The 72089-nt window shown below is 41.5% G+C and overlaps 3 protein-coding genes and 2 non-coding genes across 5 annotated transcripts; 3 read left to right on the top strand and 2 right to left on the bottom strand.

The window, feature by feature from the left end:
- Positions 1-19714: 19714 nt before the first annotated feature.
- LOC149492733 (uncharacterized) lies at positions 19715-21013 on the bottom strand. Its single transcript, XM_089715937.1, has one exon. It carries the CDS (start codon positions 21011-21013, stop codon positions 19715-19717), a length of 1299 nt encoding a protein of 432 aa, XP_089572063.1.
- A 2948-nt stretch (positions 21014-23961) lies between these two features.
- On the top strand, positions 23962-24068 carry LOC149492734 (small nucleolar RNA R71). The gene has a single exon (XR_016319043.1). It is a non-coding gene; the product is annotated as a small nucleolar RNA R71 (small nucleolar RNA).
- A 4442-nt stretch (positions 24069-28510) lies between these two features.
- LOC149492735 (uncharacterized) lies at positions 28511-36305 on the bottom strand. The gene is made up of 4 exons (XM_089715938.1): positions 35931-36305; positions 32787-34217; positions 29327-32726; positions 28511-28752 (listed from the first exon to the last, which is right to left on the bottom strand). The coding sequence occupies exons 1-4, from the start codon at positions 36303-36305 to the stop codon at positions 28511-28513; spliced, it is 5448 nt and encodes a 1815-aa protein (XP_089572064.1).
- On the top strand, positions 33592-33698 carry LOC149492736 (small nucleolar RNA R71). Its single transcript, XR_016319044.1, has one exon. It is a non-coding gene; the product is annotated as a small nucleolar RNA R71 (small nucleolar RNA).
- Positions 36306-53433: 17128 nt separating the features above from the next.
- Positions 53434-54600, top strand: LOC149492737 (uncharacterized). Its single transcript, XM_089716550.1, has 2 exons — positions 53434-54374; positions 54456-54600. Exons 1-2 carry the CDS (start codon positions 53727-53729, stop codon positions 54573-54575), a joined length of 768 nt encoding a protein of 255 aa, XP_089572676.1. The 5' UTR covers positions 53434-53726; the 3' UTR covers positions 54576-54600.
- The last annotated feature ends 17489 nt before the right edge of the window (positions 54601-72089 follow it).

A 72089-nucleotide genomic window follows, 5' to 3' on the forward strand; every position in this document is an offset into this window, starting at 1 on the left:
ATGCATGAGTGTGTGTATGCTTTGTGCATTTTGTTCAGGCATTGTGCCAAAGAATTGATTGTTTTAGGCATTTTGCCAAAAAGTTTTGATTGGACTTATTTGTGTGCCAGAAAAATGTTGATTGGACTTATTTGTTTGCCAAAAAAAATGAATTAAGGCTTTTAGCCAAAACATTTTGTGATTTAGGCAATTTAATTGCCGAAAAATTGATTTTAAAGGCTTTTAGCCAAAATGTGTTGATTTGAAAGCTTTTAGCAAAAGGTGCCGATTTAGGCAAGATGTTGCCAAAATTGATTGATGATTTATTTAGGCGACTGTCGCCAAAATTGAATGATTTAAGGCTTTAAAGCCAAAAAGATTGATTTAGTTTTAAGGCATTTTGCCAAAACTTTGATTTAAGCGTTTTATTGCTAAAAAATAACTGATCTTACTTATTGGCAATTTGTTTACCAAAAGTAATTAATCAAACTGCAATGTAGGCAATTTAATGCCAAAAGAACGTGAATAATTTAGGCTACTTAGTCACAATTATTGATGAACTGGACTTAAGCCGAAAATTGTTCGAAATAAAGGCAATCATACCATAGCCATTGATAGACTAGATATTTTAAGCCAATATTGTCGGATTTAGGCTTTAATACCACGATTATTAATTAACCGGGCATTTAGCTTAATCATACTTTAATTGAGGCAATTTACTTGCCTATATGATGACATGAATGCATTTATGCAGTTGTAGAATTAAAAGGAGTAGAAGAGAAGCATGCATGAAGTGCTAAAATTAAATAGGCAGAGTTTTGTTTACGTACCTGATTTAATCGTCGACCGCTTCTTAACTCCAGGTTAAGCTCCTCGTTAAGGGAATTAATTTTAATTTAATTTTAAGTGACCAAATATCACAACAATAAAATGAAATTAAAATTAAAAAATGCAAGAAAGCAGTAAAGAATCGCAAAGAGCGTAGGGAGAAGGAGCGTCCGTCAACACAGACTGAGTGTGGAAAACAGGAGGCCCGAGGCCTGTATTTATAGGCGCAAAACGGACTGTTTCCGGTGGCCGGGTCGCCGGCCCGGCGGCCGTCCCAGCGGCCGGGCCGCCAGATGGACCGCCGGCTTGGCGGCCCGCCCGGCGGCCAGGCCGCCAAGTCTCGGCGGCCGGGCCGCCGGTCCGTCGGCGGCCCGCCCGACGGCTGGGCCGCCCGGATAGGCCGCCGGGTCGGTGGCCTTCTCGGCGGCTGGGCCGCCGGGTCGGTGGCCTTCTCGGCGGCTGGGCCGCCGGCTCGGCGGCTGGGCCGCCGACTCGGCGGCCTTTCCGCAGCCGAGCCGCCGGTCCTTCGGCGGCTGGGCCGCCGGCTCGGCGGCTGGCTCCGGTGGCTGAGCCACCGGGGCAGGCAAGTTCACTCCGGGGGCTTTTCCGGGAGTTCCGGACCTCCAAAAAATATTCTGAGACCAGTTCCGTGATCCTCGTAATTTTCCGGACGTTTCAAGTACCATATTGGCATATTTCCGGTGAACTTTCCGAAAGGCCTCCGGTCCGGCCGGACTGTTCGCAGTCCGGAAGAAAATAGGCTTTTGAGCCTCAAAATTTGAGTGTTCACAGTTGCCCCCCACCGGCAACCATAAAAATGATTTATGGGCGTCGGTGGTTGTTTGAAGACCAAATTTTGGAGGCGAAAATCAGACGCGTCCGGAAGACCCGCCTTTTAGCCTTTTCCTTATAAATAGCTGAAGAATTCATTTTTCATTCATTCCAAACTTCCAATTCTCTCAACTTTCTCACCATGGCAGGCTATAGCAGTGATGAAGACCTTCTGGAGTCTCTGGGGATCTCCCTCGACGATGCCAATCTGGCGGTGGAAGCGGATACCCACGCCTCCGTGACCGGCATCTTTGCCCAGGTAAGCTCATTTCTCATTTATTTATTTGGGCCTTGGGCCAAAATGTGAATTTTTTGTTGGGCCTTAGGCCAAATTGTGATTTTTTTGGGCCTTAGGCCAAAAGGGAATTTTATTGGGCCTTAGGCCAGATGTGATTTTTTTGGGCCTTAGGCCAAATGAATTTTATTGGGCCTTAGGCCAAATGTGAGTTTTTTGGGCCTTGGGCCAAATTGTGATTTTTTGGGCCTTAGGCCGAAATTGTAATTTTTTGGGCCTTAGGCCAAACAATGAATTTTATTGGGCCTTAGGCCAAAATGGTAATTTTTGCTTATTATCTTTATCAGTATGCATGCTAGGAAAGCACTAAGATATTACCCTTAGTAAGGGACCGAGGAGTAACTCTTAGGTTATTTTACCTTTTAGGATTGTCGTATTAAGTTGGATGTCGGCGAGAGTTCAATAGCTGGAATTCCGCCCGAAATTCTTGATTACAGCCACCCGGTGGGTGCAATTATCCGCCCGTCTTATCTGGGTTATCTAAGACACCTTGACATGGCTCGGAACAATCACAAGGAATTATTGGGTGCTTTGGCCGAGAGGTGGTGGGACACTACCAACACCTTCCACTTTTCTTGGGGCGAGCTGACAATGACCCCTACTGATTTTTCTGTGATTTCCGGAATCCCTTTCGGAGTTCGACCGATTGAGCTGTATGATGATTGGAGGTCTGAGATCTCCTCTGACCGAATGTTGGAGTTGATTGGGCTGGACCTGCCCCGGGTTGTCGAGCCTGGCACGGTTTCTCCCGCGTTGAGCGTTTCTAGGCGCTGGTTATCCCTCCAGGCCCCTGACATCTATGCTAGATTTGGGCGGGGAGAGCTGACGGCTACTCAGGTAGCCAGATTTACCTTGCTGCTATTATTTGCTTCGACCTTCTGGTCCAACAGAAAAGAGAGATTTAACCCCTCTATCTTGAAGAGTTTGGAGAATCTGGCCCATTTAAAGGAGTATGACTGGGCCGGTGCTATTCTGAGCCGCATGTATGATGATATGTGTGCTCTGAGTCGAGGTCACTGCAAACTCAGCGGGACTTACTACTTCTGGGAGGTAATGTAAGGAACATTCTCCTACATCTGGATTTTTCTTTTTTTTTTTCACTGACTCTTCTTTTTTTTTCTTCCCTTTCTTCTTTTACACAGACTTGGGCATTCGAATACTTTCCTTACACTCGCCCCGAGCTGCTTCAGCCTGACCTTGAATTAGGGCTGGCACCTTTGGCTTGGAGATGGTACAAATCACGTCTTCACGCTGCTCGGCGCAAGAAATCGCTGAAGGAGCTGAGAGCCTTCTTTGATACATGCTCTTTGGAACTGGTATGTGCTTTAATGATTTTAGATATGTTAAATAAAAATGATTCATTAACATAAAAATCTTGTAGGTTGAAGCGGGGCCAATGACTGCCCGTCTACAGAGCTGGATTCAGGCTGATTCTGGCTTCCAGCGGTCAGATACTTTGACTCAGCGGAGGGTGGTTCTGTCGCATCCATTCTTACGACGATATTACTTGGGCGAAAGAGTGGACATCCAAATAAGAGGCTGCCGTTCTGTCCCTTATCCCCCTCCAACTGACATGCGAACGGGCAAACAGATGGTGCTCACTGCTACTCATACCGAGGGCATTCCATACTTGGAGTTCGTTATGGAGGGAGATTACGATGAATTCTGCCGCATTACTTTAATGCAGCCCATTGGATCTCGTCTTGATGATTTCCAAGGACCGGCTCCTTCTCAGCCGTTCGGCACTCGTTCTTCCCGAGCTTCGGGTCCCTCAACTAGGACTCCAAGGAGGAGGCCTGTGACTGATCCTACTTCTTCTACTCCGGTTGGGGGCTCTTCGCAGGCCGGGCCTAGCCGATCGGCGGGCCATTCTAGGGCTCCCCGGGCCATTCTGGAGGCTACCGGGCCGCTTCATCCGGATCTGGTTAAGCTCCGCCTACCCTACAGTATTTCCCACTTTGTACCCGACGGCCCTCCAGCTACTCGAGAAGTCTCCCTGGAGAGTGTGGATCGCCTGGCTCTTCCTTCCGAGGACATTACTGAGGTAAAACCTGATACATCTCTCACAAAAAGGATTTGTAAGAGCTTTGATATTGACTCGTGTCTTTCTCTGTATAACTTTCAGGTTCCTGTCGGGTTGGTTAATCAGATGATGGAGCTGATTCTTGGATTGCAGCAAGAAGTGGCTGTGGCCTGGACTCAGATGGCCTTTGATGATCAGAGGAGGAGGAGGCCCCGCCACTGATAGCTTCTGCTCTACCTTTTTATTGCTGTACTGAACTTTTGTCTGTACCTGCACTTGATATGTATCTTGTACTGAACTTTTGTACCTGCACTTGATCAGCACTAAAAAAACTTGATTAGTATTAAAAAAAATGTATGCATGGTTTATTAGGTCTGAGGGGAAAAGAGAAAAAAAAAAAAACAAAAAGGATTATTAACACCAAAAGAGTTTTCACATAAAAAAAAAAAATTTTTTTTTTTTTTTTTTTGTTGCCGGCGGCCGGGTCCGGCGGCTGGCCGCCGGGCTGCTCGGCGACCGGGTCCGGCGGCTGAGCCGCCGTTCCGGGCCGCCGGCTCGGCGGCTTGGTCGCTGACCCGGCGGCCGGGTCGAGCCACCGGCTCGGCGGCTGGGTCGCCGGGCCGGACCACCGACTCTGAATTTCCTTCTATAAAAGCTGGATTTCAGCCCTTTTTTTTTTTACTCTCTTCTCTTCTCGAATTCTGTGCCAGAAAATCCAATTTCGGTCAGTTTTTATTTTTTTTTATTTATTTTTTTTTCTTTATTTTTATTTTTATTTTTTTTTTTAGTCTTTCATTATTTTTATTTATTTATCATTTTTCTTTTTAGGAAAGATAACATAAAACAAAAAAAAAGAAAAGAACAATGAATCCCTTCTATAACCATAGCATGCACAGCTGGACTAGGAGTCTCTCCAAAGTTGAAAAGATCAATCTGGGGAGGTACGGTCTTTCTCCTGCCATTACTCTCAGAGGTGTGGTAATTGATTGGGATTTTTTGAGGGCCTGCATTAGATTTTGGGACCCTGAGGCCCACGTTTTCCGGTTCGGGGCCATGATGGAAGAGATGTGCCCTCTTTTTGAGGAGTTTTGTGCCATTGTGGGATGTGACCCTAATGCCCCTTTGGTCAGGCATGAGATAAAAGCTGGGTATATTAGATCGTTTGAGACCCTGTTTTGATTCAGCCGGCCCCAAGCTAGAGCTATGATCGTTAATGACCAGAAAGCGATCCTGCTGCCCCTGATTGATGAGTTCTCAGAGGCTCAACCAGATGACCCAGACCGGATGAGGCTGAGGATGCGGGCTTTAGTTTTCTGTTTGTTGGCTGGCTTCTTGTTTAACCGGGACCCAGGCTTCGGGGATCTGTGCCTTTGCCCCATGGTTTGGCAAATGGAAGACATGGGTTGCATCGGTGGTCTCGTACTGGCAGAGACTATTAGGAGCCTCGACAGGGCTGCTTTAGGGTTTGAGGAATGGACAGTCTCTCCCATCATTCTCCAGGTATTTCCCCTTACTACCTTTCCCATTTCCTTTTCCTTTTATTATTTCATTGTAACAGAAAGGATCCATTACTCAGGTATGGTTGAGGGACCATCTCCAAGTGGTTGCCGCTCCTACTCTTTTACCCTACAATCCTTCTCAGTATCATACCCGGAGGATCTTGATCACACGCCCTTCTACTGATGCATGGACTTCATGGCTGATTGAGTTGGGCCCCGATGAGATATTGTGGTTCGTTCCTTGGTACAATGTTACCCATTTCATCCAGGTCAGCTTTCGCCATTCTCGGGTTTATCTTCTGGGCCTCACCCATTGTACTTGGTACTACGCTTTGCGCGTTTTGAGACAAATGGGGATAGATCAAATTGTTTCGGTTATGGATGACTTTTCAGCTGATTCGGCCATCACTCCAGGTGTTACCCGAGCTGTCCTTAGGGCTTGGGTAAGAGATCATCAAATGGTTAGGCCTTTGCCTAACCCTGCCAGTGTTCAGACTTCTCCTGAGTATCGGGCTTGGTTCATTACTACTGTCTGGCCAATTGAAAGACCAAGGAGGACTGCACTGCTGAGTGTTCTCGAAGGTTGGGTTCAGGCTGATGCTGAAGATGAGGTTGGGACTGGTGAGGAGATTGTGTTGGCTCCTCGGACCGGCGAGGCTGGGCAGATAGGGGACTCAGAGGATGCCGCCCCGCGGAGGCGACGGGATGCCTAGACTTCTATAGGCTTTTTGGACTTTCATTGTTGTTTGACCTCTGTTTGGAATTTTGGATTTTTAGATGTATGTTTTATACTTTTGTCTTGGACTTAGCTTTATTTTGGATTCTTTCACTTTCTTGACTTTATTGCTTAAATTGAGAATGTTGTTTAGCTTTCCAAGCATTTTCCAACTTTATTTATTTAAGCTCTAATTTTTGCCTAAGCCGCCCTTTCGGGTTTTCAGCTTAGCGAGCTACCCACTTTTGCCTAAGCTGCCCTTTCGGGTTTTCAGCTTAGCGGGCCCCGACTTTTGCCTAAGTCGCCCTTTCGGGTTTTCAACTTAGCGGGTTTTTTCTTATTTTCCTTTTCTCTTTTTTTTTTTGGCAAAGAAGCATGAAATTTGTGAATGATGATTTTTTTTTACTAATGCTTAGACCGCACCCAATGAGGGTTGCCTACATATCTCCGATATATAATTTCTTTTTTCCAAAGAGAATCAGGCCTAATGTAGTTCATTTACATCATGCAATGATCACACATAATATCTTTTCAACTGATCTAAATTACATGGATTTGTAAATTCCAAACCATCTAAATCAGTCAAGACGACGGCTCCGCCGGATAATATCTTCTTCAACACATAGGGCCCAGCCCAATGAGGACGGAACTTCCCACGTGGGTCTATGATTGGCTGTCTAATTTCTTTCAGAACCAAACAACCTTCTTCGAGTTTCCGATTTTTAACCTTTTTATTAAAATGCCGCGCTATTCTCCTTTGATAAACTTGAGTCTGGTGGATTGCTCGTAATCGCTTTTCGTCCATACCCAAGAGTTGCATATGATAATTCTCGGCCCAATCTGCTTCGCTGATCTGGCTTTCTCGGATAATTCTTGCCGACTGAACTTCCAGCTCAATAGGCAGCACTGCTTCCATACTATACACTAAGGAATACGGGGTTGCCCCGGTAGGCGCTCTGATGGAGGTCCTGTATCCCCACAAGGCAAACGGTAACTGTTCGGGCCATGCCCTATGCTTCTGCACCGTCTTCTGCAAAATGACCTTTATGGCCTTGTTTGCAGCCTCAACGGCCCCGTTCGTTTGTGGACGGTAGGGAGAGGACTTATGATGCTGGATCTTCTTTCGCTTCAGCAGGTCTGAAAACTCGTTTTGAAAATGAGATCCATTATCAGTGATAATCTCGAATGGTGTTCCATACTGACAAAGGATGTTGGTACGAACGAACTGTGCTGCCTTCTTGGCATTCAAAACCGAATAGGAGGCTGCCTCGATCCACTTTGTGAAATAATCAACAGCAACCAGGATAAATTGGTGGCCATTAGAGGCCTTCGGATGGATCTTTCCAATTATGTCTATGCCCCAAGTTGCGAAAGGCCATGGTGAGGCTATGGGATTCAGATTGACCGGAGGCTGCCTTTGCAGTTTAGCGAAGATTTGACACTCGTGGCATTTCCGTGTGTGCCTCACGCAATCTTCGTTCATAGTTGACCAGTAATAACCCAGGTTCATAATTTTCCGAGCCAGGGCCATCCCATGCATGTGTGGACCAGATTCCCCATTATGTAAGGAATCCATGATGGTTTGAGCCTCTTCTTCGTCAACGCACCTCAGGTGCAAGCCATTCCAACTTCTTTTGTACAGAATTCCCTCAGTAAGGAAATATCCAGATGCTAACTGTCTCAATGTCTGTTGATCAGTTTTAGTGGATCCCTCCGGATAAACTTCACCCTGAAGATAATTCTGTATATCCCAGTACCAAGGCTTGTCATCCACCAAATTCATAACGTGTGCTGGCTGTTTCTGTAGCCGGACTGTCAGAGGTCGAATGACTTGGTCTCCCTCTATATTAACCATGGAGGCCAAAGTAGCTAGGGCATCGGCAAACTGATTCTTGGCTCGCGGCAGGTAGTGGAACGATAACTCCTCAAACTGCTGAGCCAATTCGTCCAAACGTTGTAGGTAAGGAACCAAACGTTATTCTTTAATCTTCCATTTCCTTAGGGCTTGGGAGACTATTAGGTTGGAATCTCCGAAAACCCTGAGGAATTTTATTTCCTTTTCAAGGGCCGCTTCTAACCCCTTGATGCAAGCTTCATATTCGGCTTCGTTGTTGGTGCAAGCGAAATCTAGTTTAACTGCAATTGGGATGTATTCTCCACAGGGAGTTTTGAATACAACTCCAACCCCATTTCCATGATAGTTCGAAGCCCCATCGAAGTACATCTCCCAGGCTTCGCTTTCCAAGCTTAACAAGTCCTCATCGGGAAATTCCACCTCCGGCATTTGGTCTTCGACCGGTAATTCCGCTAATTGATCAGCTAAGGCTCCGCCCTTCACTGCCTTTCTTTGTACAAATTTCAGGTCATAGGCTGCGAGCACTGACACCCACTTAGCCATCTTACAGTCTAGAACTGGCCTCTCCATAAGGAATTTCAAGGGGTTCGATTCAGAAATAACGTGCGTAGTGTAAGATGAGAGGTAATGCTGCAGCTTTGTACATGCCCAGACCAGAGCCAAACATAGCTTCTCTATTTTATTATATTTCAATTCGTATTCTAGCATCCTCTTGCTGAGGTAATACACGGCATTTTCTACCCTTGTATCTTCTGCTTGCTGAGCTAACATTGCACCCATAGCTTCTTCTGTCACTGATAGGTACAATAGCAAAGGCTTTCCTAGCCTTGGTGGTTGTAAAACTGGTGGGGATAGCAGGTATTGCTTGACTTGATCAAAAGCTTTCTGATAATCCTCGTTCCATTTGACCGCTACTCCTTTCCTGAGTAGTTTGAAAATAGGACCACAAGTATCAGCCAACTGATTGATGAACCGACTGATGTATTGTAGCCTACCCAGAAAACCTCGCACTTCCTTCTCGGTCCGTGGTGCTGGCATTCCTAAAATGGCCTTGGCTTTCGACGGATCAATTTCTATGCCCTTGTGACTGACCAAATGCCCCAGAAACACTCCAGATGTAGCTCCAAAGAGGCACTTTGCTGGATTGAGCTTTAGGTTGTACTTTCGAAGTCTAAAGAAGAACTTCTCAAGTGCTGTTGTATGGTCTTCAGTTGTTTTTGATTTAACCACCATATCATCCACATACACTTCTACCTCTTTGTGAATCATATCGTGGAAGATGGTCGTTGCCATTCTTTGGTAAGTTGCCCCGGCATTTTTGAGCCCAAAAGGCATAACCTTGTAACAGTAAGTCCCCCATTCTGTGATGAATGCCGTCTTCTCTTTGTCTGGCGGATGCATCATTATTTGGTTATATCCGACTGCGAGATTAGTCAAGGAGACCATCTCATGTCCAGCCATTCGGTCCACCAATAGGTCGATATGTGGCAGGGGAAAATCGTCCTTCGGACATGCTCTGTTCAAGTCCCGGTAATCCACACACATTCGCACCTTTCCATCCTTCTTAGGAACTGGCACTATGTTTGCTAACCAAGTCGGGTAGGCAATGGGTTCTATGAACTTGTTTTCCAATTGCTTAGCTACTTCCTCCTTGATCTTCAAGGACCACTCCGTCTTTAGCCTCCTTAGCTTTTGCTTCACTGGCTTAGCCTCTGGATATACTGGAATTTTGTGCACCACTATTGCTGGGTCAATTCCCGTGATGTCACTGGCCCTCCACATAAAACAATCAGCAAATTTCTTCAAACATTCACTGACCTGTTCCCTGTTCATGCAATCAGATGCAATGTATGTGTGTTCATTTTCTTCTTTGCCGATTATTATTTTTACTTTTTCATTTTTTACTTCATTTATCTGATTATTTTTGCTTGGAAATGCTTGGAAAAATAAACACACGGGGTAATCAAGAATTTGCAGGCCTTTATTACATATGACGGAATCGTCTTCAAAGGTTACATCGAATTTGACATCTGGATCTTCTAGATCCGACACTGACGACTCAGAAGTGGAACTGGTTCTTGACTCGGTTTTCGACTCAGACTCAGACTCAATACAGGACTTGACTATGGACTCTGGTGCTAGGTTTGACTCGGAAAGGGGTTTATCAGCAGTGCGCTCCTCCTCGACGTACCAATTGGTAAGAGGCCCTCTGTTCGGCTTGATCAGGCTGAGCAGATCTTGATTCCCGTCATTTCCTGTGATGACTGCAACCTCATCAAAGAGACTAGGCTGCATGAAGTCTTCGATTTCCAGTGTAGTGATGGTTTCGGGCCCGTTGCCCCAGACATCGGCAAATACTTCTAACCCAGGCAGCATCTTCTTAGCAGTCGGGCAGGGGAATGGCTCCGGGAAGCCACAATAAGGAATTGTTTCTCCCGGTTTACAGAAATAGCCATTCAAAGACAGATGATATGGCCGCATTTGTATGCCTCCCTTCTTCCTTCGCCTTATCCTTTCAGCGCGGTCTTCCTCGGTAGGCTCATAACCCAGTCCATAAGTTCCTTCATTTACCGGACACTCCCAGGCCTGCAGTGCGGGGTATGTTTTTCCTGACCTTGCCATAATCATTCCTGGCAGGTAGGACATCTTCAGCATCAGAGGCACTATGCAGTTTATCTGTACTGTCCCGAAATCAAAGAGAATTCGAGAATTGGCAGGATTTCCCTCTATGCATTGCACGGTGTCATACTGAAATCCTGAGAGAGGTAGGTTGGCAGTTTCAGGATTGACCTCAAAGAGAGGCTGGCCCTTTGGCTTTTTCAGCTGATTGTAGTCATCCCCTTGGATGGTGACAACTTTATCTTCATAGGGAAACTTGACCTTTTGGTGCAAGGACGAGGGTATTGCCTTGGTGTGGTGTATCCATGGTCTACCTAAAAGCAGATTAAAGCTAGTTGGTACATCAATTACCTGAAACGGAACTTCCATCACAGTTGGCCCAACTGTTAATTTCAGTGTGGCAACCCCCAATACTTCCCTCCGGGTACTATCGTATGCTTTCACTATTTGATCTGATGGAGTGAAGTCTGTTTCCTCCAACCCTAAGCAGCTGGCTACCCTTAGTGGACAGACATTCAGAGCTGACCCATTGTCAATGAGAACCATGGGCACCGTTTTGTCTCTGGTCTGGACCGTGACATACAGAGCATTATTATGACTGCCTCCCTCTTTAGGCAGGTCCTCATCAGAAAACCCGATGCTTTGTACTTTGGATGACTGGGTGAGGGTGGAGACTAGTACTTCAGGGCTAACCTCCACTGACGTCTGTAATTGGCTCAAAGCCTTGCAAAGAGCTTGGCGATGAGGAAAGGATGCTGCCAACAGTTCCCAGATTGATACCCTAGCTTGTGTCTTTTTCAATTGTAAGAGTACCGGGTCCTCTTTTGGCTCCTCTGCCCTCTGGTAGGGCTTGTTGTGGATTTTATCCAAAACCAGTGGCTCATACTGTCTCCCGCTCCTGGTAATAGCATCGACCTCTTCACTTAGGTCGTTCAGATCCAGGACACATATGTTATTCATCTCTAGGAACAGTTCAAAAGGATCGATCAGTTCCTGGTCATCTATAATAGCATTTACCCCATGATTTGGTAAGGGATTGGTGCTAATGTTGGGCTTACTTCTTGGGATGATTGAACCGTCGTCTACCAGGTCTTGGATGCGGTTCCTAAGCGTCCAACACGCTTCAGTCTTATGCCCGTACCCCTGATGGTATTCACAGTATTCATCTGCTTTGTAATTCCTTGGTAAAGGATTTGGTGGGGGCCTTGCTTCCAAAGGCTTGATGTAATTTGCTTTGACAGCTTCTCGGAAAACCAAAAGGATTGGCATCCCGAGATCAGTGTATGTTCTTCTTGACTGGCTGCCATTTCTCATGTTCCCCACACGTAACGGGTTAGTGGGGGTAATGCTTGCCACTTCGTGGACTTTGCCAGCTTGGCTGGGTTTCTTGTACTTAGAGGTTCCTGCGTCGTCTTTCAGTTGCCCCATTTGGATCAGGTCTTCTACCTTCGTAGCAGTAGCAATGAGCGACTGAAACGTTGGCAAGTACTGGGTTTGTAACCGTTGTTGGTAGACAGGTTGCAGATTCTTTATTATTATGTCTACCTGTTCTTGTTCTGAAGGCCGGTTAATCATTTGGGCGGCCTTGGCCCTCCACCTCATAAGGAACGAGGAAAAAGGTTCATTATTTTTCTGCTTAGTAGTCTCTAATTCCCTTCGGGTAACATCCACCTCCATGTTGTAGTGATACTGGGAATTAAATGCATTACAGATATCCTCCCAGGTCTTCATCTTAGACCGATCTAAGCTGACAAACCATCTCAATGCAGCACCGGTGAGAGATTGTTGGAACAACTGAGCAAGGAGCTCACTGCTCAATCCAAATGGGTTAAGGGCACCCACATACATCTTCAGGTGAGTTTTAGGACAAGTGGTTCCATCAAACTTGTCCATGTTGGGCATTTTGAACTTAGTTGGTAATCTGGCTTCAGGGAACAAAGACAAGGAGTCCATGTCCACCACTTCCTTATGGGTCTTGAGGGCAATGACTGACCTTTCTAAAAGCTCTAGCTTCTCTCTCATTCTCTGAGCTTCCAGCTCAGAAGCAGTTTTGGAGGGTACGACATCCAAGTTCAAGGCAGGGTTTGTAGGTTCAGCAGCAGCAGGACCCTGAATGGAAGCGGCAGGCCCACTTCCTCCGGCCGAGGCCCCATTTCCGTTACCATTACCATTCCCCAATTCAGCTATCAGGGCAGCCCTTTGAGCGGCCAATGCCTCATTCATTCTGGCCTCCATTCTAGCCTCCAGTTGTTCAATGAGGTTTTGGATGTCAGACAGTGATGCCATTGGTGAGGGTAAAGTTGCAGGAGTCGTAGGTGTAACCGGTGTAGCTGGTGAAGCTAGTGAAGTTGGTGATAGCACTGTAGGTGTGGCTAGCACTTGAACAGGGGGCACCTGAAAGTACAAGGGTAGTTGGATTAGGTATAGTGTTTGGTGTATCAGGGGAGTGATATGAGGTAGATTGACTCTTTGTCCAACTGTGCATGATTGAAGATAAAAGGTGTTTTCTGCTCTCTTTGTGTTTACCCAAATGTTTATGATATGCCATGAATGCGCACAACAACACACCATAATCTGTTTATGATATGATTTTCATCATTGGGTGCATACAGTCCTAAAGGATAGGTTCTATAGGCTATGACACAAATAGAGAATAGGCTTATAAAGGGACCCTTGAGCCTTGAGCATGGATATACCTAACCACATGTGAAACAAAGAGTTTCGCGTGGGTCCAACGGTACGCATGCCCATAGGCCATCCCCAAAAGGATTAGGGATGGTTTGCGGCAACAGGGAGGACGCTTTGGCTGTCCGTCGACATAATCAAGGAGGCCTGCCGATCAGCGCTACTTGCTATCCAGACTCAGAAGTTTGAACAGAGAGAGAAGAAATTCATTTGAAATTCATTTTTTATGCAATGGAGAAAAGGATTCTCAATTCGTGCAAATAAATCAACAAATTAAAATGTCTTAATCAATTTGTACAACTTGAGTTTAAATTCCTCATCTCGTATTCTTAAAGAAAGAATACTTGATTTGTGCTAAGGTACCCTGCAAAACAAAGTATTGTAAAATAATGCCCTAAAGAAGGACAGGTTAGTTTACACAACAATGGTAGTCCACTTTATGCAAAATGATTGCATTACTCTTCCCCAGCAGAGTCGCCAAACTGTGAACCCCTCCCCAAAATATCATGGGCATGTGAATGCGTGTGACTAAAGGAAGAAATGCACGTGAATGTATGAGTCGCCACCTTGTTTAATTGTTTTAGGGTAAACTAGGAAAAACCATAAGTGACTCCAATTTTAATTAACCTAGTTACTAGATTAATTAGCCCAATGTCTAAGGCATGGTCTTCGAACCCGAGGTGGATCCCGAGACTATGTCATGCTGATGAAACTAACCTAAGAATGAATGATTTGCAAGGAAGATGAAATAATTTAGACCAATGAAAAAGATGTTTATGTGATTCGACTTGCCGCCCGGGGTTAGATCCCGAACGTGCCTACGTACTTCCGTTTGAATGGAAGATCAAAGTCAATGTAGTTCGATAGGCCTCTTTTAGAGGGCTTTGAATGAGGATGCTTTATGCATGAGTGTGTGTATGCTTTGTGCATTTTGTTCAGGCATTGTGCCAAAGAATTGATTGTTTTAGGCATTTTGCCAAAAAGTTTTGATTGGACTTATTTGTGTGCCAGAAAAATGTTGATTGGACTTATTTGTTTGCCAAAAAAAATGAATTAAGGCTTTTAGCCAAAACATTTTGTGATTTAGGCAATTTAATTGCCGAAAAATTGATTTTAAAGGCTTTTAGCCAAAATGTGTTGATTTGAAAGCTTTTAGCAAAAGGTGCCGATTTAGGCAAGATGTTGCCAAAATTGATTGATGATTTATTTAGGCGACTGTCGCCAAAATTGAATGATTTAAGGCTTTAAAGCCAAAAAGATTGATTTAGTTTTAAGGCATTTTGCCAAAACTTTGATTTAAGCGTTTTATTGCTAAAAAATAACTGATCTTACTTATTGGCAATTTGTTTACCAAAAGTAATTAATCAAACTGCAATGTAGGCAATTTAATGCCAAAAGAACGTGAATAATTTAGGCTACTTAGTCACAATTATTGATGAACTGGACTTAAGCCGAAAATTGTTCGAAATAAAGGCAATCATACCATAGCCATTGATAGACTAGATATTTTAAGCCAATATTGTCGGATTTAGGCTTTAATACCACGATTATTAATTAACCGGGCATTTAGCTTAATCATACTTTAATTGAGGCAATTTACTTGCCTATATGATGACATGAATGCATTTATGCAGTTGTAGAATTAAAAGGAGTAGAAGAGAAGCATGCATGAAGTGCTAAAATTAAATAGGCAGAGTTTTGTTTACGTACCTGATTTAATCGTCGACCGCTTCTTAACTCCAGGTTAAGCTCCTCGTTAAGGGAATTAATTTTAATTTAATTTTAAGTGACCAAATATCACAACAATAAAATGAAATTAAAATTAAAAAATGCAAGAAAGCAGTAAAGAATCGCAAAGAGCGTAGGGAGAAGGAGCGTCCGTCAACACAGACTGAGTGTGGAAAACAGGAGGCCCGAGGCCTGTATTTATAGGCGCAAAACGGACTGTTTCCGGTGGCCGGGTCGCCGGCCCGGCGGCCGGGCCGCCGGATGGACCGCCGGCTTGGCGGCCCGCCCGGCGGCTGGGCCGCCCGGATAGGCCGCCGGGTCGGTGGCCTTCCCGGCGGCTGGGCCGCCGGGATGGGCCGCCGGCTCGGCGGCTGGCTCCTGTGGCTGAGCCACCGGGGCAGGCAAGTTCACTCCGGGGGCTTTTCCGGGAGTTCCGGACCTCCAAAAAATATTCCGAGACCAGTTCCGTGATCCTCGTAATTTTCCGGACGTTTCAAGTACCATATTGGCATATTTCCGGTGAACTTTCCGAAAGGCCTCCGGTCCGGCCGGACTGTTCGCAGTCCGGAAGAAAATAGGCTTTTGAGCCTCAAAATTTGAGTGTTCACACCCGCAGGCAAAATTATGCTTGAATGAGGTATGCTCACATGTGTGTTTTATGAAGTCGCCACCTAGTTTATTTTTATAAGGGAAAACTAAGAAAGAACCCTAAATGCTCCAATTTTAATTAACCTAAGTCTAGATTAATTACCCCAAAGTTTAAGGCACAATCTACGAACCCGAGGTGGATCCCGAGACTATGTCATGCTGATTAACTAACCTAAGTGTAAATGCTTTGCAATGCAAGGTAATTTGATGCAATTGGACCAGTAAAGTGTTTTGGTGATTTCGACTTGCCGCTCGGGGTTAAATCCCGAACGTGCCTACGTACTCTCGTTTGAATGAGAGATCAAAGCCGACGTAGTTCGATAAAGCCTATTCAAAGGCATTTTGAAGGGGTATGCTTCATGCATGAGTGTGTGCATGCTTCGTGCATTTTTTTTTAGGCATTTTTGCCAAAGATTGATTGATTTTTTGTTTTAGGCATTTATTGCCAAAAGGTGTTTGATTAGGCAATTTATTGCCAAAAATTGATGTTTGGGCTATTTGTCGCCAAAATGGTTGATTAAGGCATTTGTGCCAAAAGTTGATATTTGATTAGGCAATTTGTTGCCAAAGATTGGTTGGGCGATTTGTCGCCAGAGTGATTGATTAAGGGCATTTGTGCCAAAGGGGTTTTGTTGGGCGATTTGTCGCCAAAATGATTAAGGCATTCGTGCCAAAAGATGATATGTAATTTAGGCAATTTATTGCCAAAGAAAAGGTGATATTTGGGCGATTTGTCGCCAAAAAGTGGTTATTTGAATTATAGGCAATTTGTTGCCAAAAGCGATTGATTAAACCGTAGGCAATTTGTTGCCAAAACGTGATTGATTAAACTGTAGGCAATTTGTTGCCAAAAACGTGATTGATTAAGGCTTTTAGCCACAATTATTGATTAATTGGACTTTTAGCCGAACTGTTCGAAATAAAGGCAATTACACTGTAGTTATTAATTAACTAGGCACTTTAGCCAATATGTTCGGAGTTAAGCATTAATACCACGATTATTGATTAACCGGGCATTTTAGCCTAAACTTATTTATTTAAGGCAATTTGCTGCCAAAATGACGATGGTGTGAATGCAGTTATTTAATTATTTAATTAGAATTTAGAGTAGAAGAGAATATGCACAAAATGCTGAAATTAAATGGGCAGAGTTTCGTTATTATCTGAGTTAATCGGTGGCCGCTTCTTAGCTTCAGTTTGAAAATTCCAGACTAAGCTCCTCGTTTGGGGAATACTAATTAAAATTAATTCAATTAAGTGACCAAATATCACAACAGCAGAGTAATAAAAGCCTAAACTAAATGCAGAAAAGCAGTAAAAGAACCGTACGGAGCGTAGGAGAGAAGAGAGCGTCCGTCAACACAGACCGAGTGCCTAAAACTGTCGATTCGGGGCTGTATTTATAAGGAAAACCAGGCTGGAGGGCGGGCGCTACCGCCGTGGACGGCGGCTGCTGCCACCCTATCCTGCCCACTCGCTAGTTTTTCATTCCAAAGGATTTTTCGGGAGTTCTGTACCTCAAAAAAATATTCCGGGACCAGTTCTGCGATCCTCGTAATTTTCCGAACGTTTCAAGTACCATACTAGCATACTTTCGGTGAACTTTCTGAATGGCCTCCGGTCCGGCCGGACTGTTTGCAGTCCGGGAAAACAGGCTTTTTGAGCCTCAAAATTTGAGTATTCACATCTATATGCCCAGAGTGCATCATCGAGTTTAAGTGACCAATCCTTTCGTGATGAATTGACAGTTTTTTCCAAAATCCACTTAAGCTCGCGGTTTGAAATTTCCACTTGACCACTAGTTTGTGGATGATATGGGGTAGATACCTTGTGGTGTACTCCATATTTCCTCAAAAGACTTTCAAAAGATCTATTTAAAAAGTGTGTACCTCCGTCACTTATGATTGCTCTTGGAACCCCAAATCTGGTGAATAGTGCTTTTAAGAATTTGACAACTGTATTGGCGTTGTTTGTGACACAAGCTTGTGCTTCCACCCATTTGGAAACATAGTCGACAGCTACTAGGATATAACTTTTACCTTGTGAAGTATGAAATGGTCCCATAAAGTCAATCCCCCATACATCGAATATTTCTACCTCCAGTATGTTGGATAGAGGCATTTCATCTTTCCCACTTATGTTGCCAACCCTTTGGCACCTGTCACAATGAGAGACAAATATTCGTGCATCTTGAAATAGAGTAGGCCAAAAAAATCCACTTTCCAAAACTTTTGCAGCCGTTCTATTTACTCCATGATGCCCTCCATATGGACTAGAGTGACAATGCATAAGTATATCTTGTATTTCTGTTTCCCCTACACATCTTCTAATCATACCGTCCATACATATCTTAAACAAGAATGGTTCATCCCATAAGAAATTTTTAGCATCTGCATAGAACTTCTTCCTTTGTGCATAAGTCATATCTGGAGGTATGATGTTAGAAGCTAGAAAATTTGCAATGTCAGCATACCAAGGTGTGTGAACATGTTGTACTAACATTAAATTCTCATCTGGAAAACTTTCATTTATAATGGTAGATTCTCCAATTGGTCCTTCTTCATTTTCCAGACGTGATAAGTGATCAGCAACTAAATTTTCAGAACCCTTTTTATCCTTGATTTCAATATCAAATTCTTGCAGTAATAATACCCATCTTATAAGACGTGGTTTTGCATCTTTCTTAGCAAACAGGTATTTTAATGCAGAATGATCAGTATAGATATTATGATTTTGGCTCCTAACAAATATGATCTGAATTTATCACATGCATATACCACAGCCAACATTTCTTTCTCAGTAGTTGTATAATTCATTTGAGTACTAGTTAGAACATGGCTGGCATAGTATATCACATGCAATTTCTTATCGTGTCTTTGGCCTAAAACACAACCAACAGCAACATTACTAGCATCACACATTATTTCAAATGGTAATCCCCAATTGGGTTTTGCTATTATAGGTGCACTTATTAATGCATTCTTTAAAGTATTAAAAGCTTTCAAACATTCTGGAGAAAAGTCAAAAGATGCATCTTTAACAAGTAAGTTGGTTAGAGGCTTAGCAATGATAGAAAAAATTTTTATAAACCTTCTATAAAACCCTGCATGGCCTAGAAAAGATCTTATACCTTTAACCGTAGTAGGAGGAGGTAACTTTTCTATAGCTTCTATCTTTGCCCTGTCTGTTTGGATTACTTCCTTACTTATTTTGTGCCCTAAGACAATGCCCTCATCAACCATAAAGTGGCATTTCTCCCAATTCAAAACCAAGTTAGCACTTTCACATCTTGACAATACAAGGTCTAAATTTTTCAAACAATCTTCAAATGAATCACCATAAACAGAAAAGTCATCCATGAAGACATCCATAATTTCCTCTATGTAGTCATTAAAAATTGCGGTCATGCAACGTTGAAATGTTGCAGGTGCATTGCATAATCCAAAAGGCATGCATCTATATGCAAATGTACCAAATGGACAAGTAAATGTGGTTTTCTCTTGGTCATTCGGAAAGATATAAATCTGAAAATATCCAGAATATCCATCGAGAAAACAATAGAAAGCATAACCAGCAATTCTTTCTAACATTTGATCTATGAATGGTAATGGAAAATGATCTTTTCTTGTAGCTGCATTAAGTTTCCTATAATCAATACATACCCTCCAACCTGTAGTGGTCCTGGGAGGAATTAGTTCACCATTTTCATTTTTTATTACAGTCATTCCTCCCTTTTGAGGCACACATTGAATTGGACTCACCCATTAGCTATCTGAAATCAGGTATATTATTCCTGCGTCTAACAATTTAATAATTTCTTTCTTCACTACTTCTTTCATATTAGGATTAAGTCTTCTTTGTCTTTCTGCCTTAGGTATATGTCCATCTTCAAGATCAATGTAATGCATGACTCGATTTGGACTTATCCCCTTAAGGTCAGAAATTTGCCATCCTATACTCTTAATCCTATTTCTAACAATTTTTAACAATTCATTTTCTTGATCCTCAGTTAATTTTTAGAAATAATAATAGGAAGTGTGTGATCTTTTCCTAAGAAAGCATATCGTAAATGACTTGGTAACTCTTTAAGGTCTACTATTGGTGGTCTTTCAATTGATGGTGGCAAAGGTTCATGTTCCCTAAGCAACATTTCAGGTCTTAAACTTATAAACTCTTCTTCTTCAATATTGATATTTTCTCCCTCAAATTTTTCATTATCTTCCAAGGTAAATATTTCTTGTATGCATGCATCAACTATGTCAATTCTCATGCAATTTCCCTCATCCATAGGATATTTCATAGCTTTGTCTATGTGGAATTCAATAACATCATCACCTATCCTAAGGACTAATTTTCCTTCTGAAACATCAATTAATGCCCTCCCTGTGTTCATAAATGGTCTTCCTAAAATAAGAGGACAATTTTTATCATAAACAAAGTCAAGTATGACAAAATCAGTTGGAAAAATAAATTTGTCAACCTTAACAAGTACATCTTCAATGATACGATAGGGTCTTTTAATAGTTTGGTCAGCAAGTTGTAAAACCATATTAGTTCTCTTAACTTCATCCTCTAATCCCAATTTTTTAAAGAGAGATAATGGCATCAGATTAATACTTGCTTCTAAATCACAAAGGCATCTAGGAAAATCTAGTTTACCTATTTTGCATGGTATAGTGAAACTTCCTGGATCTTTGAGTTTAGTAGGTAACTTACTTGAGATTATGGAACTACAATCCTCAGTTAGAGTGACTGTTGAAACATCTTCCCAACTACGTTTTTTCGAGATCAATTCCTTAAGGAACTTACCGTAGTTTGGAATTTGTGTGATGGCCTCCATGAGTGACATGTTGATATGCAAATTTTTCGATTTATCAATAAAATTTAAGAACTGCTTATCTTGCTCTTGCTTCTTGAGCCTTTGAGGAAAAGGTGGCCTAGATTGATAAGCTTTAACATTATCCTTCCCCTTGTTCTTTCCTTTTTCTTGTTCTCTTGATCCTGCACTATTTACTTCAATGCTTGGTTCACCAACCGGCTCCACAGTTACATCATTCAAAACATTAGTATCAATACCCAAAGGAACTATTTTATCTATTATTTTTCCACTTCGTAAGGCAATGGCGCTCACATTCTCCCTAGGATTCTTTTCTGTATTACTAGGAAGATTTCCCACTTCACGTGAGGAAATAGCATTTGCAAGCTGCCCTACTTGTACCTCCAAGTTATGTATAGATGATGAATGATTTTTGAATAACTTGTCAAACTTTGATTCTAACCATTTAAAACTATCATCCTGACTACTCATCTTTTGGTTAAATCCCTCTAGAAATTTATCAATTTTATTAGTCAATTGTCCTAGTGTGAACCCCTCCCCAAAATGTCATGGGCATGTGAATGCATGTGACTAAAGGAAGAAATGCACGTGAATGTATGAGTCGCCACCTTGTTTAATTGTTTTAGGGTAAACTAGGAAAAACCCTAAGGGACTCCAATTTTAATTAACCTAGTTACTAGATTAATTAGCCCAATGTCTAAGGCATGGTCTTCGAACCCGAGGTGGATCCCGAGACTATGTCAAGCTGATGAAACTAACCTAAGAATGAATGTTTTGCAAGGAAGATGAAATAATTTAGACCAATGAAAAAAGGTGTTTATGTGATTCGACTTGCCGCCCGGGGTTAGATCCCGAACGTGCCTACGTACTTCCGTTTGAATGGAAGATCAAAGTCAACGTAGTTCGATAGGCCTTCTTTGAAGGGCTTTGAATGGGATGCTTAATGCATGAGTGTGTGTATGCTTTGTGCATTTTTGTTTAGGCATTCTGCCAAAGAATTGATTGTTTTAGGCATTTGTTGCCAAAATGTTGATTGGGCAATTTTATTGCCAAAAATTGACTGATTTAAGGCTTTTAGCCAAAAAGATTGATTTAGGCAATTTGATTGCCAAAATGATTGATTTTAGGCGCTTGTCGCCAAAATGATTGATTTTAAGGCTTTTAGCCAAAAGATTGGTTAGGCGATTTGTCGCCAAAATGATTAAGGCATTTGTGCCAAAGGTGTTTTGTTGGGCGATTGTCGCCAAAATGATTAAGGCAATTTTATTGCCAAAATTGATGATTTGAGGCTTTTAGCCAAAAAGTTTGATTTAGGCAATTTGTTTGCCAAAAGTTGATTGGGCGTTTGACGCCAAAAATTGATTTAAGGCTTTTAGCCGAAAAGAGTTGATTTAGGCAATTGTTGCCAAAAAGTTGATTGGGCGATTGTCGCTCGAATTGATTGATTTAAGGCAATTGTGCCAAAATGAATTGATTTAAGGCTTTAAAGCCAAAAGATTGATTAGTTTTAAGGCATTTTGCCAAAGCTTTGATTCAAGCGATTTGTCGCTATGAAAAAAGAATTAATTCTCACTTGTAGGCAATTTGTTTGCCAAAAGCGATTATTAAAGGCTTTTAGCCAAAATATTGCTTTAAGCGACTTGAAAACTGATTAATTCTCACTTGTAGGCAATTTGTTTGCCAAAAGTGATTTATTAAAGGCTTTTAGCAAAAATTTTGTTTTGAGCGATTTATCGCTGAAAAACTTGATCAATTCTCACTTATAGGTAATTTGTTTGCCTAAAGTGATTAATTAAATTGAAATATAGGCAATTTATTGCCATAATAAAAAAAAGTATTTAATTAGGGCCTTTTAGTCACAATTATTGATTAATTAGACTTAAGCCAAAAACTGTTCGAAATAAAGGCAATTTCACCATAGTTATTGATTAACTAGGCTTTTAGCCAGTATTGTCGAATTTTAGGCTTTAATACCACGATTATCGATTAACCGTGCATCTAAGCTTAATTTTATTTAATTGAGGCAATTTGTTTGCCTAGTGGATGATATGAATGCATTTATGCAGTTATAGAATTTAGGAGGAGTAGAAAAGAAGCATGCATGAAGTGCTAAAATTAAAAAAGACAGAGTTTAGTTTTGGGTACCTGATTTAGTCGACGGCCACTTCTTAACTCCAGGTTAAGCTCCTCGTTAAGGGAAATTAATTAATTTAATTTTAATGACCACTTAACAAAGAAAGAAAGCAATAAAAGCTAAATTAAAATGCAAAAAAGCAGTAAAGAATCGCAAGGAGCGAGAGGGAGAAGGAGCGTCCGTCAACACAGACTGAGTGAGTAAAACAGGAGGCCCGAGGCCTGTATTTATAGGCGCAAAACGGACTGTTTCCGGTGGCCGGGTCGCCGGCCCGGCGGCCGTCCCGGCGGCCGGGCCGCCGGATGGACCGCCGGCTCGGCGGCCGGGCCGCCGGGTCTCGGCGGTCGGGCCGCCGGTCCGTCGGCGGCCTGCCCGGCGGCTGGGCCGCCCGGATAGGCCGCCGGATCGGTGGCCTTCCCGGCGGCTGGGCCGCCGACTCGGCGGCCTTTCCGCGGCTGAGCCGCCGGTCCCTCGGCGGCTGGGCCGCCGGCTCGGCGGCTGGCTCCGGTGGCTGAGCCACCAGGGCAGGCAAGTTCACTCCGGGGGCTTTTCCGGGAGTTCCGGACCTCCAAAAAATATTCCGAGACCAGTTCCGTGATCCTCGTAATTTTCCAGACGTTTCAAGTACCATATTGGCATATTTCCGGTGAACTTTCCGAAAGGCCTCCGATCCGGCCGGACTGTTCGCAGTCCGGAAGAAAACAGGCTTTTGAGCCTCAAAATTTGAGTGTTCACACCTAGTCTATCTTGATATTGACTACCCTGATTTCCCCTCTCTTGATTATCATGGTTTCTCCAAAAAGAGTCATGATAATTATAATTTTCAGCATTATAAGTATTCGAATATGGACCGCGAACTTGTCCTTGGACATAATTCACTTGTTCCTCCATAACCGGATGCTTATAATTACATTCATTTGATACATGCCCATTTTGACCGCAATTGTCACAAATAAGAGATGTTTATTTACTTATGTTTAAGTTATCAATTTTGTAAGACAAAGCAGAAATTTGTGCTTGCATCATAGTTAAGGTATCCAATTCATGCACTTTCTTTACCAAATTCTTTGAAGAAGATGAAGATGACTCATTATTAGTAGTAGAATGACTTACCTAAGCCCTTTCAGTTGGTCATATGCTATTATTGTTGGCCATCTCTTCCAGCAACTCAATTGCATCATTAGTAGTCTTCTTCATTAAGGATCCTCCTGCCATAGCATCTATAGTTCCCCTTGTAGAAGGTGTTACCCCATTATAGAAAGTTTGAATCAATATATTTTGGGGAAGGCCATGGTGTGGGCAAACTTGTTGGAGTTCTTTGTAGCGATCCCATGCCTCATATAGGGATTCATTTTCATGTTGGGTAAATGAGGTTATTTCTTTGATAAGCCTAGCAGTTTTTGCTAGTGGGAAGCATTTAGACAGGAAGGCTTGGGCTAGTTCTTCCCAAGTAGTGATAGAATTTGGTGGTAATGAATTCAACCAAGCTTTTGCCTTATCTTTCAGTGTGAAAGGAAATAGACGTAACTTGATAGCTTTTGCGTCTCTTTTGAGTTCCCGCAAGTATACGGATCGCAACGTAGTAATAAAAGATCGATCCCACGAGGAACGGGTTGAGTACACTTGCTACTTTATTCTTACTGATATGTTTACAGGAATACAAATATAAAATAGTTCTAAGGAATTTCTTAGTTATTCTAGATCTAATGATTATTCAACTTCAGAGAATAATGTGCATTAAAATACTTAGAATAATTAATCATAAAGACAAATGTGTAGTAAAATACTTAGACTAATTAATTGTACACAGGATTTTCCTTTTCTATGCAAAAGCTTGTAATATTCAATAAAGAATCTCTTAATTACATATGGTATAATATAATTCAACTTCTCAGTATAGAATTATACTATCTATTATATGTATTTCTACATATAATAAAATCCCTATCTTGTTAAATATTAAACCTAATTCTTATTCTTTGATTATTTCAATAAGACAGATTTAATTTCAACAGAAATAAGTAAAATATGCATATGTAAATTCAACTCAATGAATTAAATCTCTTTGATCTTTACTAAACTATTTCCTTCTGAGAATATAATCTAGTAACTTTGATTAAACAAAGATCAAAAGATAACTTAAGGAATTTTTATTGAATACTACCAATTAAAATTGTTGCTTTGTATAGAAGAATTATGAAGACCAACATACAACAAGTCTATAAAACAAGAGAAAGAAGTAATCAAACTCAAGCCTCCGGAGGGTGTCACACCTCGAGGAACTTCTTGGTGTTCTTGGCACAATCAATAACAAGTGACTTTCGTCAATCTTGCTCTAAGTACTACTAACACACTTCTCCTAATACAATCTAAGTGTTTTTGTGAATATAACTCTGAATAAGAATTAATTCCCTATCTGTCTGTTTGTCTTTTTCTTCACTTTGATTGCTATTTGTAGAGTAGGAGAGTGATGGTGGTTTTGGTAGTGATTGGCTGGCCAAGAGGTGCTTGAGGTGACTTCTCTTGGGAGGAGTCCCGACTCTTGCATGAAAAGATATGATTCTCTAATGAAAAGGCAGCAATCACGTCTCCTGGTAATCTCGATTCGCACTCGCGCTGATGAAGGTCGCGCTCGCGACTTCGACTCCAAGTGCTTCTGCCTCTCAAAAGTTCTTTTCGCGCTCGCGCATATGAAAGTCGCGCTCGCGTATTTCGCTGGCAAACTTTCTGCCTCTCAAAGGTGCTTTCTCGCGCCCGCGTATATGAATATCGCGCTCGCGTCTTCTGGTCCAATTGCTTCTGACACTCAGATCTGTTTGTCGCGCCCGCGTATATGAATGTCGCGCTCGCGACTAGCTATTCTGGTTGTAGCTTGCGCGCGCGACAATTGGTATTGCTCGCGACGTGGGCATTTTTCTTTGTTGCGACTTGCTTGAATGCGCAAAGGCTGGATCAAGGAATTCTTCCATCTTTTTAACTTGTTTTGACCCTATTTTTGTATAGAACAAGTCTTTGCTCCAACTTTGTTCCTGCAATCCACTTTAAAACAAAACAACACGAACAAACATAAAATGTACAAAAACAATCATGCATTCATGCAATTTATATCGAAATAACATAACAAGATTTGCCTGCTTTGCGAGGCTATCCATTCCCCCACACTTAGCTCTTTGCTTGTCCCTAAGCAAAATATTTATCCTTCTTTTTGAACTTCATATTGATCATGTTTGTTTTTATTCGTTGATTTAGACTTCTTAAGTAATCTACCAATGATAAGAGATTTTATGTATTTTGGGAACTAAGTAGTATAAATGTATATGACATGCAAAAAATTTCAATATAGCAAACAAAAATCTAAAGTATAAGAATCTAGTCATTTCAAGATATGAGATAGGCAATCCTCCATCCTTAGAATGCAAAGAATAGGAAGTACTTTAGATAGCATACATGTATTGTTTCTTATCTCAAGGCATTTTTAGGTTGTCTTATTTCTAACTCACTTAAGTGGTTGCATTTTATGCTCCATACCACTTCATTGCTTTTTTTTTTTTCTTTTCTTTTGTGGTTGCATTTTATGCTCCATACCACATTTTTTTCTTTTGCTATTTTTATTCTAGGTATGTGGGAATGTAATTGATAAGTGGTTGCATTTTATGCTCCATACCACTTTGCTTTTAAAAATGGATTTTCCGTTATTCCCTCTATCGTATATTTTTCTCTCTTGAACATACCTTCATCCTTTATTGACTTGAAACATACAAGTATTTAATTTTTCATTTTTCTTCCTATTCTTCATTCAAGGTAGGATCAAGCTTCTCTAAGATAAAAGATAATGTCTAGATAGTTAACTAAAGATTAGAATGTTGCTATTTGAAAATTTAGTATGTCATATGTAATATATTAACACTTAAATTTGTATAATCATTTAATCTCTTTAATCATGGTACATTTTTCAAGACTTCTATTTCAACAAACAAAATACAAACAAATCAACATGTAGAGACTAAAACATTGAACTAAGGCAAAGAAGTTGACTTTTTTAATTGTCACAATTTTTTTTTTTAAACATAATAAAAATAATGAAATGTAAGTCTCCCCCACACTTAAAAGCCACAATGTCCTCATTGTGTGAGGGGAAAATGCAAATAAAACATACGGCACATGCATAAACACACAAACAAATACTAAAAATAGAAAGAAAAACTTAAAGGCAAACAGAAAAACCTTAGGCCTCCGGAGAACCTGGAGGCGATGGAGTGAACTCGATGTGTTGATGGTGGAAATATTTCATCCACTTCCGTTCCATCCGTTCGTGGTTTTTCTGGATTGTATGCAGTTTTTGTCCCATGTCAAGAACAGTAACTTGCAAGGTTTCCTGCGATTGCTGTAAAGCTTCCACTTTACTCAACACTTGTTTCCACCCGGCAACTTCATCTTCTTCTTCTTCCGCATGAGAAGATGATGTGACCGGTGCTTTGTCCTTCCACTGTCTTTGCATTTGTGCCTCAGAGGTGCCGTCGTCGCGATCATTCTGCCCCACTCGCCTTTCCCATGGCTTCCAGCGATATAGAACTGTGCTGCCAGTTTTGATTTCTTCAACCAACCCTGTCTTTTCAAGAATGTGCCATCCATATATCGGAAAATGTCTGTAGGCTGGGGCTGATAAGGTGGAATAGGCATCCGAGCAATATGTGCCAAGATAGGCGCCAGATTACCCACTCCTAAAGTAACTTTGCCTTGATGACGAGAGGCGTTGTATATGGTATCGAGTATTATTCCTGCAACGTCCACTCGTTTTCCCTGTAAAATACAGTCCAAAATAAACAAGTCTCTTGTTTGGACTTTGGATGCTTCCACCCATCCAAACAAGGCATAACACAAATACTTCTGCAGATATAAAATACTCTCATCTTTTATCCATTTATTTCCAGAATTTCGTGGGGTAAAAGTTGATTGCCCTGTTAGTTTTTCCCAAACGGAAGATGCATTCCATCCTTTCGGTTTAGGAGGACATAAACTTTTGGGAAATCCTAACCATTCATGCATTTGATCATATCCCACAGTTAATTCTTCTCCATCCACTCTAAATTTGATGGCCATTTCATTGTCATCCACCCAATCAATAGTAGTTAGTAACTCTAAACTTAATTTAGCATTTTCAGGAATTTGTAATTGACTAAATATTTCAAAATTTAGAGTTTTCAAATATTCCTGTACTTTCTCTAAAATACCAGTATTTTGTAAAAAGGTTGGGTCAAGAAGATACATACCTGTGAAAGTGCACTTGGCTAGGCGTGTGTAGCGTTCTCCTTCCGCTATAGTATATATGGGGAAAGGAGCCTTATATCTGGTGGCCAAATCCTTTCGTGCTGGTGTAGAGGAGGAAGATCCTTCCTTGTTCTTCCTAGCCTTTTGCTTAAATGGCATGGTGTGAGTGTGGATGGAGTTATTTGTTGCTCAAGATATGTAGAAAAGAGGGCTGCTGGGAATTGATTTTGTAGCGACAGAGTTTGGGGGTTTGTAAAGAAAGGGAATTGAATTTCTTATATAGATGTATTTTGGGAAGGATAGGGTTGAGTAGTTAATGGGGAAGTTGAAAAGGAAGAGTTTTGATTGGATTTGAAAGGTTACTTACAGTTTTTCGCAGGTTTGAATGCCTTGGGAAGGAGAAGAATTGATTGGAATGTGAGAGGGCAGTTGAGAATTTCTGATCGTTAGGAAGTTGCGCCAAAAATTTGTGGAATCGCGCCAGGAATTTTTGCTGAATTCGCGATCGCGTCGGAAAATTCGCGATCGCGAATGGTTCTCGCCTTGCCTCTGCCTTCTGTTGTGCCCTAATCGCGCTTGTGCTTGGTATTATCGCGATCGCGAGAGTGAATCTCTTTGCTTCTGACTTGTTTTGCAGAGAACTCGCGCTCGCGAATATGGATCCTGAAGCTTCTAACTTCTTTTGTGGAGTAGTCGCGCTCGCGCAGAGTAATGTCGCGATCGCGAGTTTTGTTTAAAAAGCTTCTGTCTCTTTTTTGCAACATTCGCGCTCGCGCCTCATTTATTCGCGCTCGCGAATTTTGGTTTCCTGCAAAATAAATTACCTGCATACTTCACTTTTGATGAGTTTTCGATTTTTTTTTTATATGAAGGTAATATAAAATAAATAAAATAATAAGTTATAATAAACAAAGTATATTAATTTATTGATATTATACATACCTATTTGATTCAAAATGTTACCTGTGGTGGATCATCAATCCTATTACCCAAATAAAGCTTACACCGTTGTCCATTGACCATAAATGTGGATCCATTAGATAGATTCTTCGATTCTAATGCTCCATGTTCCATAACTTTGATTACTTCAAACGGCCCACTCCATCTAGACTTCAATTTTCCAGGAAATAGGCGTAATCTTGAATTAAATAATAACACCTGGTCTCCTTCTTTAAATGATTTGATTCGAATTTGATTATCATGCCATTTCTTAGTTCTTTCCTTATATAACTTGGCATTTTCATATGCTAATAATCTGATCTCATCAAGTTCATTCAACTGAAGTTTCCTTTTGTAACCAGCCTTGCTTAAATCAAAATTCAAAGATTTTATTGCCCAATATGCTTTATACTCCAATTCGAGTGGTAGGTGACATGCCTTACCATAAATTAAACGGTATGGAGACATCCCAATTGGTGTCTTAAATGCCGTTCTATACGCCCAAAGTGCATCATCGAGTTTAAGTGACCAATCCTTACGTGATGAATTGACCGTTTTTTCCAAAATCCACTTAAGCTCGCGGTTTGAAATTTCCACTTGACCACTAGTTTGTGGGTGATATGGGGTAGATACTTTGTGATGTACTCCATATTTCCTCAAAAGGCTTTCAAATGATCTATTTAAAAAGTGCGTACCTCCGTCACTTATGATTGCTCTTGGAACTCCAAATCGGGTAAATAATGCTTTTAAGAATTTGACCACTGTATTGGCGTTGTTTGTGACACATGCTTGGGCTTCTACCCACTTGGAAACATAGTCAACAGCTACTAAGATATAACTTTTACCCTGTGAAATAGGGAATGGTCCCATGAAGTCGATTCCCCATACATCGAATATCTCTACTTCGAGTATGTTGGATAAAGGCATTTCATCTTTCCGACTTATGTTGCCAACCCGTTGACACCTGTCACAATGAGACACAAATATACGAGCATCGTGGAATAGAGTGGGCCAATAAAAGCCACTTTCTAAAACCTTTGAAGTAGTTCTATTTGCTCCATGATGCCCTCCATATGGACTAGAGTGACAATGCATAAGTATATCTTGTATTTCAGTTTCCCCTACACACCTTCTAATCATACCATCCATACATATCTTAAACAAGAATGGTTCATCCCATAAGAAATTTTTAGCATCTGCATAGAACTTCTTCTTTTTTGCATAAGTCATGTCTGGAGGTATGATGTTAGAAGCTAGAAAATTTGCAATGTCGGCATACCAAGGTGTGTGAACATGTTGTACTAACATTAAATTCTCATCTGGAAAACTTTCATTTATAATTGTAGTTTCTCCTATTGGTCCTTCTTCATTTTCCAGACGCGATAAATGATCTGCAACTAAATTTTCAGAACCCTTTTTATCTCTAATTTCAATGTCAAATTCTTGCAATAATAATACCCATCGAATAAGACGTGGTTTTGCATCTTTTTTAGCAAACAGGTATTTCAATGCAGAATGATCAGTATAGATTATGACTTTTGCTCCTAACAAGTATGATCTGAATTTATCACATGCATATACTACAGCCAACATTTCCTTCTCAGTAGTTGTATAGTTTATTTGAGTACTAATTAGAACATGGCTAGCATAGTATATCACATGCAACTTTTTCTCATGTCTTTGGCCTAAAACACAACCAACAGCAACATCACTAGCATCACACATTATTTCAAATGGTAATCCCCAATTGGGTTTTGCTATAATAGGCGCACTTACTAAGGCATTCTTTAAAGTATTAAAAGCTTCCAAACATTCTGGAGAAAAATCAAAAAATGCATCTTTAACAAGTAAGTTAGTCAGAGGTTTAGCAATGATAGAAAAATTTTTTATAAATCTTCTATAAAATCCTGCATGGCCTAGAAAAGATCTTATACCCTTAATCGTAGTAGGAGGAGGTAACTTTTCTATGGCTTCTATCATTGCCCTATCTATCTGGATTCCTTCCTTACTTATTTTGTGCCCTAAAACAATGCCTTCATCAACCATAAAGTGACACTTCTCCCAATTCAAAACCAAGTTAGCATTTTCACATCTTGACAATACAAGATCTAGATTTTTTAAACAACCTTCAAATGAATCACCATACACAGAAAAGTCATCCATAAAGACATCCATAATTTCTTCTATGTAATCATTAAAAATCGCGGTCATGCAACGTTGAAATGTTGCAGGTGCATTGCATAATCCAAAAGGCATGCGCCTATATGCAAATGTACCAAATGGACAAGTAAATGTAGTTTTCTCTTGGTCATTCGGAAAGATATAAATCTGAAAATATCCTGAGTAGCCATCGAGAAAACAATAGAAAGCATGACCAGCAATTCTTTCTAACATTTGATCTATGAATGGTAACGAAAAATGATCTTTTCTTGTGGCTGAATTAAGTTTTCTATAATCAATACATACCCTCCAACCCGTAGTCGTCCTAGTAGGAATTAGTTCACCATCTTCATTTTTTACTACAGTCATTCCTCCCTTTTTAGGCACACATTGGATTGGACTAACCCATTGGCTATCCGAAATTGGGTATATTATTCCTGCATCTAGCAATTTGATAATTTCTTTCTTCACTACTTCTTTCATATTAGGATTAAGTCTCCTTTGTCTTTCTGCCTTAGGTATATGCCCATCCTCAAGATTGATATAATGCATGACTCGATTTGGACTTATCCCCTTAAGATCAGAAATTTGCCATCCTATACTCTTAATCCTATTTCTAACAATTTTCAACAAGTCATTTTCTTGATCTATAGTTAATTTGTTAGAAATAATTATAGGAAGAGTGTGATCTTTACCTAAGAAAGCATATCGTAGATGATTCGGTAACTCTTTAAGATCTATTGTTGGTGGAACTTCAATTGATGGTGGTAAAGGTTCATGCTCCCTAAGTAACATTTCAGGTCTTAAATTTATAAACTCCTCTTCTTCATTATTGACATTTTCTTCCTCAAAATTTTCCTTATCTTCCAAAGCAAACATTTCTTGTATGCAGACATCAACTACATCAATTCTCATGCAATTCCCCTCATCCATAGGATATTTCATGGCTTTATCTATATGAAATTCAATGACATCATCACCTATCCTAAGGACTAATTTTCCTTCTGAAACATCAATTAATGCTCTCACTGTGTTCATAAATGGTCTTCCTAAAATAAGAGGACAATTTTTATCATAAACAAAGTCAAGTATGACGAAATCAGTTGGAAAAATAAATTTGTCAACCTTAACAAGTACATCCTCAATGATACCATAGGGTCTTTTAATAGTTTGGTCAGCAAGTTGTAAAACCATATTAGTTCTTTTAACTTCATCCTCTAATCCCAATTTCTTAAAGAGAGATAATGGCATCAAATTAATACTTCCTCCTAAATCACACAGGCATCTAGGAAAATCTACTTTACCTAATTTGCATGGTATAGTGAAACTCCCTGGATCTTTGAGTTTAGTAGGTAACTTACTTGAGATTATGGAACTGCAATCCTCAGTTAGAGTGACTGTCGACACATCTTCCCAACTACGTTTCTTTGAGATCAATTCTTTAAGGAACTTACCGTAATTTGGAATTTGTGTGATAGCTTCCATAAGTGACATGTTGATATGCAAATTTTTCAGTTTATCAATGAAATTTAAGAACTGCTTATCTTGCTCTTGCTTCTTGAGTCTTTGCGGAAAAGGTGGTTTAGACTGATAAGCTTTAACATTGTCCTTCCCCTTATCCTTTCCTGTTTCTTGTTCTCTTGATCCTGCGCTATTTACTTCAATGCTCGGTTCACCAACCGGCTCCACAGTTACATTATTCAAAATATTAGCATTAATACCTAAAGGAACTATTTTATCTACTATTTTTCCACTTCGTAAGGCAATGGCGCTCACATTCTCCCTAGGATTCTTTTCTGTATTACTAGGAAGATTTCCTACTTCACGTGAGGAAATAGCATTGGCAAGCTGCCCTACTTGCACCTCCAAGTTATGTATAGATGATGAATGATTTTTGAATAACTTATCAAACTTTGATTCTAACCATTTAAAGCTATCATCCTGACTAGTCATCTTTTGGTTAAATCCCTCCAGAAATTTATCAATTTTATTAGTCAATTGTCCCAGTCTATCTTGATATTGACTACCCTGATTTCCCTTTTCTTGATTATCATGGTTTCTCCAAAAAGAGTTATGATAATTATGATTTTCAGCATTATAAGTATTCGAATATGGACCACGAATTTGTCCTTGGACATAATTCACTTGTTCCTCCATAACCAGATGCTTATAATTACATTCATTTGATATATGCCCATTTTGACTGCAATTGTCACAAATAAGAGATGTTGATTTACTTATGTTTAAGTTATCAATTTTATAAGACAAAGCAGAAATCTGTGCTTGCATCATAGTTAAGGGGTCTAATTCATGCACTTTCTTTGCTGAATTTTTTGAAGAAGAAGAAGACTCATTACTAACAGTAGAATGACTTACCTGAGTTCTTTCGGCTGGCCATATGCTATTATTGTTGGCCATCTCTTCTAGTAACTCAATTGCATCATTAGTAGTCTTCTTCATTAATGATCCTCCTGTCGTAGCATCTATAGTTCCCCTTGTAGATGGTGTTACTCCATTGTAGAAGGTTTGAATCAATATATTTTGGGGAAGGCCATGGTGTGGGCAAACTCGTTGGAGCTCTTTGTAGCGATCCCATGCCTCATATAAGGATTCATTTTCATGTTGGGTAAATGAGGTTATTTCTTTGATAAGCCTAGCGGTTTTCGCTAGTGGGAAATACTTAGACAGGAAGGCTTGGGCTAGTTCTTCCCAAGTAGTGATAGAGTTTGGTGGTAATGAATTTAACCAAGCTTTTGCCTTGTCTTTCAATGTGAAAGGAAATAGACGTAATTTGATAGCATCTGCTGGTACTGAATTCATCTTGAATGTATCACAGATTTCAAGAAAACTGGCTATATCTGAGTTAGGATCTTCATTTGGTAATCCGTAGAACTGAACACTATTTTGAAGCATTTGTAATAAAGCAGGTTTAATTTCAAACTGGTTAGCATTCACCGGTGGACGTACTACTCCCTTTTGTGAACCATTTAAACTTGGAGTAACAAAGTCCATCAACTTCTGTGGCGGATTTCCATCACCCATGACTCTTGAATTTCTTCTTTTCTTTTTCTTCTTTCGTTGTGAAAGAAACTGTTCAATCTCAGGCTGATAATCCTCCAATTCACTGTTTGAAGATCTGGTGCTTGGCATATGAGGTGTGTAAATTATGTGTTTCTGCAAAATTTTGAATCAATTATAAGTAAGTATATTAATTAAAACAAGTTGTAAATCATATATAAGAATATTTCGTTAAATGACAGAACACCGTTTCCCGGCAACGGCGCCAAAAACTTGTTGCATCTCTTTTGAGTTCCCGCAAGTATACGGATCGCAATGTAGTAATAAAAGATCGATCCCACGAGGAACGGGTTGAGTACACTTGCTACTTTATTCTTACTGATATGTTTACAGGAATACAAATATAAAATAGTTCTAAGGAATTTCTTAGTTATTCTAGATCTAATGATTATTCAACTTCAGAGAATAATGTGCATTAAAATACTTAGAATAATTAATCATAAAGACAAATGTGTAGTAAAATACTTAGACTAATTAATTGTACACAGGATTTTCCTTTTCTATGCAAAAGCTTGTAATATTCAATAAAGAATCTCTTAATTACATATGGTATAATATAATTCAACTTCTCAGTATAGAATTATACTATCTATTATATGTATTTCTACATATAATAAAATCCCTATCTTGTTAAATATTAAACCTAATTCTTATTCTTTGATTATTTCAATAAGACAGATTTAATTTCAACAGAAATAAGTAAAATATGCATATGTAAATTCAACTCAATGAATTAAATCTCTTTGATCTTTACTAAACTATTTCCTTCTGAGAATATAATCTAGTAACTTTGATTAAACAAAGATCAAAAGATAACTTAAGGAATTTTTATTGAATACTACCAATTAAAATTGTTGCTTTGTATAGAAGAATTATGAAGACCAACATACAACAAGTCTATAAAATAAGAGAAAGAAGTAATCAAACTCAAGCCTCCGGAGGGCGTCACACCTCGAGGAACTTCTTGGTGTTCTTGACACAATCAATAACAAGTAACTTTCGTCAATCTTGCTCTAAGTACTACTAACACACTTCTCCTAATACAATCTAAGTGTTTTTGTGAATATAACTCTGAATAAGAATTAATTCCCTATCTGTCTGTCTGTCTTTTTCTTCACTTTGATTGCTATTTATAAAGTAGGAGAGTGATGGTGGTTTTGGTAGTGATTGGCTGGCCAAGAGGTGCTTGAGGTGACTTCTCTTGGGAGGAGTCCCGACTCTTGCATGAAAAGATATGATTCTCTAATGAAAAGGCAGCAATCATGTCTCCTGGTAATCTCAATTCGCGCTCGCGCTGATGAAGGTCGCGCTCGCGACTTCGGCTCCAAGTGCTTCTGCCTCTCAAAAGTTCTTTTCGCGCTCGCGCATATGAAAGTCGCGGTCGCGTATTTCGCTGGCAAACTTTCTGCCTCTCAAAGGTGCTTTCTCGCGCTTGCGTATATGAATATCGCGCTCGCGTCTTCTGGTCCAATTGCTTCTGACACTCAGATCTGTTTGTCGCGCCCGCGTATATGAATGTCACGCTCGCGACTAGCTATTCTGGTTGTAGCTTGCGCGCGTGACAATTGGTATTGCTCGCGACGTGGGCATTTTTCTTTGTTGCGACTTGCTTGAATGCGCGAAGGCTGGATCAAGGAATTCTTCCATCTTTTTAACTTGTTTTGACCCTATTTTTGTATAGAACAAGTCTTTGCTCCAACTTTGTTCCTGCAATCCACTTTAAAACAAAACAACACGAACAAACATAAAATGTACAAAAACAATCATGCATTCATGCAATTTATATCGAAATAACATAACAAGATTTGCCCGCTTTGCGAGGCTATCAATAGCATCTGCTGGTACCGAATTCATTTTAAAGGTATCACAGATCTCAAGGAAACTGGCTATATGTGAGTTAGGATCCTCATTCGATAATCCATAAAATTGAACACTATTTTGGAGCATTTGTAATAGAGCAGGTTTAATCTCAAACTGGTTAGCATTTACCGGTGGACGTACTGCTCCTTTTTGTGAACCATTTAAGCTTGGAGTAACAAAGTCCATCAACCTCTGTGGCGGATTTCCATCACCCATGATTCTTGAATTTCTTCTTTTCTTCTTCTTCTTTCGTTGTGAAAGAAATTGTTCAATCTCAGGTTGATAATCCTCCAATTCACTATTTGAGGATCTGGTGCTTGGCATATGAGGTGTGTAAATTATATATTCCTGCAAAATTTTGAATCAATAATAAGTAAGTATATTAATTAAATTAAACTGCAAATCACATATAAGAATTTTTCGTTAAATGACAGAACACCGTTCCCTGGCAACGGCGCCAAAAACTTGTTGCGTCTCTTTTGAGTTCCTGCAAGTATACGGATCGCAACGTAGTAATAAAAGATCAATCCCATGAGGAACGGGTTGAGTTCACTTGCTACTTTACTCTTAATGATGTGTTTACAAGAATACGAATACAGAAGTGATTAATTTCTATTTATGCTAAAGCTAATGTTTAATTAAATTTAAAGATAAGTGTGTAGTAAAATACTTAGAATAATTAAACATAAAGACAAGTGTGTAGTAAAATACTTAGAATAATTGATCATACATAGGATTTCCCTTTTCTATGCAAAAGCTTGTAATATGCAATAAAGAATTCTTTAATTACATATGGTATGATATAATTCAACTTCTCAGTATAGAATTATACTATCTATTATAAATATTTCTACTTATAACAGAAACCTTATCTTGTTAAATATTAAATCTAATTCTTACTCTTTGATTATTTCAATAAGACAGATTTAATTTCAACAGAAATAAGTGAAATATGCATATGTAAATTCAACTCAATGAATTAAATCTCTTTGATCTTTACTAAACTATTTCCTTCTGAGAATACAATCTAGTAACTTTGATTAAACAAAGACCAAAAGATAACTTAAGGAATTTTTATTGAATATTACCAATTAAAATTGTTGCTTTTCATAGAAGAGTTATGAAGAACAACATACAATAAGTTTATAAAACTGTGAATACTCAAATTTTGAGGCTCAAAAAGCTTGTTTCCCCGGACTGCAAACAGTCCGGCCGGACCAGAGGACGTTCGAAAATTTTACCGAAAGTATGCCAATATGGTACTTGAAACGTCCGAAAAATTGCGAGGATCACAGAACTGGTCCCGGAATATTTTTTGAAAGTACGAAACTCCCGAAAAAGCCTTTGGAACGAAAGACTAGCAAGTCCGCCGACCACGGCGGCAGCGGCGTCCGCCCTTCACGGCGGCGGCAGCTGCCCTCCAGCCCGGGTTTTCCCTATAAATACAGCCCCGATTTGTCAGTTTTAGGCACTCAGTCTGTGTTGACGGACGCTCTCTTCTCCCCTACGCTCCTTGCGGTTCTTTTACTACTTTTCCGCATTTAGTGTAGGCTTTTATTACTCTGCTGTTGTGATATTTGGTCACTTAATTGAATTAATTCTAATTAATATTCCCCAAACGAGGAGCTTAATCTAGAATTTTCAAGCTGAAGCTAAGAAGCGGCCGCCGATTAACTCAGGTAATAACAAAACTCTGCCCATTTAATTTCAGCATTTTGTGCCTATTCTCTTCTACTCCAATTCTGAATTAAACTGCTGCATAAATGCATTCACGTCATCAATTAGGCAAATAAACTGCCTCAATTAAATATGATTAAGCTTTAATGCCCGGTTAATTAATAATCGTGGTGTTAAAGCCTAAATCCGACAATATTGGCTAAAGTATCTGGTCAATTAATGACTATGGTATAATCGCCTTTATTTCGAACAGTCCGGCTTAAGTCCAATTAATCAATAACTGTGGCTAAATAGCCTTAATTAACCACGTTTTTTTTCTTTTGGCAATAAATTGCCTATATTGCAATTCAATTGATCACTTTTGGCAAACAAATTGCCTATAAATAAGATTAACCATTTATAGCAACAAATCGCTTAAATCAAAGCTTTGGCAAAATGCCTTGAATTAATCAATCTTTTGGCTAAAAGCCTTAAATCAATCATTTTGGTGACAATCGCCCAATCAACACTTTTGGCAAACAAATTGCCTAAATCAACCCATTTTGGCTAAAAGCCTTCAAATAATCACTTTTGGCAAACAAATCGCCTAAATCACATCAACTTTTGGCAACAAATTGCCTAAATCAATCTTTTGGTTAGAAGCCTTAAATCAACACTTTTGGCAACAAACGCCTAATCAAATCAATCAATTCTTTGGCAAAATGCCTAAACAAAATGCATGAAGCATACACACACTCATGCATTAAGCATACCCATTCAAAGCCCTTTAAAAAAGGCCTATCGAACTACGTCAACTTTGATCTTCCATTCAAACGGAAGTACGTAGGCATGTTTGGGATTTAACCTCGAGCGGCAAGTCGAAATCACTTAAACATTTCATTGGTCCAATTACATCATTTACCTTGCAAAGCATTCATTCATTGGTTAGTTCATCAGCATGACATGGTCTCGGGATCCACCTCGGGTTCGTAGACTGTGCCTTAAACATTGGGATAATTAATCTAGTAATTAGGTTAATTAAAATTGGAGTTAGCTTAGGGTTTTTTCCTAGTTTACCCTAAAATAATTAAACATGGTGACGACTCACACATTCACGTGCATTTCTGCCCTTTAGTCATATTCATCATATGACAATATTTGGGGTAGGGGTTCACAGTTTGGTGACTTCACTGGGGACTTATGTAATCATTTTGCATAAAGTGGACTACAATTGCTGCATCAACTAACCTGCCCTTCTTCAGGGTATTATTTTTGTTGTGCTTTGTTTTGTAGGGTACCCTAACATGAATCAAGTGTTCTTTCGTTAAGAATACTGGATAAGGAAATTTTGGACTTAATTGTAAAATTTAATTAAAAAATTTAAATTTGTTGATTTATTTACACGATTGAGAATCTTTTTCTCCATTGCATAAAAAACGAATTTCAAATGAATTTCTTCTCTTCTGTTCAAACTTTTGAGTCTGGATAGCAAGTAGCGTTGATCGGCAGGTCTCCTTGATTATGTCGATGGACAGCCAAAGCATCCTCCCTGTTACCGCAAACCATCCCTAATCCTTTTGGGGATGATGGCCCATGAGTATGCGTACTGTCGGACCCACGTGAAACTCCTTGTTTCACATGTGGTTAGGTATATCCATGCTCAAGGTTCAAGGGTTCCTTTATAAGCCTATTTTCTATTTGTGTCATAGCCTATAGTACCTATCCTTTAGGGCCGTATGTACCCAATGCTTGTTGTGCGCATTCACGACATGTCATAAACATTGAATAAACACAAAAAGAACACAAAACATTCTTTTATTTTTTTTTCATGCACAGTTGGACAAAGAGTCGATCTACCTCACATCAGCTACCCTGATACACGAACCACTATACCCTAATCCAATTACCCTTATACTTACCCACTGTTCAAGTGCCAACATCAGTGCCAGTCACACCTACGGTACCATCCCCAACATCACCAGCTTCACCAGCTACACCAGCTTCACCTACAACTCCAACAACCCCACCTGCATCAATGGCATCAATCTCTGACATCCAAAACCTTATGAGCCAACTGGAGAAGACAAAGGGCCAGCCTCTCTTTGAGGTCAACCCTGAGAATGCCAACCTGCCCCTCTCGGGATTTCAATATGACACTATGCAGTTCATAGAAGGAAAAACTGCAAACTCTCGAATTCTCTTTGATTTCGGGACGATGCAAATAAACTGCATAGTGCCTTTGATGCTGAAAATGTCCTACCTGCCGGGAGTGGTTATGGCGAGGTCCGAAAAGACATACCCCACACTGCAAGCTTGGGAATGTCCAGTGAATAAAGGGACTTTTGGGCTAGGATATGAGCCCACTGATGAAGACCTGGCTGGAAGGACCAGGAGAAGAAGGAGAAAGATACAGATGCAGCCATACTTTTTGACTTTGAATGGTCACTTCTGCAAACCGGGAGAAACGATTCCTTATCGTGGCTTCCAAGAACCATTTTACTGCCCGACTGCTAAGAAGATGCTGCCTGGGTTAGAAACATTTTCTCATGTCTAGGGCAACAAGCCCGAAACAATAACTGAACTGGAAGTGGAAGACGTCATGCAGCCCAGTCTCTTTGACGAGGTTGCGGTCATTACAGGAAATGATGGGAACCAAGACCTGCTGAGCCTGATCAAGCAGTACAAAGGGCCTCTCACCAACTGGTATGCCGAGGAGGAGCGCACTGCTGATAAACCCCCTCCCGAGTCAAACCTAGAGTCAAAGTCTGTAATCAAGTCCTGTACTGAGTCTGAGTCTGACCCTGAGTCTGAAACCAAGTCAGAGTCCAGTTCCAGTTCTGAGTCGTCTGTGTCGAATCTGGAAAATCCAGACTTTAAATTTGATGTAATTTTTGAGGACAATTCCGTCCTAATCAATAAGAGCTTGCAAATTATTGGCTACCCCGCGTGTCTATCTTTCCAAGCATTTCCAAGCAAAAATAATGAAAATCAAATAAATGAAATAAAAAATGAAAAAGAAAAAATAATAATTGGCAAAGAAGAAAATGAACATACATACATTGCATCTGACTGTGTGAACAGGGAACAGGTCATTGAATGCTTGAAGAAGTTTGCCGATTGCTTCATGTGGAAGGCAAGTGACATCACGGGAATTGACCCGGCAATAGCGGTACACAAGATTCCAGTATACCCTGAGGCTAAGCCGGTAAAACAGAAGGTAAGAAGGCTCAAAACAGAATGGTCCTTGAAAATCAAGGAGGAAGTAGCCAAGCAACTAGAGAATAAGTTCATAGAACCCATTGCCTACCCGACGTGGTTAGCAAATATTGTGCCGGTGCCGAATAAAGATGGCAAAGTCAGAATATGTGTGGATTATCGGGATTTGAATAAAGCATGTCCGAAGGACGACTTCCCCCTGCCGCATACTGACTTGTTGGTGGACCGAATGGCTGGACATGAGATGGTCTCCTTGACCGATCTCGCTGTCGGGTACAATCAAATAATGATGCATTTACCAGACAAAGAGAAAACGGCATTCATCACGGAGTGGGGAACCTACTACTACAGGGTTATGCCTTTAAGGCTCAAGAATGCCGGGGCAACCTATCAAAGAATGGCAACGACCATCTTCCATGACATGATTCACAAAGAAGTAGAAGTGTATGTGGACGATATGGTTGTTAAATCAAAAACAGCTAAAGAACATACAACAACACTTGAGAAGTTCTTCCTTAGACTTCGAAAGTACAATTTAAAGCTCAACCCGGTGAAATGTCTGTTTGGAGCTACATCCGAAGTATTTCTGAGGCATATGATTAGTCGGAAAGGCATAGAGATTGACCCTTCAAAAGCCAAAGCCATTTTGGAAATGCCAGCACCGAAGACGGAAAAGGAAGTTCGGGGTTTCCTGGGAAGGCTACAGTACATCAGCCGGTTCATCAATCAATTGGCCAATACTTGTGGTCCGATTTTCAAATTACTCAGGAAAGGAGTAGCCATCAAATGGAATGAGGATTGTCAGAAAGCTTTTGACCAAGTCAAGCAATATCTGTTATCCCCGCCAGTCTTATAGCCACCAAGGCTAGGAAAACCTTTGCTATTGTACCTATCAGTGACAGAAGAAGCGATGGGTGCAATGCTAGCTCAACAAGCAGAAGATACAAGGGTAGAAAATGCCGCGTATTACCTCAGCAAAAGGATGCTAGACTACGAGCTAAAATACAATAAGATAGAGAAGTTGTGTCTGGCTCTAGTTTGGGCTTGTACAAAGCTGCAGCACTACCTCTCGTCCTACACCACATACGTTATTTCTGAATCGAACCCCTTGAAATTCCTTATGGAGAGGCCGGTTCTTGATAGTAAGATGGCTAAGTGGGTGTCGGTGCTCGCAGCCTATGATTTAAAATTTGTACAACGGAAGGCAGTGAAAGGTGGAGCCTTGGCTGATCAATTAGCAGAATTACCGGTCGAAGACCAAATGCCGGAGGTAGAATTTCCTGATGAAGACTTGTTGAGCTTGGAAAGTGAAGTCTAGGAAATGTACTTCGATGGAGCTTCAAACTACCATGGAAATGGGGTTGGAGTCGTATTCAAAACTCCTTGTGGAGAATACGTCCCAATTGTAGTCAAATTAGATTTCGACTACACCAACAATGAAGCCGAGTATGAAGCTTACATAAAGGGGTTAAAAGCAGCCCTGGAAAAGGAAATAAAGGTCCTCAAGGTTTTCGGGGATTCCAATTTAATAGTCTCCCAAGCTTTGAGAAAATGGAAAATTAAGGAAGAGCGTTTGGTTCCTTACTTACAACGCTTGGACAAATTGGCTCAGCAATTTGTGGATTTATCCTTCCACTACTTGCCGCAGCCAAAAATCAGTTTGCTGATGCTCTGGCTACTTTGGCCTCCATGGTTAATGTAGGGGGAGACCAAGTCATTCGACCTCTGACAGTTCGGCTACAGAAACAGCCAGCACATATCATGAATTTGGTGGATGACAAGCCCTGGTATTGGGATATACAGAATTATCTTCAGAATGAAGCCTACCCGGAGGGATCCACCAAGACCGATCAACGGACATTGAGACAGTTAGCATCCGGATATTTCCTTACTGGGGGAGTACTGTATAAAAGAAGTTGGAATGGCCTGTACCTAAGGTGCGTTGATGAGGGAGAAGCTCAAACCATCATGGATTCCTTACATAATGGGGAGTCTGGTCCACACATGCACGGGATAGCCTTGGCTCGGAAAATCATGAACCTGGGTTATTACTGGTCAACCATGAATACGGATTGCGTGAGGCACGCGCAGAAGTGCCATGAGTGTCAAATTTTTGCTAAGCTGCAAAGACAGCCTCCGGTCAATTTGAATCCTATTGCTTCACCATGGCCTTTTGCAACTTGGGGTATAGACATGATCGAAAAAATCCACCCAAAGGCTTCCAATGGTCATCAATTCATCCCGGTTGCTGTGGATTATTTCACTAAGTGGATCGAGGCAGCCTCTTGTTCGGTTTTGAATGCCAAGAAGGCGGCACAGTTCGTTCGTACTAACATCCTTTGTCGGTACGGAATGCCATTCGAGATCATCACTGATAATGGGTCCCACTTTCAGAGTGAATTTTCTGATTTGTTGAAAGAAAAGAGAATCCAACATCATAAGTCCTCGCCTTATCGTCCACAAACAAATGGGGCTGTAGAGGCTGCAAATAAGGCTATAAAACTCATTTTGCAGAAGACAGTTAAAAAGCACAAAGCTTGGCATGAACGGTTACCAAATGCCCTATGGGGATATAGGACTTCAATCAGAACGCCCACCGGAGCAACTCCGTATTCCTTAGTGTATGGTATGGAAGCAGTGTTGCCTATTGAGCTGGAAGTTCAATCGGCGAGGATTATCTGGGAAAGCCAGATCAGCGAAGCAGATTTGGCTAAGAATTATCATTTGCAACTCTTGGGTATGGACAAAAAATGATTGCAAGCGATCCACCAAACTCAAGTTTACCAGAAAAGAATGGCATGGCATTTTAATAAGAAGGTCAAAGACCAAAAACTGGAAGAAGGTTGTTTGGTCTTGAAGGAAATTAGACAGCCAATCATAGACCCACGTGGGAAGTTTCGTCCTCATTGGGCTGGACCCTATGTGTTGAAGAAAATATTGTCTGGCGGAGCCGTCATTTTGACTGATTTTGTAATGCCCCAAAATTTTCGAATCTTAAAATGATATTATTTTATTGGGTCATGAATGGTGCTACAGAAAGGGGGATAATATTTTATTTAGATTCGAGGAAGATATTGAGTATGATTAACTATGAATGGGTAGTGATTTACCAGTCTATGAATAGTACCATCGGTCTATGAATAGTACTACCGGTCTGGGAGTCGGTATTATTTTGGTCCGAAAAAATTACTATATATGTTTTATATTTTCTTTAATATTTTTGGAGTATGTATGCATGATTTTTATGGGTAGAAAGTAAGTAATGAATATTTTAATGCTGGAAATTTCCTATCCCTTGACTCATAGGTTTATTTGGATAAATGTATGTATGAATCATGTGTGATGAGGTTCTCTTGATTATTTGTATGTTTGAGGATTGATTTGACAAAAATAAGATATAAGTTGAAAAGTGGTATTGTGGATATGTTTAAATGGATATAAATGGGAAAAATTATTGGAAATTTTGGGATAAAGTGTGGAATTAGTTTAAATAATGCATGATGAGGATAGAAATGGATACCTTGGTGCATAAGAGTTATGTTAGTATGCTTGGTTGGAGAAGGAAATTCCTCCCCTTGGTTTCATTAAGAGGCCAAACCACTCTAGGGTGGTAAGGCTTACTTAATTATTTTTTTTGTATGGTATAAGTATGACATAAGTATGATTATTTTGATAAATTTCATATGTTCAGAGTTTTTTTTAAAAAAAAGGGTATTTAAGGTGTATGTACTTTGAATTTTGAATAAGGAAAGTATGATAAATTTCATTATGATGTTAAGAAAGTTTTTAAAGAAAAGGAATTGATGAGAAATTTTCCTATATTAAGTATATCTATATATATATATATATATATTTGAAATATTTCCTTTGAGGAATGTGGAAATTTTTGTAAGTTGTAAGTTGAGAAATTTGAAATGATGGGTATTAAGTAATGAAGAGTTTTTGATTAAGAATTATTGCTTTTGTGAAAGAATGATTTTGATTTGGGCTCTACTATGCATGATTGAAACGTGGTATGATGAGATTGATTTTGTTATGTGAAGCTATGATCATATGCTAGGGTTATCAACCCTTATAAATAGGCGGACGCACTTATTTGTGTGATGGGGGTGGTGCTTTCATAGGCCACGGTGGTGCTTTCATAGGCCACGGTGGTGCTTTCATAGGCCACGATCAAATCTGCTTATGTTCATTCTGTATTAGTACGAGCCTTAACTAAAGAATGAACATATTTGTATTTATAATCGTCTTATTGCTTTCAAAGTATTTGAATTAAACGAATGAGATCATATAATTTTAGTAAACCTTACTTTGGAAATTAATGATTATGTTATCAAATAAATTTTCAAAGCATGATATTCCGGTACATGGTTTTAAAACTAAATAGTATATGTATTGGTATAATAAATGTGCAAGTAATGAATTTATGAGTTGAAAGAATTAAATTCTTTATGTTATTAATTAATAGTTTATTTGATATTTCTTTTGCTATAAATGTAAATGTATATTGAAATTTAATGATTTTATGTCATTTGTGTTTTAAGTAAGTTGTCATCACAACTTTAGTAAGTATGTGAATTATGAGCACCACTGAGTTTTATACTCAGCGCGTTGATTTTTATCACGCACAGGTTAAAGACTGTGGTTGCTGCTCGAAGACTAGAAGAGTAGCATCAGAGCAAAAGTGACTATTGTGGTAGTAGTAGATTGAGGTTTATGTAATTAAGAATTATGGCATGTATAAGTATTCTATTTTTGGAGGTTGTATTATTTGAAGTATAACTTAAGCATGTCATTAGCAATTATGTTGGTGTATACATTCAGAGATCAGCATAAGATTCATTAAATGATTGAATATAAAATATTTCAAGAGAGTTGGTATGATTATTTTATTAAGACTTGATATATATACTGAATGCAATTAATTGATGAATATTAAAATGCTATTGAGGATTTATATAGTTATGAAAATATAGAAGTGCTGTTGTGTTATGATGATTATTTGGAGATGTTGGGAGTTTGGAGTTTAATTGGGAGTGTTTTGTATTCACATGTTTGGCGAGCTCAGTTTTTAACAGGAAATTCTTACAGTATTTCTATAGGATTTTTCCCAATCTATTTTTCAATAAAAAAAAAGAGATGGAAAAGAAATGAAATGATTATCTAATAAATAAAAAAACATATTACTCGCTAAACTTGTGAATACTCAATTACTTCTAATTCATAATATAATTTTATGATTTTTATGTTAAGTTAAGACGGTGTCTTCGACACCGAATGTGGCATCCGTCGTCGGGTCTCACGGGACTGGGCGGAGGGTGTTACAGATTTGGATGGTTTGGAATTCACGAATCCATGTAATTTAGATCAGTTAAAAAGATATTTTGTATAATAAGCATTGCATAATGTAAAAAGAGCTACATTAGACCTGATTCTCCTCGGAAAAAAGAAATTGTGTATCGGAGATATGTAGGCAGCCCTCTTTGAGCGCGGTCTAAACATTAATGAAAAAATCATTTCATAATTCATTCTTCTTTGCCAAAAAAAAAAAAACAAAACAAAAAAAAAAGAAAAAAAAAAGAGAAAAACCCGCTTGTGAACCCCTACCCCGAAACATGGTGCATAATGATGCATATGACAAAAGGGCAGAAATGCACGTGAATGTGTGAGTTGCCACCTTGTTTAGTTATTTTCGGGTAAACTAGGAAAAAACCCTAAATTGACTCCAATTTTAATTAACCTAATTACTAGATTAATTATCCCAATTTTTAAGGCATGGTTTGCGAACCCGAGGTGGATCCCGAGACCATGTCATGCTGATGAACTAACCGATGAATGTTTTGCGAGGTGATTGATGTAATTTGGACCAATGACATGTGATTTCGACTTGCCGCTCGGGGTTAAATCCCAAACGTGCCTACGTACTTTCGTTTGAATGGAAGATCAAAGTCAACGTAGTTCGATAGGCCTTTTTTAAAGGGCTTTGAATGGATATGCTTAATGCATGAGTGTGTGTATGCTTCGTGCATTTTGTTTAGGCATTCTGCCAAAGAATTGATTGATGTTTAGGCATTTGTTGCCAAAAGTGTTGATTTTAAGGCTTTTAGCCAAAAAGATTGATTTAGGCAATTTATTGCCAAAAATTGATTGATTGGGCGTTTGTCGCCAAAAATGCTTGATTTTAAGGCTTTTAGCCAAAAGATTGATTAATTTGAAGGCTTTTAGCCAAAAATGAGTTTGATTTAGGAACTTAGTTTGCCAAAAATATTGATTGGGCGATTATCGCTAAAATTGATTGATTTAAGGCTTTTAGCCGAAAGATTGATTAATTTTAAAGCATTTTGCCAAAACTTCGATTTAAGCGATTTGTCGCTACAAATGGTTAATCTAATTTATAGGCAATTCGTTTGCCAAAAATTGATCAACTAAATTGCAGTGTAGGCAATTTATTGCCAAGAAAACGTGTTTAATTAAGGTTTTTTTAGCCACAATTAATAATTAAATGGATTTAAGCCGGATTTGTTCGAAATAAGGTGGTTAAACTGTAGTTATTAATTAACTAGGTTCTTTTAGCCAATATTGTCGGATTTAAGCTTTAATACCACGATTATTAATTAACCGGGCATTTAAGCTTGAACTTAATTAATTGAGGCAATTTATTTGCCTATGTGATGACATGAATGCATTTATGCAGTTGTAGAATTTAGGAGTAGAAGAGAAATATGCATGAAGTGCTAAAAATTAAATAGACAGGTTTAGTTATTACCTGAGTCAGTCGTCGGCCACTTCTTAGCTCCAGATTAAGCTCCTCGTTAGGGGAATATTAATTAGTTCGATTTAAGTGACCAATTAACAAAGCAAGAAAGCAATAAAGCTAACTAAAAATGCAAAAAAGCAGTAAAAGAATCGCAAGGAGCGTAGGGGAGAAGGAGCGTTCGTCAACACAGACTGAGTGAGTCAAAATGAAGACCCGGGGGCCATATTTATAGGCAAAATCGGGCAAGAGGGCGGCCGCCGTGTCCGGCGGCAGCTGCCCCCGTGGCAGGCGGCTGCAGCCGCCGTGTCCGGCGGCCACTGTCGCCGTGGCCGGCGGGCAAGCGAGCTTTTTTTGTTCCAGGAACTTTTTCGGGAGTTCCGGACCTCCAAAAAATATTCCGGGACTAGTTCTGTGATCCTCGTAATTTTCCGGACGTTTCAAGTACCATATTGGCATAGTTTCGACGAACTTCCAAAATGGCTTCCGGTCCGGTCGGACTGTTTGCAGTCCGGAAAAACTGGCTCTTTGAGCCTCAAAATTTGGGTATTCACAGTTGTCTCCCACTGGCAATCATAAAGATGATTTATGGGAGTCGGTGGTTGTCTGAAACACAAATTTTGAAGGCGAAAACCAAACGCGTCCAGAAACCCACCTTTTAGCCTTTTCTTTATAAATAGCTTGAAATTCATCATTTTCATTCATTCTAAACTCTCCAAGACGAAGAGTTCTTTAAATCCTCTCAATCCTAAGGCTTCCAAGTTTCCTTCCTCGATGGCTTCCTCAGATCTTAGCGACGAGGATTGCCAGCGCTTTTCGCAAGTGTACGAAATCGCAACAAGTAATATAGAGTAAGAGAGTATCGTATCCACAGGGATTGTTTATCAATTACCAAAATTATGTTAACCTATTATTATTTAGACGATGATAAGAGAGATTCGCTGTAATGTAAATAAAATTTAAAGTAAAAATAGAAGAGATCAAACACAAAATTCAGGTGAAAAGAAATCAGAGGATTGATCTACTAGGGAATTTGATTTCACTTAATTCTATCCAGCTTATTCTATTAGTTCATTAATCAACTTTAATTGTTCAAGTAGGAGAAACAACCCTAAAGTTACTAACAAGCTCTCCCGATTTATTGTTAGCTATTCTAATCCAGTTTAATTACCCATCTTTAATAGTGAAATTAAACATAGATCAGATCATTAGGTTTTATGGTTGTTTTGTGAGTTCACAACTTAATAATTTATTAACTTATGAAAACCCCCCTTGAGTCAAACCATATAGCTTCCGCATCAAGTTATTATTCTCAAGTAAATTATTATCTTTTTCATATCAATAACCCTTCTCCCGAATGTAATTATTGAAATAATTCAATCCAGGGGAAATTTTCTGCCTAGAAGCCTTAAGCACAATAATAAGTTATAACAAGAACAAAGAAAAAATAAATCTAATATTATAAACTGGAATCGAATTAAATTACATCAAATCCCTAGTATAAGAGTTTAGCTAGACATAGTAATTAAATTAAACTCAATCATACTTGAATCATTCATCATATTTAAAGACAGGCAATAAGGAAAGAAACAAGATGAAGAGTTTAGAATAAAAACTGTATCACAACTATGTTGATGGCTTCCTTGAATCTTGGCACAATTATTTGATGCTTGGAATCTTTGAGAGAGAGAAAGAATTATGTAAAGAAATTGCATAAAAAATGAGATCCCTTGTTAGGAGAAGTTCCTCTCTTTATATAGAGTTCCTGAAGGCAAGTCTGACTCCTTTTAGGAAATAGAATCCTTATTTAGTGCAAAATCCTTTATAGGTGATCATGACTGTTTAGGCTCTTGATTTCTTCTTGATTAGGACTCCTTTTTCCTCCAAGAATAGGTCCAGGTCTTGTTTAGTGTGTTTAGGAAACTCCCTGAAGTCAGCCCATGTGAGAAAAAACTTGATTTGCGTATTAAATTCACGCTGGTTCCGCCTGCGCAGCACGGGCGTGCTTCATGGCACGGGCTGGGTGTGCTTTAGTCTGGAAGTCTGGCTAGTGAAGCACGGGGTGTGCTAGGTAGCACGGGCTAGTGAAGCACTGAGGCACGGGCTAGTGAAGCACTGAGGCACGGGCGTGCTACAAAGCACAGGCAAGGCGTGCTTTTCTCTGGAAGTCTGCCTAGAGTTGCCATGGGCGTGCTATGCTTGACACGCCCTGGTCCCATTGTAGCACGGCTGTGCCTTTTGACACACCCTGGCCGTGCTTTCTTCTGTCTCTCCTTTGGTTTCCTTGGCTTCTAGCACGGTTGTGCCTTTTAGCACGGCCCAGGCGTGCTAGAAGCTAAGTGCCTTGTATTATAAAGTTCTTTTCTGCGCCAAATTCCTGCAATTTTCTCTTAGATCAAGCGGATAAAAGATCAACGAAGCTTTTGAACTGTGAACCCCTCCCCAAAATGTCATAGGCATGTGAATGCATGTGACTAAAGGAAGAAATGCACGTGAATGTATGAGTCGCCACCTTGTTTAATTGTTTTAGGGTAAACTAGGAAAAACCCTAAGTGACTCCAATTTTAATTAACCTAGTTACTAGATTAATTAGCCCAATGTCTAAGGCAAGGTCTTCGAACCCGAGGTGGATCCCGAGACTATGTCATGCTGATGAAACTAACCTAAGAATGAATGTTTTGCAAGGAAGATGAAATAATTTAGACCAATGAAAAAGATGTTTATGTGATTCGACTTGCCGCCCGGGGTTAGATCCCGAACGTGCCTACGTACTTCCGTTTGAATGGAAGATCAAAGTCAACGTAGTTCGATAGGCCTCTTTTAGAGGGCTTTGAATGGGATGCTTTATGCATGAGTGTGTGTATGCTTTGTGCATTTTGTTTAGGCATTTTGCCAAAAAGGTTGAAGGATTTAGGCACTTGGTGCCAAAATGTTGATTTTGAGGCTTTTAGCCAAAAGAATTTAATTTGGGCTTATTCTTGCCAAAAGATTGATTTTTAAGGCATTTGTGCCAAACGAATTGTTTTAAGGCTTTTAAAGCCAAAATATTGGTTTAGGCAATTAATTTGCCAAATGATGCTAATTGGGCGATTGTCGCCAAAGTTGATTGATTTAAGGCAGTTTATTTGCCAAAAAAAATTGTTTGAAGGCTTTTAGCCAAAGAAATTTAATTTAAGCGATTTGTCGCTAAAAAGGTTAATCTTCACTTATAGGCAATTTGTTTGCCTAAAGTGATTAATTAAATTGAAATATAGGCAATTTATTGCCATAATAAAAAAAGTGTTTAATTAGGGCCTTTTAGTCACAATTATTGATTAATTAGACTTAAGCCAAAACTTGTTCGAAATAAAGGCAATTTCACCATAGTTATTGATTAACTAGGCTTTTAGCCAATATTGTCGAATTTAAACTTTAATACCACGATCATTAATTAACCGGGCATTTAGCTTAAATTTATTTAATTGAGGCAATTTATTTGCCTAGTTAATGGTATGAATGCATTTATGCAGTTATAGAATTTAAGAGGAGTAGAAAAGAAGCATGCATGAAATGCTAAAATTAAAAAAAAAAAACAGAGTTTAGTTTTGCGTACCTGATTTAGTCGACGGCCACTTCTTAACTCCAGGTTAAGCTCCTCGTTAAGGGAAATTAATTAATTTAATTTTAATGACCACTTAACAAAGAAAGAAAGCAATAAAAGCTAAATTAAAATGCAAAAAAGCAGTAAAGAATTCGCAAGGAGCGAGAGGGAGAAGGAGCGTCCGTCAACACAGACTGAGTGAGGAAAAAAGGAGGCCCGAGGCCTGTATTTATAGGCGCAAAACGGACTGTTTCCGGTGGCTGGGTCGCCGGATGGACCGCCGGCTCGGCGGCCCGCCCGGCGGCCGGGCCGCCAAGTCTCGGCGGCCGGGCCGCCGGCTGGGCCGCCGGATCGGCGGCCCTCCCGGCGGCCGGGCCGCCGGTTCGTCGGCGGCCTGCCCGGCGGCTAGGCCGCCGGGATGGGCCGCCGGCTCGGCGGCTGGGCCGCCGACTCGGCGGCCTTCCCGCAGCCAAGCGCCGGTCTTTCGGCGGCTGGGCCGCCGGGTCGGCGGCCTTCCCGGCGGCTGAGCCGCCGGCTCGGTGGCTGGCTCCGGTGGCTGAGCCACCGGGGCAGGCAGGTTTATTCCGGGGGCTTTTCCGGGAGTTCCGGACCTCCAAAAAATATTCCGAGACCAGTTCCGAGATCCTCGTAATTTTCCGGACGTTTCAAGTACCATATTGGCATATTTCCGATGAACTTTCCGAAAGGCCTCCGGTCCGGCCGGACTGTTCGCAGTCCGGAAGAAAACAGGCTTTTGAGCCTCAAAATTTGAGTGTTCACAGTTGCCCCCCACCGGCAACCATAAAAATGATTTATGGGCGTCGGTGGTTGTTTGAAGACCAAATTTTAGAGGCGAAAATCAGACGCGTCCGGAAGACCTGCCTTTTAGCCTTTTCCTTATAAATAGCTTAAGAATTCATTTTTCATTCATTCCAAACTTTCAAAAAAAACAAAGAGCTTCTCCAATTCTCTCAACTTTCTCACCATGGCAGGCTATAGCAGTGATGAAGACCTTCTGGAGTCTCTGGGGATCTCCCTTGATGATGCCAATCTGGCGGTGGAAGCTGATACCCACGCCTCCGTGACCGGCATCTTTGCCCAGGTAAGCTCATTTCTCATTTATTTATTTGGGCCTTGGGCCAAAATGTGAATTTTTATTGGGCCTTTAGGCCAAATTGTGATTTTTTGGGCCTTAGGCCAAAGGGGAATTTTATTGGGCCTTAGGCCAGATGTGATTTTTTTTGGGCCTTAGGCCAAAATGTGATTTTTTGGGCCTTAGGCCAAACAATGAATTTTATTGGGCCTTAGGCCAAATGTGAATTTTATTGGGCCTTAGGCCAAATGTGAATTTTTTGTTGGGCCTTAGGCCAAATTGTGATTTTTTGGGCCTTAGGCCAAAATTGTAATTTTTTGCTCATTATGTTTATCAGTATGCATGCTAGGAAAGCACTAAGATATTACCCTTAGTAAGGAACCGAGGAGTAACTCTTAGGTCATTTTACCTTTTAGGATTGTCGTATTAAGTTGGATGTCGGCGAGAGTTCAATAGCTGGAATTCCGCCCGAAATTCTTGATTACAGCCACCCGGTGGGTGCAATTATCCGCCCGTCTTATCTGGGTTATCTAAGACACCTTGACATGGCTCGGAACAATCACAAGGAATTATTGGGTGCTTTGGCCGAGAGGTGGTGGGACACTACCAACACCTTCCACTTTTCTTGGGGCGAGCTGACAATGACTCCTACGGATTTTTCTGTGATTTCCGGGATCCCTTTCGGAGTTCGACCGATTGAGCTGTATGATGATTGGAGGTCTGAGATCTCCTCTGACCGAATGTTGGAGTTGATTGGGCTGGACCTGCCCCGGATTGTCGAGCCTGGCACGGTTTCTCCCGCGTTGAGCATTTCTAGGCGCTGGTTATCCCTCCAGGCCCCTGACATCTATGCTAGATTTGGGCGGGGAGAGTTGACGGCTACTCAGGTAGCCAGATTTACCTTGCTGCTATTATTTGCTTCGACCTTCTGGTCCAACAGAAAAGAGAGATTTAACCCCTCTATCTTGAAGAGTTTGGAGAATCTGGCCCATTTAAAGGAGTATGACTGGGCTGGTGCTATTCTGAGCCGCACGTATGATGATATGTGTGCTCTGAGTCGAGGTCACTGCAAACTCAGCGGAACTTACTACTTCTGGGAGGTAATGTAAGGAACATTCTCCTTTTCCTACATCTGGATTTTTCTTTTTTCACTGACTCTTCTTTTTTTTTTTTTCTTTCTTCTTTTACACAGACTTGGGCATTCGAATACTTTCCTTACACTCGCCCCGAGCTGCTTCAGCCTGACCTTGAATTGGGGCTGGCACCTTTGGCTTGGAGATGGTACAAATCACGTCTTCACGCTGTTCGGCGCAAGAAATCGCTGAAGGAACTGAGAGCCTTCTTTGATACATGCTCTTTGGAACTGGTATGTGCTTTAATGATTTTAGATATGTTAAATAAAAATGATTTATTAACATAAAAATCTTGTAGGCTGAAGTGGGGCCAATGACTGCCCGTCTACAGAGCTGGATTCAGGCTGATTCTGGCTTCCAGCGGTCAGACACTTTGACTCAGCGGAGGGTGGTTCTGTCGCATCCATTCTTACGCCGATATTACTTGGGCGAAAGAGTGGACATCCAAATAAGAGGCTGCCGTTCTGTCCCTTATCCCCCTCCCACTGACATGCGAGCGGGCAAACAGATGGTGCTCACTGCTACTCATACCGAGGGCATTCCATACTTGGAATTCGTTATGGAGGGAGATTATGATGAATTCTGCCGCATTACTTTAATGCAGCCCATTGGATCTCGTCTTGATGATTTCCAAGGACCGGCTCCTTCTCAGCCGTTCGGCACTCGTTCTTCCCGAGCTTCGGGTCCTTCAACTAGGACTCCAAGGAGGAGGCCTGTGACTGATCCTACTTCTTCTACTCCGGTTGGGGGTTCTTCGCAGGCCGGGCCTAGCCGACCGGCAGGCCCTTCTAGGGCTCCTCGGGCCATTCTGGAGGCTACCGGGCCGCTTCATCCGGATCTGGTTAATCTCCGCCTACCCTACAGTATTTCCCACTTTGTACCCGACGGCCCTCCAGCTACTCGAGAAGTCTCCCTGGAGGGTGTGGATCGCCTGGCTCTTCCTTCCGAGGACATTACTGAGGTAAAACCTGATACATCTCTCACAAAAAGGATTTGTAAGAGCTTTGATATTGACTCGTGTCTTTCTCTGTATAACTTTCAGGTTCCTGTCGGGTTGGTTAATCAGATGATGGAGCTGATTCTTGGATTGCAGCAAGAAGTGGCTGTGGCCTGGACTCAGATGGCCTTTGATGATCAGAGGAGGAGGAGGCCCCGCCGCTGATAGCTTCTGCTCTACCTTTTTATTGCTGTACTGAACTTTTGTCTGTACCTGCACTTGATATGTATCTTGTACTGAACTTTTTTACCTGCACTTGATATGTATCTTGTACTGAGCTTTATCTGTACCTGCACTTGATCAGTACTAACAAAACTTGACAAAAAAAAAACATGTATGCATGGTTTATTAGGTCTGAGAGGAAAAGAGAGAAAAAACAAAAAGGATTTTATTTCAGTTTCTCTCTCTTTTTTTTTTTTTTTTTTTTTTTTTTTTTTTTTTTGGGGCCGGCGGCTGGCCGCCGGGTGGGGCCGCCGGCTCGGCGGCCGGGTCCGGCGGCTGGCCGCCGGCTCGGCGGCCGGTTTCGGCGGCCAGCCGCCGGGCTGGGCCGCTGGCCCTCGGCGGCTGGGCCGCCGTTCCGGGCCGCCGGCTCGGCGGCTCGGTCGCTGACTCGGCGGTCGGGCCGCCGGGTCGAGCCACCGGCTCGGCGGCTGGGCCGCCGGGCCGGGCCACCGACTCTGAATTTCCTTCTATAAAAGCTGGATTTCAGCCCCTTTTTTTTTTCTCTTCTCGAATTCTGTGCCAGAAAAAGTCCAATTTCGGTCAGTTTTTATTATTTTTTTTTATTTTTTATTATTATATTTTTTTTATTTTTATTTTTATTTTTCAGTCTTTCATTATTTTTATTTATTTATCATTTTTCTTTTTAGGAAAGATAACATAAAACAAGAAAGAAAAGAACAATGAATCCCTTCTATAACCATAGCATGCACAGCTGGACTAGGAGTCTCTCCAAAGTTGAAAAGATCAATCTGGGGAGGTACGGTCTTTCTCCTGCCATTACTCTCAGAGGTGTGGTAATTGATTGGGATTTTTTGAGGGCCTGCATTAGATTTTGGGACCCCGAGGCCCACGTTTTCCGGTTCGGGGCCATGATGGAAGAGATGTGCCCTCTTTTTGAGGAGTTTTGTGCCATTGTGGGATGTGACCCTAATGCCCCTTTGGTCAGGCATGAGATAAAAGCTGGGTATATTAGATCGTTTGAGACCCTGTTTCGATTCAGCCGGCCCCAAGCTAGAGCTATGATCGTTAATGACCAGAAAGCGATCCTGCTGCCCCTGATTGATGAGTTCTCAGAGGCTCAACCAGATGACCCAAACCGGATGAGGCTGAGGATGCGGGCTTTAGTTTTCTGTTTGTTGGCTGGCTTCTTGTTTAACCGGGATCCAGGCTTCGGGGATCTGCGCCTTTGTCCCATGGTTTGGCAAATGGAAGACATGGGTTGCATCGGTGGTCTCGTACTGGCAGAGACTATTAGGAGCCTCGACAGGGCTGCTTTAGGGTTTGAGGAATGGACAGTCTCTCCCATCATTCTCCAGGTATTTCCCTTTACTACCTTTCCCATTTCCTTTTCCTTTTATTATTTCATTGTAATAGAAAGGATCCATTACTCAGGTATGGTTGAGGGACCATCTCCAAGTGATTGCCGCTCCTACTCTTTTACCCTACAATCCTTCTCAGTATCGTACCCGGAGGATCTTAATCACACGCCCTTCTACTGATGCATGGACTTCATGGCTGATTGAGTTGGGCCCCGATGAGATATTGTGGTTCGTTCCTTGGAACAATGTTACCCGTTTCATCCAGGTCAGCTTTCGCCATTCTCGGGTTTATCTTCTGGGCCTCACCCATTGTACTTGGTACTGCGCTTTGCGCGTTTTAAGACAAATGGGGATAGATCAAACTGTTCCGGTTATAGATGACTTTTCAGCTGATTCGGCCATCACTCCAGGTGTTACCCGAGCTGTCCTTAGGGCTTGGGTAAGAGATCATCAAATGGTTAGGCCTTTGCCTAACCCTGCCAGTGTTCAGACTTCTCCTGAGTATCGGGCTTGGTTTATTACTACTGTCTGGCCAATTGAGAGACCAAGGAGGACTGCACTGCTGAGCGTACTCGAAGGTTGGGTTCAGGCTGATGCTGAGGATGAGGTTGGGACTGGTGAGGAGATTATGTTGGCTCCTCGGACCGGCGAGGCTGGGCAGATAGGAGACTCAGAGGATGCCGCCCCGCGGAGGCGACGGGATGCCTAGACTTCTATAGGCTTTTTGGACTTTCATTGTTGTTTGATCTTTATTTGGGATTTTGGATTTTTGGATGTATGTTTTATACTTTTGTCTTGGACTTAGCTTTATTTTGGATTCCTTCATTTTCTTGACTTTATTGCTTAAATTGAGAATGTTGTTTAGCTTTCCAAGCATTTTCCAACTTTATTTATTTAAGCTCTAATTTTTGCCTAAACCGCCCTTTCGGGTTTTCAGCTTAGCGAGCTACCCACTTTTGCCTAAGCTGCCCTTTCGGGTTTTCAGCTTAGCGGGCCCCGACTTTTGCCTAAGTCGCCCTTTCGGGTTTTCAACTTAGCGGGTTTTTTCTTATTTTCCTTTTTCTTTTTTTTTTGGCAAAGAAGCATGAAATTTGTGAAATGACGATTTTTTTTTACTAATGCTTAGACCGCACCCAATGAGGGTTGCCTACATATCTCCGATATATAATTTCTTTTTTCCAAAGAGAATCAGGCCTAATGTAGTTCATTTACATCATGCAATGATTACACATAATATCTTTTCAACTGATCTAAATTACATGGATTTGTAAATTCCAAACCATCTAAATCAGTCAAGACGACGGCTCCGCCGGATAATATCTTCTTCAACACATAGGGCCCGGCCCAATGAGGACGGAACTTCCCACGTGGGTCTATGATTGGCTGTCTAATTTCTTTCAGAACCAAACAACCTTCTTCGAGTTTCCGATTTTTAACCTTTTTATTAAAATGCCGCGCTATTCTCCTTTGATAAACTTGAGTCTGGTGGATTGCTCGCAATCGCTTTTCGTCCATACCCAAGAGTTGCATATGATAATTCTCGGCCCAATCTGCTTCGCTGATCTGGCTTTCTCGGATAATTCTTGCCGACTGAACTTCCAGCTCAATAGGCAGCACTGCTTCCATACCATACACTAAGGAATATGGGGTTGCCCCGGTGGGCGCTCTGATGGAGGTCCTGTATCCCCACAAGGCAAATGGTAACTGTTCGTGCCATGCCCTATGCTTCTGCACCGTCTTCTGCAAAATGACTTTTATGGCCTTGTTTGCAGCCTCAACAGCCCCGTTTGTTTGTGGACGGTAGGGAGAGGATTTATGATGCTGGATCTTCTTTCGCTTCAGCAGGTCTGAAAACTCGTTTTGAAAATGAGATCCATTATCAGTGATAATCTCGAATGGTGTTCCATACCGACAAAGGATGTTGGTACGAACGAACTGTGCTGCCTTCTTGGCATTCAAAACCGAATAGGAGGCTGCCTCGATCCACTTTGTGAAATAATCAACAGCAACCAGGATAAATTGGTGGCCATTAGAGGCCTTCGGATGGATCTTTCCAATTATGTCTATGCCCCAAGTTGCGAAAGGCCATGGCGAGGCTATGGGATTCAGATTGATCGGAGGCTGCCTTTGCAGTTTAGCGAAGATTTGACACTCGTGGCATTTCCGTGTGTGCCTCACACAATCTTCGTTCATAGTTGACCAGTAATAACCCAGGTTCATAATTTTCCGAGCCAGGGCCATCCCATGCATGTGTGGACCAGATTCCCCATTATGTAAGGAATCCATGATGGTTTGAGCCTCTTCTTCGTCTACGCACTTCAGGTGCAAGCCATTCCAACTTCTTTTGTACAGAATTCCCTCAGTAAGGAAATATCCAGATGCTAACTGTCTCAATGTCCGTTGATCAGTTTTAGTGGATCCCTCCGGATAGGCTTCACTCTGAAAATAATTCTGTATATCCCAGTACCAAGGCTTGTCATCCACCAAATTCATAACGTGTGCTGGCTGTTTCTGTAGCCGGACTGTCAGAGGTCGAATGACTTGGTCTCCCTCTACATTAACCATGGAGGCCAAAGTAGCTAGGGCATCGGCAAACTGATTCTTGGCTCGCGGCAGGTAGTGGAACGATAACTCTTCAAACTGTTGAGCCAATTCGTCCAAACGTTGTAGGTAAGGAACCAAACGTTCTTCTTTAATCTTCCATTTCCTTAGGGCTTGGGAGACTATTAGGTTGGAATCTCCGAAAACCCTGAGGAATTTTATTCCCTTTTCAAGGGCCGCTTCTAACCCCTTGATGCAAGCTTCATATTCGGCTTCGTTGTTGGTGCAAGCGAAATCTAGTTTAACTGCAATTGGGATGTATTCTCCACAAGGAGTTTTGAATACAACTCCAACCCCATTTCCATGATAGTTCGAAGCTCCATCGAAGTACATCTCCCAGGCTTCGCTTTCCAAGCTTAACAAGTCCTCATCGGGAAATTCCACCTCCGGCATTTGGTCTTCGATCGGTAATTCCGCTAATTGATCAGCTAAAGCTCCGCCCTTCACTGCCTTTCTTTGTACAAATTTCAGGTCATAGGCTGCGAGCACTGACACCCACTTAGCCATCTTACAGTCTAGAACCGGCCTCTCCATAAGGAATTTCAAGGGGTTCGATTCAGAAATAACATGCGTAGTGTAAGATGAGAGGTAATGCTGCAGCTTTGTACATGCCCAGACCAGAGCCAAACACAGCTTCTCTATTTTATTATATTTCAATTCGTATTCTAGCATCCTCTTGCTGAGGTAATACACGGCATTTTCTACCCTTGTATCTTCTGCTTGCTGAGCTAACATTGCACCCATAGCTTCCTCTGTCACTGATAGGTACAATAGCAAAGGCTTTCCTAGCCTTGGTGGTTGTAAAACAGGTGGGGATAGCAGGTATTGCTTGACTTGATCAAAAGCTTTCTGACAATCCTCGTTCCATTTGACCGCTACTCCTTTCCTGAGTAGTTTGAAAATAGGACCACAAGTATCAGCCAACTGATTGATGAACCGACTGATGTATTGTAGCCTACCCAGAAAACCTCGTACTTCCTTCTCGGTCCGTGGTGCTGGCATTCCTAAAATGGCCTTGGCTTTCGACGGATCAATTTCTATGCCCTTGTGACTGACCAAATGCCCCAAAAACACTCCAGATGTAGCTCCAAAGAGGCACTTTGCTGGATTGAGCTTTAGGTTGTACTTTCGAAGTCTAAAGAAGAACTTCTCAAGTGCTGTTGTATGTTCTTCAGTTGTTTTTGATTTAACCACCATATCATCCACATACACTTCTACCTCTTTGTGAATCATATCGTGGAAGATGGTCGTTGCCATTCTTTGGTAAGTTGCCCCGGCATTTTTGAGCCCAAAAGGCATAACCCTGTAACAGTAAGTTCCCCATTCTGTGATGAATGCCGTCTTCTCTTTGTCTGGCGGATGCATCATTATTTGGTTATATCCAACTGCGAGATCAGTCAAGGAGACCATCTCATGTCCAGCCATTCGGTCCACCAATAGATCGATATGTGGCAGGGGAAAATCGTCCTTCGGACATGCTTTGTTCAAGTCCCGGTAATCCACACACATTCGCACCTTTCCATCCTTCTTAGGAACCGGCACTATGTTTGCTAACCAAGTCGGGTAGGCAATGGGTTCTATGAACTTGTTTTCCAATTGCTTAGCTACTTCCTCCTTGATCTTTAAGGACCACTCCGTCTTTAGCCTCCTTAGCTTTTGCTTCACTGGCTTAGCCTCTGGATATACTGGAATTTTATGCACCACTATTGCTGGGTCAATTCCCGTGATGTCACTTGCCCTCCACATAAAACAATCAGCAAATTTCTTCAAACATTCACTGACCTGTTCCCTGTTCATGCAATCAGATGCAATGTATGTGTGTTCATTTTCTTCTTTGCCGATTATTATTTTTACTTTTTCATTTTTTACTTCATTTATCTGATTATTTTTGCTTGGAAATGCTTGGAAAAATAAACACACGGGGTAATCAAGAATTTGCAGGCCTTTATTACATATGACGGAATCGTCTTCAAAGGTTACATCAAATTTGACATCTGGATCTTCTAGATCCGACACTGACGACTCAGAAGTGGAACTGGTTCTTGACTCGGTTTCCGACTCAGATTCAGACTCAATACAGGACTTGACAACGGACTCTGGTGCTAGGTTTGACTCGGGAAGGGGTTTATCAGCAGTGCGCTCCTCCTCGATGTACCAATTGGTAAGAGGCCCTCTGTTCGGCTTGATCAGGCTGAGCAGATCTTGATTCCCGTCATTTCCTGTGATGACTGCAACCTCATCAAAGAGACTAGGCTGCATGAAGTCTTCGATTTCCAGTTTAGTGATGGTTTCGGGCCCGTTGCCCCAGACATCGGCAAATACTTCTAACCCAGGCAGCATCTTCTTAGCAGTCGGGCAGGGGAATGGCTCCGGGAAGCCACAATAAGGAATTGTTTCTCCCGGTTTACAGAAATAGCTATTCAAAGTCAGATGATATGGCCGCATTTGTATGCCTCCCTTCTTCCTTCGCCTTATCCTTTCAGCGCGGTCTTCCTCGGTAGGCTCATAACCCAGTCCATAAGTTCCTTCATTTACCGGACATTCCCAGGCCTGCAGTACGGGGTATGTTTTTCCTGACCTTGCCATAATCATTCCTGGCAGGTAGGACATCTTCAGCATCAGAGGCACTATGCAGTTTATCTGTACTGTCCCGAAATCAAAGAGAATTCGAGAATTGGCAGGCTTTCCTTCTATGCATTGCACGGTGTCATACTGAAATCCTGAGAGAGGTAGGTTGGCAGTTTCAGGACTGACCTCAAAGAGAGGCTGGCCCTTTGGCTTTTTCAGCTGATTGTAGTCATCCCCTTGGATGGTGACAACTTTATCTTCATAGGGAAACTTGACCTTTTGGTGCAAGGACGAGGGTATTGCCTTGGTGTGGTGTATCCATGGTCTACCTAGAAGCAGATTAAAGCTGGTTGGTACATCAATTACCTGAAACGGAACTTCCATCACAGTTGGCCCAACTGTTAATTTCAGTGTGGCGACCCCCAATACTTCCCTCCGGGTACTGTCGTATGCTTTCACTATTTGATCTGATGGAGTGAAGTCTGTTTCCTCCAACCCTAAACAGCTGGCTACCCTTAGTGGACAGACATTCAGAGCTGACCCATTGTCAATGAGAACCATGGGCACCGTTTTGTCTCTGGTCTGGACTGTGACATACAGAGCATTATTATGACTGCCTCCCTCTTTAGGCAGGTCCTCATCAGAAAACCCGATGCTTTGTACTTTGGATGACTGGGTGAGGGTGGAGACTAGTACTTCAGGGTTAACCTCCACTGACGTCTGTAATTGGCTCAAAGCCTTGCAAAGAGCTTGGCGATGAGGAAAGGATGCTGCCAACAGTTCCCAGATTGATACCCTAGCTTGTGTCTTTTTCAATTGTAAGAGTACCGGGTCCTCTTTTGGCTCCTCTGCCTTCTGGTAGGGCTTGTTGTGGATTTTATCCAAAACCAGTGGCTCATACTGTCTCCCGCTTCTGGTAATAGCATCGACCTCTTCACTTAGGTCGTTCAGATCCAGGACACATATGTTATTCATCTCTAGGAACAGTTCGAAAGGATCGATCAGTTCCTGGTCATCTATAATAGCATTTACCCCATGATTTGGTAAGGGGTTAGTACTAATGTTTGGTTTACTTCTCGGGATGATTGAGCCATTGTCCACCAGATCTTGTATGCGGTTCCTAAGTGTCCAACACGCTTCAGTCTTATGCCCGTACCCCTGATGGTATTCACAGTATTCATCTGCTTTGTAATTCCTTGGTAAAGGATTTGGTGGGGGCCTTGCTTCCAAAGGCTTGATGTAATTTGCTTTGACAGCTTCTCGGAAAACCAAAAGGATTGGCATCCCGAGATCAGTGTATGTTCTTCTTGACTGGCTGCCATTTCTCATGTTCCCCACACGTAACGGGTTAGTGGGGGTAATGCTTGCCACTTCGTGGACTTTGCCAGCTTGGCTGGGTTTCTTGTACTTAGAGGTTCCTGCGTCGTCTTTCAGTTGCCCCATTTGGATCAGGTCTTCTACCTTCGTAGCAGTAGCAATGAGCGACTGAAACGTTGGCAAGTACTGGGTTTGTAACCGTTGTTGGTAGACAGGTTGCAGATTCTTTATTATTATGTCTACCTGTTCTTGTTCTGAAGGCCGGTTAATCATTTGGGCGGCCTTGGCCCTCCACCTCGTAAGGAACGAGGAAAAAGGTTCATTATTTTTCTGCTTAGTAGTCTCTAATTCCCTTCGGGTAACATCCACCTCCATGTTGTAGTGATACTGGGAATTAAATGCATTACAGATATCCTCCCAGGTCTTCATCTTAGACCGATCTAAGCTGACAAACCATCTCAATGCAGCACCGGTGAGAGATTGTTGGAACAACTGAGCAAGGAGCTCACTGCTCAATCCGAATGGGTTAAGGGCACCCACATACATCTTCAGGTGAGTTTTAGGACAAGTGGTTCCATCAAACTTGTCCATGTTGGGCATTTTGAACTTAGTTGGTAATCTGGCTTCAGGGAACAAAGACAAGGAGTCCATGTCCACCACTTCCTTATGGGTCTTGAGGGCAGTGATTGACCTTTCTAAAAGCTCTAGCTTCTCTCTCATTCTCTGAGCTTCCAGCTCAGAAGCAGTTTTGGAGGGTACGTCATCCAAGTTCAAGGCAGGGTTTGTAGGTTCAGCAGCAGCAGGACCCTGATTGGAAGCGGCAGGCCCACTTCCTCCGGCCGAGGCCCCATTTCCGTTACCATTACCATTCCCCAATTCAGCTATCAGGGCAGCCCTTTGAGCGGCCAATGCCTCATTCATTCTGGCCTCCATTCTAGCCTCCAGTTGTTCAATGAGGTTTTGGATGTCAGATAGTGATGCCATTGGTGAAGGTAAAATTGCAGGAGTCGTAGGTGTAACCGGTGTAGCTGGTGAAGCTGGTGAAGTTGGTGATAGCACTGTAGGTGTGATTGGCACTTGAGTAGGCACTCGGATTGTGGGCACCTGTAAGGATAAGGGTAGTTGGATTAGGTATAGTGTTTGGTGTATCATGGGAGTGATATGAGGTAGATTGACTCTTTGTCCAACTGTGCATGATTGAAGATAAAAGGTGTTTTCTGCTCTCTTTGTGTTTACCCAAATGTTTATGATATGCCATGAATGCGCACAACAACACACCATAATCTGTTTATGATATGATTTTCATCATTGGGTGCATACAGTCCTAAAGGATAGGTTCTATAGGCTATGACACAAATAGAGAATAGGCTTATAAAGGGACCCTTGAGCCTTGAGCATGGATATACCTAACCACATGTGAAACAAAGAGTTTCGCGTGGGTCCAACGGTACGCATGCCCATAGGCCATCCCCAAAAGGATTAGGGATGGTTTGCGGCAACAGGGAGGACGCTTTGGCTGTCCGTCGACATAATCAAGGAGACCTGCCGATCAGCGCTACTTGCTATCCAGACTCAGAAGTTTGAACAGAGAGAGAAGAAATTCATTTGAAATTCATTTTTTATGCAATGGAGAAAAGGATTCTCAATTCGTGCAAATAAATCAACAAATTAAAATGTCTTAATCAATTTGTACAACTTGAGTTTAAATTCCTCATCTCGTATTCTTAAAGAAAGAATACTTGATTTGTGCTAAGGTACCCTGCAAAACAAAGTATTGTAAAATAATGCCCTAAAGAAGGACAGGTTAGTTTACACAACAATAGTAGTCCACTTTATGCAAAATGATTGCATTACTCTCCCCAGTGAAGTCGCCAAACTGTGAACCCCTCCCCAAAATGTATAGGCATGTGAATGCATGTGACTAAAGGAAGAAATGCACGTGAATGTATGAGTCGCCACCTTGTTTAATTGTTTTAGGGTAAACTAGGAAAAACCCTAAGTGACTCCAATTTTAATTAACCTAGTTACTAGATTAATTAGCCCAATGTCTAAGGCAAGGTCTTCGAACCCGAGGTGGATCCCGAGACTATGTCATGCTGATGAAACTAACCTAAGAATGAATGTTTTGCAAGGAAGATGAAATAATTTAGACCAATGAAAAAGATGTTTATGTGATTCGACTTGCCGCCCGGGGTTAGATCCCGAACGTGCCTACGTACTTCCGTTTGAATGGAAGATCAAAGTCAACGTAGTTCGATAGGCCTCTTTTAGAGGGCTTTGAATGGGATGCTTTATGCATGAGTGTGTGTATGCTTTGTGCATTTTGTTTAGGCATTTTGCCAAAAAGGTTGAAGGATTTAGGCACTTGGTGCCAAAATGTTGATTTTGAGGCTTTTAGCCAAAAGAATTTAATTTGGGCTTATTCTTGCCAAAAGATTGATTTTTAAGGCATTTGTGCCAAACGAATTGTTTTAAGGCTTTTAAAGCCAAAATATTGGTTTAGGCAATTAATTTGCCAAATGATGCTAATTGGGCGATTGTCGCCAAAGTTGATTGATTTAAGGCAGTTTATTTGCCAAAAAAAATTGTTTGAAGGCTTTTAGCCAAAGAAATTTAATTTAAGCGATTTGTCGCTAAAAAGGTTAATCTTCACTTATAGGCAATTTGTTTGCCTAAAGTGATTAATTAAATTGAAATATAGGCAATTTATTGCCATAATAAAAAAAGTGTTTAATTAGGGCCTTTTAGTCACAATTATTGATTAATTAGACTTAAGCCAAAACTTGTTCGAAATAAAGGCAATTTCACCATAGTTATTGATTAACTAGGCTTTTAGCCAATATTGTCGAATTTAAACTTTAATACCACGATCATTAATTAACCGGGCATTTAGCTTAAATTTATTTAATTGAGGCAATTTATTTGCCTAGTTAATGGTATGAATGCATTTATGCAGTTATAGAATTTAAGAGGAGTAGAAAAGAAGCATGCATGAAATGCTAAAATTAAAAAAAAAAACAGAGTTTAGTTTTGCGTACCTGATTTAGTCGACGGCCACTTCTTAACTCCAGGTTAAGCTCCTCGTTAAGGGAAATTAATTAATTTAATTTTAATGACCACTTAACAAAGAAAGAAAGCAATAAAAGCTAAATTAAAATGCAAAAAAGCAGTAAAGAATTCGCAAGGAGCGAGAGGGAGAAGGAGCGTCCGTCAACACAGACTGAGTGAGGAAAAAAGGAGGCCCGAGGCCTGTATTTATAGGCGCAAAACGGACTGTTTCCGGTGGCTGGGTCGCCGGATGGACCGCCGGCTCGGCGGCCCGCCCGGCGGCCGGGCCGCCAAGTCTCGGCGGCCGGGCCGCCGGCTGGGCCGCCGGATCGGCGGCCCTCCCGGCGGCCGGGCCGCCGGGTCTCAGCGGTCGGGCCGCCGGGTCTCGGCGGCCCGCCCGGCGGCCGGGCCGCCGGTTCGTCGGCGCCTGCCCGGCGGCTGGGCCGCCGGCTCGGCGGCCTTCCCGCAGCCAAGCGCCGGTCTTTCGGCGGCTGGGCCGCCGGGTCGGCGGCCTTCCCGGCGGCTGAGCCGCCGGGATGGGCCGCCGGCTCGGTGGCTGGCTCCGGTGGCTGAGCCACCGGGGCAGGCAGGTTTATTCCGGGGGCTTTTCCGGGAGTTCCGGACCTCCAAAAAATATTCCGAGACCAGTTCCGAGATCCTCGTAATTTTCCGGACGTTTCAAGTACCATATTGGCATATTTCCGATGAACTTTCCGAAAGGCCTCCGGTCCGGCCGGACTGTTCGCAGTCCGGAAGAAAACAGGCTTTTGAGCCTCAAAATTTGAGTGTTCACAGCATCAAGGGGTTAGAAGCAGCCTTGGAAAAAGAGATAAAAGTCCTCAGGGTTTTCGGAGATTCCAACCTGATAGTCTCCCAGGCTCTAAGGAAGTGGAAAATCAAGGAAGAGCGTTTGGTTCCTTACCTACAACGCTTAGACGAATTGGCTCAACGGTTTGAGGAATTATCTTTCCACTACCTGCCGCGAGCCAAAAATCAATTCGCTGATGCCCTAGCCACTTTGGCCTCCACGGTTAATGTGGGGAAAGGCCAAGTTATTCGGCCCCTGACAGTTAGGCTTCAGAAGCAGCCAGCACACGTCATGCATTTGGTGGATGACAAGCCTTGGTTTTGGGATATACAGAATTACCTTCGAAACGAAGCCTACTCGGAGGGATCCACCAAAACTGATCAACGGACATTGAGACAGTTAGCGTCGGGATACTTCCTTACCGGGGGAGTTCTGTATAAAAGAAGTTGGAATGGCATGCACCTAAGGTGCGTTGGTGAAGAAGAAGCCCAAACCATTATGGATTCCGTGCATAATGGGGAATCTGGGTCACATGCACGGGATAGCCTTGGCTCGGAAAATCATGAACCTAGGTTATTACTGGTCAACTATGAATGCGGATTGTGTGAGGCACGCGCGCAAGTGCCATGAGTGCCAAATTTTCGCTAAGCTGCAAAAACGGCCTCCAGTCAATTTAAATCCAATTGCTTCACCGTGGCCTTTTGCAACTTGGGGCATAGATGTAATTGGAAAGATCCACCCGAAAGCCTCTAATGGCCACCAGTTTATCCTGGTCGCTGTAGATTACTTCACTAAATGGATTGAGGCAGCTTCCTTTTCGATGTTAAACGCCAAGAAGGCAGCACAGTTTGTACGTACCAGCATCCTTTGTCGGTATGGAGCACCATTCGAGATCATTACTGATAACGGGTCTCATTTTCAAGGAGAATTCGCTGACCTCTTAAAGCATAAGAAGATTCAGCACCATAAGTCCTCACCCCATCGCCCACAAACAAATGGGGCCGTCGAAGCCGCGAACAAGGCTATAAAAGTCATTTTGCAAAAGACGATTCAGAGGCATAGGGCATGGCATGAACAACTACCAAATGCTTTATGGGGATACAGGACTTCAATCAGAACGCCTACTGGGGCAACCCCGTACGCCCTAGTGTATGGCATGGAAGCAGTATTGCCTATTGAGCTGGAAGTTCAGTCGGCGAGGGTTATCCGGGAAAGCCAGATCAGTGAAGCAAATTGGGCTGAGAATTATCATTTGCAGCTCTTGGGTATGGATGAAAACCGATTGCGAGCGATCCACCAAACTCAAGTCTATCAAAGAAGAATGGCAAGACATTTTAACAAGAAGGTCAAAGACCGAAAACTGGAAGAAGGTGTTTGGTTCTGAAGGAAATTAGACAACCGGTCATAGATCCACGGGGGAAGTTCCGTCCTCATTGGGCTGGACCCTATGTGTTGAAGAAGATCTGTCACGCGGAGCCGTTATTTTGACTGATTTGGATGGCTTGGAATTCACTAATCCATGTAATTTAGATCAGTTAAAAAGGTATTTCGTGTAAATTGTAATCATTTGCATAATGTAAAACGAACTACATTAGACCTGATTCTCTTTGAAAAAAATCATATATCGGAGATATGTAGGCAGCCCTCATTGGGCGCGGTCTAAACATTAATAAAAAAAATCATTTCATAATTCATTTTCTCCTTTGCCAAAAAAAAAAAAAAAAAAAAAAAGAAGTGAAAAAACCCGCTAAGTTGAAAACCCAAAAGGGCGGCTTAGGCAAAAGGGGGTAGCTCGCTAAGCTGAAAACCCGAAAGGGCGGCTTAGGCAAAAAATTAGAGCTTGAATAAATAAAAGTTGGCAAATGCTTGGAAAGTTCAAACGCCTAATGACAAAGTCAATAATCCAGAATCAAGCAAGAGAGTCCAAAATAACTAAAGAAAGTGTAAAGCATACATCAAAAGATAAATCCAAAGTCCCCAAACGAAAGGCAAAACAAAAAAAAAAAATCACAAAAGTTCATAAGAGTCTAGGTATCCCGTCGCCTCCGCGGAGCGGCATCCTCTGAGTCTTCTACTGAACTCTGCCCAGCCTTGCCTGTCCAAGGAGCCAGCACAATCTCCTCACCTGTCCCAACCTCCTCTTCAGCATCAGCCTGAACCCAACCTTCGAGAACACTCAGCAGTGCAGTCCTCCTTGGTCTTTCAATCGGCCAGACAGCGGTAATGAACCAGGCCCGGTACTCGGGAGAAGTCTGAACGCTGGTAGGATCAGGTAAAGGTCTAACCATACGGTGATCTCTAACCCAAGCTTTAAGAACAGCTCGGGTAACACCAGCAGTAATCGCAGAATCAGCTGAATTGTCATCCATAATAGGGACAGTTTGATCTATCCCCATCTGCCTCAGAACGCGCGAAGCGCAGTACCAAGTACAGTGTGTGAGGCCTAGGAGATAAACCCGAGAATGGCGAAAGCTGACCTGAATAAAGCGGTTGATATTGTACCAAGGGACGAACCACAGTATCTCATTTGGACCCAATTCAACTAGCCATGAAGTCCATGTTTCAGTAGAAGGGTGGGAGAGCAAGATTTTCCGCATGCGATATTGAGAAGAATTGTAGGGAAGGGAGGTTGGAGCAGCCACTACTTGAAGGTGATCCCTCAACCAAACCTGAATAATGGATCTTTTCCATTATAAGAAAAAGAGGAAGAAGAAGAATGAGGAAAGATGATAGGGAGAAATACCTGCAAAATAATGGGAGAAACGGTCCAATCGTCGAACCCTAAAGCGGCTCTGTCAAGACTTCTAATGGTCTCAGCCAGCACAATACCGCCAATGCAACCCATATCCTCCATTTGCCAAACCATAGGGCAAAGCCGCAAGTCTCCAAAACCCGGGTCCCGGTTGAATAAGAAACCAGCCAATAAGCAGAAAACCAGGGCCCGCATCCTCAGCCTCATCCGGTCAGGGTCGTCCAAGCAAGTCTCTGAAAATTCATCAATCAGAGGCAGCAGAATCGCCTTCTGATCATCCACAATCATAGCCCTAGCCTGTGGCCGGCTAAACCGAAACAAGTTCTCAAATGACTTAACATACCCAACTTTCACCTCGTGCCTAACCAAGGGAGCATTGGGAGCACACCCTATAATCGCACAAAATTCCTCAAAAAGAGGGCACATTTCCTCCATCATAGCCCCAAACCGAAAAACGTGGGCTTCCGGGACCCAAAGTCTAATACAGGCCCGTAAAAATCCCAATCAACTACTACACCCCGAAGAGCAATGACAGGAGAAAGACCGTACCTCCCCAAATTGATCTTTTCGACTTTGGAGAGACTCCTAGTCCAGCTGTGCATGCTATGGTTCATCTTTAAAAGAAAAAAAAAGAGAGAAAGGAGAATTTGAGAGAGCTCTTTTGATTTGGAGAGTGGAGAATAAATGAAATAATGAGTTTTTGAGCTATTTATAAGCAAATAGCCAAGAGGCGGGTCCTTTTGACGCGTCTAACATTCGCCTACAAAATTTAGTTTTCAGACAACCACCAGCGCCCATAAAACATCTTTTATGGTTGCCGGTGGGGGCAACTGTGAATACCTAAATTTTGAGGCTCAAAGAGCCAATTCTTTCGGACTGCAAACAGCCCGGTCGGACCAGAGGTCATTCAAAAATTCACCGGAAGTGTGCCAATATGGTACTTGAAATGTCCAAAAAATTACGAAGATCACGAAACTGGTCTCGGAATATTTTTTGGAAGTCCGGGACTCCCGGAAAAGCCTCCGGAAAGGAAAAAAAGGCACGCATGTCCGCTCGCGGGGGTGGGCATGCCACCCTCAAGGACGGGCGCGCCCGCCCAACCTGGGCGGACATGCCCGCTCAGCATGGGCGGGCACGCCCCCCAGCATGGGCGGACACGCCCGCCCAGCATGGGCGGGCACGCCCCCAGCCCAGCGGGCACGCCCGCCCTCAAGGGCGGGCAGGCGCGCCCGGGGTGCGTTTTTTTCTATAAAAAGAGGCCCCGGGGCTCCATTTTAGACACAGTCTGTGTTGACGGACCTCTCTTCTCCCTTTACGCTCTTTGCGATTCTTTATCGCTTTCTGCATTCTTTATTTTATTTTATTTTATTTATTCTGCTTTCATTTTTTCTTGCTTTACTAAGTGGCCATTAAAATTCCATTTTAATTAATATTTCCCTTAACGAGGAGCTTAACCTGGAGTTAAGAAGCGGTCGGAGATTAAATCAGGTACATAAATTAGACTACGCTTATTTAATTTAGCACTTCATGCATGCTTCTTTTCTACTCCTCTTAACTCTATAACTGCATGAATGCATCCATATCATCCACTAGGAAAATAAATTGCCTCAATCAAATAAAGATTAAGCTTAAATGCCCGATTAATTAATAATCGTGGTATTAAAGCGTAAATCTGACATTATGGCTAAAGAAGCCTAGTTAATCAATAACTATGGTGAAATTGCCTTTATTTCGAACAGTTCTTGGCCTAAGTCCAGTTAATCAATGATTGTGACTAAAAGGTCCTACTTAAACACGTTTTTTTTATGGCAATAAATTGCCTATATTTCAATTTAATTAATCACTTTAGGCAAACAAATTGCTTATAAGTGAAAAGTTAATCTTTTATAGCGACAAATCGCTTAAATCAATAATTTGGATAAAAGCCTTTAAATAATCACTTTAAGCAATAAATTGCTTATAAGTGAAAATTAATCTCTTTTATAGCGACAAATCGCTTAAATCAATTTCTTTTGGCTAAAAGCCTTGAATCAACCTTTGGCAACAATTGCCTAAATCAATTCATTTTGGCTAAAAAGCCTTAAATCATTCAATTTTGGCGACAATCGCCTAAACAATCAATCTTTTGGCAATAATAAGCCCAATTAATCTTTGGCAAGCAAATAAGCACAACTTATCTTTTGGCAAGAATAAGCCCAAATCCTTTATTTTGGCAAAAAGCCTCAAATCAACATTTTGGCACCAAGTGCCTGAAACAATCAATTCTTTGGCAAAATGCCTAAACAAAAATGCACAAAGCATACACACACTCATGCATCAAGCATCCCATCTAAAGCCCTCTAGAAAGGCCTATCGAACTACGTTGACTTTGATCTTCCATTCAAACGGAAGTACGTAGGCACGTTCGGGATTTAACCCGAGCGGCAAGTCGCAATCATTCAAACTCACTTAAACAGTCATTGGTCCAATCATCTTGCAAAGCATTCATTTTGGTTAGTTTCATCAGCATGACATAGTCTCGGGATCCACCTCAGGTTCGCAGATTATGCCTTAGACATTGGGATAATTAATCTAGTAACTAGGTTAATTAAAATTGGAGTCATTTAGGGTTTTTCCTAGTTTACCCTAAAGCAATTAAACAAGGTGACGACTCATACATTCACGTGCATTTCTTCCCTTAGTCACATGCATTCATATGCCTATGATATTTTGGGGAGGGGTTCACAGAAAGCAGCCTTTTTATTGAGAAAGTCGCGCCTAAGGGCGGCTGCCCGCGCCCTCTAAGGCGGGTATGCCGACCTGAAAGGCGGGCACGCCCGCCCGGTTAGGGTGGGCATGCCGCCCAGCGTGGGCAGACATGCCCGCCCAGGAAGGGCGGGCACGCCCGCCCAGCGTGGGCGCACATGCCCGCCCAGCCCAGGGTGGGCACGCCCGCCCAGCCCAGGCAGGCATGAAAAAAAAAACAAAAAAAAAAGAAGAAGAAAAGAAAAAAAGAAAATAGAAATAAAAGTAGAAAATAACTTTTTTTTCTTTCCTTTTCTCTT

This window comes from Jatropha curcas, chromosome 11 (assembly GCF_041381405.1).
Source record: "Jatropha curcas cultivar XTBG-Jc1 chromosome 11, XTBG_Jcur_1.0, whole genome shotgun sequence".
In the NCBI taxonomy this organism is placed as follows: domain Eukaryota; kingdom Viridiplantae; phylum Streptophyta; class Magnoliopsida; order Malpighiales; family Euphorbiaceae; genus Jatropha; species Jatropha curcas.

Coding starts and splice junctions, on each gene's coding strand:
- LOC149492733 (XM_089715937.1), bottom strand. CDS start 21,013: ATGAGTAGTCAGGATGATAGTTTTAAATGGTTAGAATCAAAGTTTGAC.
- LOC149492735 (XM_089715938.1), bottom strand. CDS start 36,305: ATGCCAAGCACCAGATCCTCAAATAGTGAATTGGAGGATTATCAACCT. Junction 34,218..35,930: donor TTGATAGCCTCGCAAAGCGG/GCAAATCTTGTT, acceptor AAAATTTTGCAG/AAACACATAATTTACACACC. Junction 28,753..29,326: donor TCCATACCGTTTAATTTATG/GTAAGGCATGTC, acceptor TTTATTTTGCAG/GAAACCAAAATTCGCGAGCG.
- LOC149492737 (XM_089716550.1), top strand. CDS start 53,727: ATGACTGCCCGTCTACAGAGCTGGATTCAGGCTGATTCTGGCTTCCAG. Junction 54,375..54,455: donor CTTCCGAGGACATTACTGAG/GTAAAACCTGAT, acceptor TATAACTTTCAG/GTTCCTGTCGGGTTGGTTAA.